The sequence below is a fragment of the Arvicanthis niloticus genome, chromosome 30, assembly GCF_011762505.2.
Source record: "Arvicanthis niloticus isolate mArvNil1 chromosome 30, mArvNil1.pat.X, whole genome shotgun sequence".
NCBI lineage: Eukaryota > Metazoa > Chordata > Mammalia > Rodentia > Muridae > Arvicanthis > Arvicanthis niloticus.
In genome coordinates this window covers 9,640,735-9,709,082 of record NC_133438.1, presented here as the reverse complement: position 1 = coordinate 9,709,082, position 68,348 = coordinate 9,640,735, and the positions used below count along the sequence as shown (strand labels likewise).

The 68,348-nt window shown below is 39.8% G+C and overlaps 1 protein-coding gene and 2 pseudogenes across 3 annotated transcripts; 2 read left to right on the top strand and 1 right to left on the bottom strand.

Annotated features, from left to right (window-relative positions):
* The first annotated feature begins 22,855 nt into the window (after positions 1-22,855).
* On the top strand, positions 22,856-32,665 carry LOC143440604 (uncharacterized; annotated as a pseudogene). The gene is made up of 3 exons (XR_013108178.1): positions 22,856-23,006; positions 29,492-29,673; positions 30,553-32,665. The product of XR_013108178.1 is annotated as an uncharacterized LOC143440604 (transcript).
* A 7,899-nt stretch (positions 32,666-40,564) lies between these two features.
* Positions 40,565-65,980, top strand: LOC143440949 (uncharacterized). 2 transcript variants are annotated; one of them, XM_076927894.1, is made up of 5 exons: positions 40,567-40,701; positions 40,795-40,877; positions 49,290-49,387; positions 52,097-52,223; positions 63,811-65,980. In XM_076927894.1, the coding sequence occupies exons 3-5, from the start codon at positions 49,358-49,360 to the stop codon at positions 65,556-65,558; spliced, it is 1,905 nt and encodes a 634-aa protein (XP_076784009.1). In that variant the 5' UTR covers positions 40,567-40,701; positions 40,795-40,877; positions 49,290-49,357; the 3' UTR covers positions 65,559-65,980. The 2 variants fall into 2 exon arrangements, with proteins under 2 accessions (XP_076784008.1, XP_076784009.1); XM_076927893.1 differs by having other exon boundaries at positions 40,565-40,877.
* Positions 53,002-54,105, bottom strand: LOC143440534 (uncharacterized; annotated as a pseudogene).
* Positions 65,981-68,348: the final 2,368 nt, after the last annotated feature.

The following is a 68,348-nucleotide window of genomic DNA, read 5'->3' as shown; positions in this document are numbered from 1 at the left end:
GCTATGCCCATTGGATCTTGGGAGCCTCATGCTTTCTTGGCATCTGGGACTTTCGGGTGGCTACTCTTACTTTGCAATTTACAACACCTACATACCTCTGTTCAATTTCCTGAACTTCTGTACATCTCCCCCATCTCCTACCTCTCATGATACTGCCCCCTTTCTCCCTCCCCCCTTCTCTCTCCCTCCCAAGTTGCAAGCAAATTCTATCAACCAATCCAAATATGCAGAAGGTATTAGGAACAACTTTTACTGTATTAAAGAGGTTACCACACTCAAGAAGACACAAGAAAAAAAGAAGAAAGAAAGAAAGAAAGAAAGAAAAGGGAGGGAGGGAGGGAGGGAGGGAGGGAGGAAGAAAGGAAGGAAGGAAGGATCATGAAACAGTATAGCAAATGGGGATAAAAGCACAAACCAAAACAAAAGAACAGAACTCATTAATTAGTGACCATTAAAACTCAATATTTTTGTATTATTTCTCCAACTAAAAGAACAGAGTTACAGATTTGATTAGGAAACAGGATACCTTAGGGTTTTGTTATTGTTGTTGTTTTTTAGTTTTTTGTTTCTGGTTTCTGGTTTTTGGTTTTTGTTTTGTTTTGTTTTGTTTTGTTTTCTGAATTTATTCTTATCACCTGATTCTCAAGAATAGACATAATCATTAGAAGATAAGATTCTAAAATATAGCTCCTTGCCTGGATCCCGGTGACTGGAGCAGACACCCAGCTGATCTGCTCCCCTGTGGAAGCTGCATCCGGAGGCATCATAGAGAGGCCACAGCTCACAGAGCTGCAGTGACTGGAGCAGACACCCAGCTGATTTGCTCCCCTGTGGAAACCATGTCCAGAGGCATCCCAGAGCAGCCACTGCCCTCAGAGCTGCAAATATCCTTGAGAGTCCACTGCCCGCAGACTTGCAGAAACCATGTCCGGAGACATTCTAGAGAGGCCACAAATTTCAGAGCAGGGGACACCATATTCTGAGGCATCCTAGAGGAACGACTACACTCAGAGCAGCAAACACTTAGCTGTTCTACTACCATGGAGACACCATATCCTGAGATATCCTAGAGGAGCCACTGTACAGCTGGAGCTCAGGATCACAGAGACATCTGGAACCCGAGGAGTTCTGACACGACCAAGATAACTGGAAAGGCAGGCTTCAATCAGAACCAGTGAGTGCAGGTAACACTAGAGCTAACCAAAAGGCAAGCATAAGAATGTAAACAACAGAAACCAAAGTTACTTGGCATCACCAGAACACAGTTCTCCCACCATAGCAAGTCCTGAACACCACATCACACCAGAAAAGCAGGACCCAGAATTAAAATCACTTCTCATGATGATGATAGAGGACTTTAAAAGGGACATAAACAACACTCAAAGAATTTGAGAACACAGGTAAACAGGTAGAAACCCTTAAAGAAATGCAAGAAAACACAACCAAACAGGTGAAGGAATTACACAAAACCATACAGGATCTAAAAATGGAAGTAGAAAAAATAAAGAAATCTCAAAGGGAGACTACCCTAAAGGTAGAAAACCTAGGAAAAAGATCAGGAGTCATAGATGCAACCAGAGCCAACAGAATACAAGAGATAGAAGAGAGAATCGCATACACAGAAGATAACCATGGAAAACATAGACACAATGGTCAAAGAAAATGTAAAATGCAAAAAGCTCCTAACACAAAACATCTAGGAAATCCAGGACACAATGAGAAGGCCAAACCTAAGGATAATAGGTATAGATGAGAGTGAAGACTCCCAACTTAAAGGGCCAGTAAATATCTTCAACAAAATTATAGAGGAAAACTTCCCTAACCTAAAGAAAGAGATGTCCTTAAATATACAAGAAGCCTACAAAACCCCAAATAGACTACACCAAAAAAGAAATACCCTCTGTCACATAATAATCAAGGCAGCAAATATACAAAACAAAGAGAAGATACTAAAAGCAGTAAGAGAAAAAGGCAAAGTAACAAATAAAGGCAGACCCATAAGAATTACACCAGACTTCTCACCAGAGACTATAAAAGCTAGAAGATCCTGGACTGATATTATACAGACCCAAAGAGATCACAGTGCCAGTCCAGACTACTATAACCAGCAAAACTCTCAGTCACTATTGATGGAGAAACCAAGATATTCCATGACAAAACCAAATTTAAACAATATCTTTCCACAAATCCAGCACTTCAAAGGATAATTGGTGGAAAACTCCAACACAAGGATGGAAACTACAACCAAGAAAAAGCAAGAAAGTAGTCTTCCAACAATCCCAAAAGAAGATAGTTACACAAACATAATTCCAACTCTAATAACAAAAATAACAGGAATGAATAATTTTCCTTAATATCTCTTAATATCAATGGACTCAATTCTCCAATAAAAAGACATAGACTATCAGACTGGATACATAAACAGGACCCAGCATTTTGCTGCATACAGAAAACACACCTCTGTGACAAAGACAGACACTACCTCAGAGTAAAAGGATGGAAAAAAATCTTCCAAGCATATGGCCTCAAGAAACAAGCTGGAGTAGCCATTCTAATATCAAATAAAATTGATTTTCAACCAGAAATAATCAAAAAAGATAAGAAAGAACACTTCATACTCATCAAAGGAAAAATATACCAAAAAGAACTCTCAATTCTGAACATCTATGCCCCAAATGCAAGGGCACCCACATACATAAAAGAAACTTTACTAAAGCTCAAAGCATACATTACATCTAACAAAATAATAGTGGGGGATTTCAACACCCCACTCTCAGCTACAGACAGATCATGGAAACAAAAACTAAACAGACACAATGAAACTAACAGAAGTTATGAACCAAATGAATTTAACTGATATCTATAGAACATTTCATCTTAAAAAAATAGAATATACCTTTTTCTCAGCACCTCATGGTACCTTCTCCAAAATAGACCATATATTTGGTCACAAAACAGGCCTCAACAGATACAAAAACATTAAAATTATCCTGTGTACCCTATCAGACCATCATGGACTGAGGCTGGTCTTTAATAACAACAAAAACAATGGAAAGCCAACATACATGTGGAAACTGAACAATGCTCTACTCTAGGATGACTTGGTCAAGGAAGAAGTAAAGAAAGAAATTAAAGACTTTTTAGAATTTAATAAAAAGGAGGACACATCATACCAAAACTTGTGGGACTCCATGAAAGCAGTACTAAGAGGAAAACTCATAGCTCTAAGTGCTTACCAAAAAAACTGGAGAGAGCATACACTAACAACTTCACAGCACACCTGAAAGCTTTAGAACAAAAACAAGCAAATACACCCAAAAAGAGTAGATGTCAGGAAATAATCAAACTCAGAGCTGAAATCAACCAAGTAGAAACAAAAAGAAGTATACAAAATATCAACAAAACCAAGAGCTGGTTCTTTCAGAAAATCAACAAGATAGATAAACCCTTGGCCAGACTAATCAAAGGGCATAGAGACAGTACTCAAATTAATAAAATCAGAACTGAAAAGGGAGACATAACAACAGAAAATGAGGAAATTTAAAAAATCATCACATCCTACTACAAAGGCCTATACTCAACAAAATTGGAAAATCTGGATGAAATGGACAATTTTCTAGACAGATACCAGGTACCAAACTTAAACGAGGAGCAGATAAACCATCTAAACAGTCCCATAACCCCTAAAGAAATAGAAGCAGTCATTCAAAGTCTCCCCACCAAAAAAAGTCCGGGACCAGACAGTTTTAGTACAGAATTCTATCAGACCTTCAAGAAAGACCTAATACCAATTCTCTTCAAACTATTCCACAGAATAGAAACAGAAGGAACACTACCCAATTTGTTCTGTGAAGCTACAACTATTCTTATACCTAAACCCCACAAAGGCCCAAAAAAGAAAGAGAACTACAGACCAATCTCACTTACAAATATTAATGCAAAAATACTCAATAAAATTCTCACAAACTGAATCCAAAAACACATCAAAACAATCATCCATCATGATCAAGTAGATCAAGCTTTATTCTAGGAAACCAGGGATGCTTCAATATATGGAAATCCATCAATGTAATCCACTACATAAATAAACTCAAAGAAAAAAGCCACATGATCATCTCACTGGATACTGAGAAAGCATTTGACAAAATTCAACATCTCTTCATGATAAAAGTCTTAGAAACATTAGGAATTCAAGGCACATACCTAAACATAGTAAAAGCAATATACAGCAAGCCAGTAGCCAACATCAAATTATTTGAAGAGAAACTTGAAGCAATCCCACTAAGATCAGGGACTAGACAAGGCTGCCCACTCTCACCCTATCTATTTAATATAGGACTGGAAGTCCTAGCCAGAGCAGTTAGACAACAAAAGGAAGTCAAAGGGATACAAGTAGGAAAAGACGAAGTCAAATTTTCACTATTTGCAGATGATATAATAGTGTACTTAACTGACCCTAAAACTTCCACCAGAGAACTCCTAAACCTGATAAACAACTTCAGTAAAGTGGCTGGATATAAAATCAACTCAAACAAATCAGTAGCCTTCCTATATTCAAAAGATAAACAGGCTGAAAAAGAACTTAGGGAAATGACTACCCTTCACAATAGTCACAAATAATATAAAATATCTTGGAGTGAATTTAACCAAGCAAGTGAAAGATCTGTATGACAAGAACTTCAAGTCTCTGAAGAAAGAAATTGAAGATGATCTCAGAAGATGGAAAGATCTCCCATGCTCATGGATTGGCAGGATTAACTTAGTAAAAATGGCCATCATGCCAAAAGCAATCTACAGGTTCAATGCAATACCCATCAAAATTACAAATCAATTCTTCATAGAGATAGAAAGAGCAATTTGCAAAATCATTTGGAATAACAAAAATAACCCAGGATAGCGAGAACCATTCTCAGCAATAAAAGAACTTCTGAGGGAATCACCATCCCTGACCTCAAACTGTACTACAGAGCAGTAGTGATAAAAGCTGCATGGTATTGGTACAGAGACAGGCAGGAAGATCAATGGAATAGAATTGAAGATCCAGAAATGAACCCACACGCCTATGGTCACTTGATCTTTGACAAAGGAGCTAAAACCATCCAGTGGAAAAAGAACAGCATTTTCAACAAATGGTGCTGAATCAACTGGAGGTCAGCATGTAGAAGAATACAAATCAATTTATTCTTATCCCCTTGTACAAAGCTCAAGTCCAAGTGGATAAAGGACCTTTACATAAAACCGGATACACTGAAACTAATAGAAGAGAAGGTGGGTAAGACCTCAGAATACTTAGGCACAGAGGAAAAGTTCCTGAACAGAACACCAATAGCTTATGCTCTAAGATCAAGAATTGACAAATGGGACCTCATAAAATTGCAAAGCTTCTGTAAGGCAAAAGGCAATGTCAATAAGACAAAATAGCAACCAACAGATTGGGAAATATCATTACCAATCCTACATCCGATAGAGGGCTAATATCCAACATATACAAAGAACTCAAGAAATTAGACTCCAGACAACCAAATAACCCTATTAAAAAATGTGGTACAGAGCTAAACAAAGAATTCTCAACTGAGGAAATTTGAATGGCCGAGAAGCACCTTAAGAAATGCTCAACATCCTTAGTCATCAGGGAAATGCAAATCAAAGCAACCCTGAGATACCACCTCACACCAGTCAGAATGGCTAAGATAAAAAATTCAAGTGATGGTAGATGCTGGCAAGGATGTGGAGAAAGGAACACTCCTCCATTGTTGGTGGGAATGCAAGCTGGTACAACCACTCTGGAAATCAGTCTGGTGGTTCCTTAGAAAATTGGACATATCACTACCTGAGGACCCAGCTATAGCACTCCTGAGCATATACCCAGAAGATACTCCAACGTATAACAAGGACATACTCCACTATGTTCATAGCAGCTTTATTTATAATAGCCAGAAACTGGAATGAACCCAGATGTCCTTCAACAGAAGAATGGATTCAAAAAATGTGGTACATTTGCACAATGGAGTATTACTCAGCCATTAAAAACAATGAATTCAAGAAATTCTTAGGTAAATGGATAGTACTAGAAAATATCATCCTGAGTGAGGTAACCCAATCACAAAAGAACACACATAGGATGCACTCACTGATAATTGGATATTAGCCCAAGAGCTTGAAATACCCAAGATTCAACTCACAGACCACATGAAGCTCAGGAACAAGGAAGACCAAAATGTGAATACTTCAGTACTTCTTAGAAGAGTAACAAAATACTCATGAGAGCAAGTATGGAGGCAAAGCATGGGAAACTGAAGGAGGGGCCTTCCAGAGACTGTTCCACCTGGATATCCATTCTTTGTGCAGTCACCAAAGACAGACGCTGATGTGGATGCCAGGAAGTACATACTGACAGAAGCCTGATATAGCTGTCTCCTTAGAGGTCTGTCAGAGCATTACATATACATAGGAGGATGCTCACAGCTAATCATTGAACTGATCATGGGGTTCCATGGAGGAGTTAGAGAGAAGACTGACAGAGATGAAACGGTTTGTGGCCCCATGAGGAGAGGAACAATACCAACCAACCAGAGTTCCCTAGGGTCTAAACCACCAGCCTGGGAGCACATAGGGATGGACCCATGGCTCCAGCTGTATATGTAGGGGAGGATGGCATTGTTGGGCATAGGTAAGAGAGGATGTCCTTGGTCCAGTGAAGGCTGGATGCCCCAGTGTAGAGGAATTTGTGGGTAGGAAGGTAGGAATGGGAGGGGGGGCACATCACATCGTAGAAGCAGGAGGAGGGGGGTGGTATGGGGGTTCCTGAGCGGGAGGTGGGGAGTGAATGGGGAAAAGAAATAACATCTGAAATATAAATAAAGTATCCAATAAAAAAAGAAAAACAAATTTTTCACAGGGACGAAAGAGAGGAAAGGCTCCAAGGATCAAGGAATCTGTCGCAAGAAAACTTAGAAGAAGGATGCAGAAAGAAAACTGAGTAAAATGGATTCAGCAGAGAGCACCTTGGGCTCCCCGTATCTGAGGGTATGGAGGTTTGGCTGAAACATGCCCCCATAGGTTCAGGTATTTGGACATTTGGTCTTTTATTTCTTCCTAAATTATAACTTATTTTTCTAATTAATGCTGGATAATTCATCCTTCTGTACATATATTACAAAGTTGCTGTTTTCAGTTTTTCTATGTGATATATTATATAAAACTCTTTTCTAGTACAGTGTCATATATAGTAAAATAAAAAAAAAAAAAACTGAGCCTCACTATAGTTTACACAACAGTGGGCCTGATTTGTTTCAAAGTGTGTCAAGAATCTGATCTCTTGAACAAAGGCCATGCTCTCTATTTATTGACTAGCAGAGCAAATAGAGTATTGAAAAACCACATATTAACTCTTGTGTTAAACAATCTTTTACAAGCATCTCACATGGGACAAAATTGTTTTGTGGCCCCATTAACTTAGAAGAATTCAAAAAGTCACAAATATGTGTTATCAGTGTGGTGCATGCACGTGTGTGTGTGTGTGTGTGTGTGTGTGGTGTTGATTTAGGTGTTTTTGAGGCATTGAGGACATTATTTCAATGACTCACTATTATTTGCTAACAAACATTGATCTAGTCACCACATCCATACATTGGTCTAAGTCACAGACATGAATAAGTTTATATATATATATATATATATATATATATATATATATATATATATATATATATTACATTAGGTATCTAAAACATAATGATATTGATTGTATTATTTTCTTTAATGGTCCATTAATTTTAAGCAGGCTGAGTCCAAAGTATGTTAGGAGAATGAGTATTTAGTTCTAAATATTATGAAAAGACATTTTAAGTTTGACTCCAAGTTAAGCAAATAATTTGTAAAGGCAAACTTCAAACAGCAGTTCTCGGAAAACTCACTCCCACGCTCTTCCATTATGGGATATAATTGATTACATAATTTAGGCACATAGGCTATGCTTTGTATGTCCCTATTTAATCCTCTTATATCTTAATGGTACAAAATCTTTTCTATTCATAATATATACCTCAAATGTGTGCACAATATGTATACATGACTTTCATTAACTATACATACATATCGTATACATACTTGTATATGAAATTATATTTCTATATGTATGCACCTATCTACATTCCCATTTGTACTTTCAAAACTATATTGACTTACCACATTTACTTTCCATGGTAAACTACCTTTACTTAAGTCTCCAGTGAAGTATTAAGTCATTAAGAGACTATGTGCTCACAATGTTTCCACAATTTAGAATAACTCTCTGGAAATTCATTTTGCAAATTATTTGTATAGATGTGCATAAACATTCTGTAACAGACTTGATTAATACTCCTGGGTACAATGTTCTTAATGATGTCCCATATTGCTAATTACAACCTTGATGATGCAATTTACAGGACTATGAAAAATCAGAGGAGAAAGTCTACATTACAAAAACTTTTTCATAAGTATACATAATCCAATGAGACTGTGTCCCTGATCAATAACAAAGTTCTATAATGTGAGCCCGTCAAGCCACATTCTGTATTGTTTACAGGTGGGACATTCTCTTCTCCAGAGACTCTGGAAACACTGATGCCTCAGTCATATATCTATAGATCTGCAGAGATGTTTGACATAAGCCAGAAACTCTTAATTACTTGTAGTATTTGAAATTATTAAAAACTTTCAGAAATCAACACAAACACTTCAGTGTCATTAATGCCACTGAGAAATAATCACTTATCTTTTATAGGAAGGTAAGGTCAAATACTAATTAATGTTTATTTTTGTGCTTTCTCTGTGGGCCACCTCCATTCCACATACATATGGCCTATGTACCTAATAGCCCAAGAGAACAAACCTCAGAGCAGTGGAGGGAAGGCAGATGAGTGTTCTTTCTGTCAATCTGACAGATAATGCCAGAAAGATGCAACAGGGTTCTGAGAAAGGATTCTTACTTAGAAATGGCATTGTTGTGATATTTCAGCAAAGCCACACAAAAGGAGTGGTGTCTCTAGATATGGCAGAGCTAGGTGTAGGAATGAGGGTCTTCTATCCTAGGCTGAATACTAACAGTGCTAATATGCCCCAGTATAACCCTCTTAGATAAAGATGATTACAGTTAGGTCTAAGAAGTAATAAAATCTCAAGTCTATAATGTGCAGGTATAAATCCAGGTCTCTATATTTTTGAGTGTGATATTATTAAATATCAAACATATTTGTACTTGTTACCATTCTTGCTAAAACCTCCATGAATATCATAGTGAATACAGTACAACCTCACTTAACCATACTATCCCTTGCATGGTATTGGATAAAATGAAGTCATTTGTTTCTACATTGAATAAGATGGCTTGAATCAGTAATCAAATTTCTAAAGAAAACAACATGTATTAAGACCTCACAGTTTGCTCACTTTGGTGTGACATTTCCTTCTTTGGTTATATATTTCTGGATTTTCTGGACCCGTCAATGTTTGACTGACACAGAGACTTATTGTGTTAGAATAAAAACCGAAAACAGCATTCCGCAAAGGGTCTGCCTTTGAGAACAATTAAGGTATTTCCCATAGAGATTACTAATATGTATCCTATATTATAAAATGCCTACAGTGTGAAGTGAGTGTTCTCTTGCAGACAGAATAATGAGGATCCACTGCCTGGGACTGTCAAAGGGAAGCTCAAGATAATGGTCTTAGCTTCCTGAGTCCCTTTCTGGTACCTAATTTTAAGCACCAATGGGGTCATCTCTGTCTACTGCAATTTACTCTTTTATTTAGAATCTTCATCTGTGAAGACATTGCTCACTAAGACCTCTGATTGGGATGTCCAGCTGGCGAATTCAGTGGAGTTTCTCTGGGTGATTACTGCTAGATGCCAGAATGTCCCTGGTATGACTGTTACCTTTGGTTTCTTCTCATGGGTGGGCAATTCTAGTCACATGAATGTTCTGTGTTGTACTGGAGGGGACAGGAAAGAGGTACACATGGTCAGGGAATCAAATCAAAACATGTGGCAGGGGGGATGAGGAACTGGAGTAGCCACTGGAGGGTCCCAGACACCAGGGAAGCTAGAAGCTCCCAGGACCCAATGGGGAAGACTTTAGCCAAAATGTGCAGAGAAGGGGAGATAGAACCTGTAGAGAGCACCTCCTATAGATAGGCACACCCCCTGGTTGAGGATTGGAGCCACCCATCCATCTCAAAGTTTTTAACCCAGAAATGTTCCTGTCCAGAAGAAAAAATGGAGCAGAGACTCAAAGTAGAGTTATCTGGGGACTGCCTCACTGGGGATCCATGTTGTCTGCAGACACATGGATCAACCAAACCTGACAATGTTGCTGTTGCCAAGAGGTGCTTGGTGACAGGAACCTGATGTAGCTGTTTCTTGGGAACGTCTGCCAGCAACTGACCAATGCAGATATGGATGCTTGGAGCCAACTATCAGGGCTCAGGGACCAGGTGCAGGAGCTGGCAGAAAGACAGGAGAAGCAGAGGGGGATTGCAACCCCATAGGAAGAACAACATTGGCTGTCCAGACCACTTAGTGCTCCCAGGGACTACAGAGAGGGATCCATGGCTCCAGATGCATATGTAGCAGAGGATGGCCTTGACTGACATCAGTGGGAGGGGAGGCCATTGGTCCTGTGGAGGTCTGATGCTCCAGCATAGGGGGATGCTGGAATAGTGGGGTGAGAGAGGGAGGGTGGGTGGTGGAGAAAATGGGTGGAAGGAGAGGGCAAATGTGGGATGGGGGGTTGTAGAGGGGTAACTGGGAAGTAGAATATCATTTGAGATGTAAAAGAATGGAATGATTAATTAAAAAAGAAAGAAAATCCATCAAATGTGGATAATGGCTTCTGTTGCTGTAATACAATTGTGTCTACAGGAAATGTAATTCAATTTATAAAAATTCCGTCAAAGACAGCTTTTCAGGAACGCATCTCTTGAGTACAACAAGATATACCTGTGCTGTATTACCCAAATAAGTTCCACCTGGAAGACAGATGACTGTACAGATTTTTTTTAAAAGAAAATAATTTAATAAAGACAAAAATTTTTGAACAGAAAAGAAAGAATGCTTGGAAAACTCATGAAAATTACAAAAGACTAGGAAAGATTGCATTGCATGGCATTGTTACGTCAGAGCAGGGGGAGAAACCAAGAACAAAGGGAGTAGAATGCAGAGAGAACTTTTGGGGGAGAGAACTTTTTTAGAGAACTTTTTGAAAGAGAACTCAAGAAAGAACTTTTTAAAAATCAGGGAAAACCTAGAAGAACTTAGAAATAAGGGGTAAAATCACTTTTCAAAGTATCCCCTTTGCTTTCTGAGACTTCAGCTAGTAGGCAGGGAGTTAGACCGAGCAGTTCCTGCAGAGATACAACAAAGGCTACTTTTACTTAAATCCTCCACTATTTTACAGTGAGGTGCTAAAAGCCAGAAACTGAAGCTTTCTGGCCTCTGAGGAACTCATACAAGCAGGTCAGCTACCACTGCAAAGTAACTTAGACTTAAGACAGGTAAACTTTTATTATAACAAAAGCTACCCCAAATATCTCCCAAGACCAAGTCTTGCCCCCCACCAACGTTCTTTCCCCTTGGCTACCTTCAAGACAGAACCAGAAAGAAGAACCACTGGAGTTGGCCCCTGTCAATCACTATTTGTAATCTCCACTGAAATCCATGTTGTAGAAAAAGCAACAGACTCATGCCTCTGAGTCACAGTAAAAGCTATAACAAAATTATTTTTATTGAAAGCATTTAACATCCGCACTTCTATCCAGAAGATTGGGTGTGTGAAGATGTTCTTAGCACAAGGAGAAGCACTTTTAAGTCTATACTTAGAAGACAACTAAAGAAAATTTAAAATTTTGAGCCTGAAACTATGATAATTTTAGCAGGGGTTTACTAGAGCTGGATTAATAGTTTATCAGAACTACACTGATTAATGTTAAAACTCTGGATTTTTGAAGTCTTCATACAACAGTAGCATAGCAAGGGAACAAAATCTGAAGCATTTTTTTTCATTGTTTTTATATGCCTTATGCCACTTCTTTTTAACCCAGTAATTTACTATGAGACACAGGTTGTTGATTAGTGACAGAAGTCATTATAAAGCAAGTTCCTTTAAGTAGAAGAATAGTGAAAAGTTATTTTAAAACTTGTTTTGTGAGCTTATCTCTTAAGAGAGTCTAGCAAGGTAAGCTGTTTGTCTTTATCAGCTGGAGGCCTCTGGAAAGCGAGGCTTGAGGCCTGGTTTTTACTAGGAGGAGAAATGAGAAGGCATCTGAAGCCTTGGGTGCTGCTGTTAAGCAGACAACAGAGTCATCAAGGCCAGAGACCTGCGAAGGATAAATTTCACCAGAGTAAGACTGAGAAGTTTTATAATTCTTGCTTTATTCCACATGGTCGTATAAGATGATGAAGTCACATGGCATGTATTCTTTACCCTTAGTAAAGACAGCTGCCAGTCATGTGACTGCTTAGATCTTCAAAGTAAGCAGCCAAGATGGAGGAGAATAACATGGTTGCTGTTTAAAATATCTGTTTTCCTGACCCAGGGCTCAATCTAAATTATATCTTCAGTATATTCTAGATAAGAATCTAATCACATGTATAGAATGTTATAGCAAATTAAAATTCTGATGTATAGGTTTTAAATTATAAGACTCTTGCTATAATTTTAAAGCAATTTCATTACGTATTTTACAGATTTTTTAACCATACACAATGAATGTACAAATCAATCCTGATAAAGACTGTTCACACAATGGTCTTAATTAAGAGCAAAGTACAGAGAAATCGGGGAGATAAATTATTTCGTTGTGGGAAGTTGTAAGGCCTTAGAAATGAGAGAATTCGAGATCATTTCCTTGTGCGTCGGCAAAAGTTGTTACAATCTGTAAGAATTTACAACGTGTCTGTCCTATCTTTGGCCATTAGTCAATATTGAAGCCATGTCTTCTTCAGTAAGACAGCCAGGCTTTAAAATAAAATCTGAGTGCGAGGAAGAAATTGTGTCCTAGGAGAAAAGGAAGAAAGGTGGTGAAACAAACTCCAAAGTAATTCTTTCTCTCTTTTTCTTTTTCTTTTTCTTTTTGTTTTTTTGCAGAGGTGACACTTGATTTTAAAAGGTGATTCTGCAATTCTCACTCCCACAGCAGTGTTTGACCCCCTTCCCACATTTATGTCAACGTTCGTGCACTGGTCCTGCTGGTGCAAGGTCATACAGTCTTCTGGGGGTGGGGGCAATGATGGTTATAGTGAAGATGGAGAAGAAGACTCAGATAAAAGTTAGAAATTGTGAGGGCTGTCCAGTGAATTGTGAGGCAGCCCAGAGTTTCATTCTCATAGACTTTATATACCTTACAGTATCTTGGGAAACAATGTCACAAGCCACCAGAGACTACAGCTGACGTACATTGGATATTTATTTCCATCAAGAAACCTCCCTGTTACTTCCTCCAAGATGAATAAAACATTAAACCCCTTGCCTTGAGTTTCAAGTGAATCCCCTCTTATTGACAGCAGGCCAGGAAATCTGCCAGTAGACCCTGGCCTGCCTTGACTCTGCGTGACAAGGTAAGCTCTCACAGAAGCAGGCAAAATGGCTCCAGACACATTAGTTATCATTTTTATTCCTGATAATGGCCATTCAAACTAGGGTGAAATGGACGCGTACTGAAGTCCTAGTTTGCTTTTCCCAGATATCTGTAGAACCTTTTGTTTGGATGGCTTTAGTTTGAACTAAACCAATTCTGCTACTTCTATGTATGTCTTCAAGTCTGAACATAGAATGATGTGTCTTAGCCCTTCCTCCTCTTTCCTTTCTTATTTTCTAATGACCCCTTCTTCCTTGGTGTTCCCAGAGCTACAGATGGGAAGTGTAACTGACCTTTCTTAGAGCTTGAACCGTATACCTTATCATTTTCTGCATCTGGGACAGCCAAAATCTCTGCATCCACCAGCAATCTGCTTCCCTAAACAAAACTTTTTCACATGAACTTCGGCATGAATCAGAGGGCACTAATGTATTTCTGAGTTAGTAAAATGACAAGACCCCCATCTAGTGGTGAATGCGTACAGAGCGGGATGAATTCTGCCCTGGGTTGGTAGCAGTGGACTGACCACTGATTTCCGCCTATTTCTTTTCAAAATCTGAGATACTGAAATGTCTCTTCAAATCACAGTTGCGGTATTTGGTTTAGGTTTTTCATTTTTGTGTTGGGCTCAGGACTCTGGCTTCTATATTTAGCTCATTATTGTTTGGTGAACGTATATAGCTCATAGTCAAGTTGAAGTGTTACAATTCCTGTCTCTTTTTTTCTGAAGGATTCAGAACCCACTATGGGGATCAGATATGGAGTGTAGCTCCCTAACTAGATCCAGTTCTGGTCTAAAGTGGAAGCAAGCATGTAGGAAGGCTGTGCACAGCGGGTCCAGGAAAGCCTGACACAGAGAGGGAGGAGCCAGTCTCCGCAGGGAGAAGCACTCACCCTATAACAGAGACTGAAAGGATGTTGGCCAATAGATGGGTGTGGAAAGTGTTCAGAGTGGGAGTGGTTACAAGAGTGACCAGTGCAAGGAAGCTGGGACACTGAGTGAGCTAAAAGAGGGAAGTCGTACTGAGGACCAAAGCCAGAAGCGGCTAAGGCCCATTCCCAGAAGAATCTCCTTGGCGAGTAGAGTGCAGAGTACACAGGCCTTGGTCTCGCGGACCCGAAAACCCCCGTTAAGCCGCAGGTGCTGCACCGGGCGTCCTTACTAAGTCACCAGTAAGCAGCGTCCTGTCGAGTGGTCCTGCAGCCTCCCAGGTCAGAGGAGCTGCGGGGATGGGAAATAGTCAGAAAGGGACAAAGGTGTGATCAGTTTCTCTACTGTTAATAAGAAGCCAGCTTTTAAAACCTGTTGTGGATGTCTTCCCTTGTCCATAAATTTTCGATCATATGATCTGGACTATTCCTGATTTTTTTTTTTTTCATAGATCCTTTGGTGGAAAAATGTTCTTATTAGACTACTCTAGTAGAATATTTTAATTTATTGATATTTGCAAACACGGTTTTCTTGGTCGGAGTGAAAACTCTTGAAATTTACATTCATCCAGCCAACTTTCCCACGAGGGACATACCTGGCGATTTAGCTTGCTTTCAGATATTACTCAAGGCTCAATATCCAAGACCTTTTAGATATTACTCAGGAAAGGAGTGGCTGCAAACGAAATTGAATTCTAAAGATTTTGGGGTTTTTTATTTTTATTATTTTTTGCGAGTTTTGCATGTGCGATTTTAAGTATTAACATTTAAAAGTAAACTTTTTACCCATCAAGGCACAGACCTTGAATTCTAGAACTCTAGAGGCAGGAGCAGGTGAAACTCAGTGAGTTTCAGACCAGCCTAGTGGACATAGTGAGTTCAGGACAGCCATGACTACATCTTGAGAACCTGCCTCAAAACAACATAAATAGGGGGAAAAAAACAAGGAAGGAAGGGAGGAAGGAAGGAAGGAAGGAAGGAAGGAAGGAAGGAAGGAAGGAAGGAAGGAAAAAAGGAAATGTGTCTTCTTTGGCTGAGTTCCTAATGAGTGTTGCACCTTGCAATCTGGAAAGCATGGTGTGTTGTTTGTGGGTATCTGATCACAGTATTTTCACAGCTTAAAAAAAAAAAAAAAAAAAAAAAAAAAAAAAAAAAGTTATTACAAGCCAGACATTGTTGGCACACACACCTTTAATCTCAGCACTGGGGAGGCAGACAGACGACACAGGGAGATTTCTGAGTTTGATGCCAGCCAGCCTCCTCTACATAGCAAATTTCAGGACAGCCAAGACTGCCTGAATTCATCCCAGGGATGGAAGCCATTTTGTTATAAGGTCAGAAGAAGTTGATTTATATTTGCTGCAGATTTCAACTTGACCATGCTTTAACTTGTCTCTGGAATTTGACATGTTCCTCAGCCTGTGGAGGTTGACTCACAGATTAAACATACCCTGGTAAGACTAAATGTTCTGCCAAGTTCCTACTTACCCAAAATTCATCTGGAAATTCCCCAACCATTGAAACCATAGCCCTCCAGTTTGGGGTGATATATAAGCCCACTTTCTCCTATGTTTCATGCTATATTTTCGAAGTCCACTATACAGATATAGCCCTTTTGGACAGAAAATAAAGCTTGCTTAATTTGGCTAAAGAATTTGGGTCTTCGTTTTCAATGGGTGAGAATATACTACATAGATAAACCCTGTCTCCAAACAACCAAGAGAAAAAGAAACGTCATTCTGGTGTAGGACAATATGATGAAGTATCATTTCAATGACTATGGTCACTCATCTCTATAGGAAAAATATTTGCAATCATTTTTTTTTCTCCTGGTTCAAGAAAAACACTCTGTTCCTAGACACATGACAAACTGTTATTTTTGGGTGTGTCTGTTTCTGTTTCCTTTGTTGGAGACCTAAACTCACTGTGTTGTTTCTGTGGAACCCAGAGCTCACATTGTACACCAGACGACACTGGAACACGCACAGTTCTGCCCACTTCCTTCTCCCAACGTCTGAGGTTAAATGTCTGCACCAACACAACTGTTTACATTGTTGCGTTTTTTTTGTGGTCTGTTGACAGCCAGTGGTGTGACTGTGGACTTCTCCCAGAAAGAAGGCTTTGCACAGAGACTGGAATGTTGCAAAGTTACAGCAGTCTGCTTTGTGTAGGTGAGAATGCTTTGCTTGCTGTCTCCATGTTTCCTTTTCAAGGTTCTTGGGAAAACAAGACTGCATATGTGTGACCCTTGTGTGACTGTGTCTCACATCTCACAGAGTAAGCTGAAATCCTCAGAGGAACAAAGAAAATTTTCATGAAATATTCTCTCTTCTTATGATTTCCTTTGAGAATATAAAGTTTTCATCATTTTTGGTCCATGATAATTTCAGAACCTCACTAATGTATAATATTCTCAACCTAATCATTCAATTCCATTTCTACCCTTCAGTTTTGACTGAGCTATGATTGGAAGTGAGGTTCTACTTATGATAACTGAAAATGCGTTCTGAATATTTTTAGCATTCTGACACTGGAAAATCACTGTATAATCCTCTTTCTCTACTGAGCATAGGACAGACTGTTTTTCTTGAACCAGGAGAAAAAAATGATTGCAAATATTTTTCCCACAGAGATGAGTGACCATAGTCATTGAAATGATACTTCATCATATTGTCCTACACCAGAATGCTGTTTCTTTTTATCTTGGTTGTTTAGAGACAGGGTTTAGAAATCGGAGTTCCTTCTGAAGGATCTCTTTCTCATGTGCAGGGCTCACTGATCATGGAGACCTGGAAGATGGAGAGAGAGGAGACCGTAAGTAAGTAGCTAAGGATCCAGGTATGCTGGAGGACTGGTGAAGGGACAGTAAGGAGCTCAAGTGACTGTGGAATAGAATCTGGAAAGTTCCACTGACAAAACTCTCTTCAGGATTATCCTCCTTTAGAGATGTTAAGGTTTTCTACAAAAGAATTGATACTAAGAGGCAAATGAATTTTTCCATTGATTTATTTACTCATTTTGCATCCTGATGGCTGCCCCCTACCCCTGGTCTTTCCCTCACAGTTCCTCCTCCTATCCTCCCCACCCCAAGCCCCACCCCACTACCACCACCCCCACTTACCCCCCACCCCCGTTTTCCTCTGAGAGCAGAAACCTCTCAATATCCCCTGACCCTGTCAAGTCAAGTCTCTGCAGGTTTAGGTATATCCCCTCCCTCTGAGGCCAGACAAGGCAGCCCAGGTGGAGGAACTGGTTCCACAGACAGGCAAGAGCTTTAGGGACAGCCCCACTTCAGTTGTTGGGGGACCCACATGGAGACTAAGCTGCTTGTCTGCTACATATGTGCAGGGGGCCTAGACCCAACCCGTGTATTCTCTTTGATTGGGGGTTCAGTCTCTTAAAGCCCCCACTGAGGGTCCAGGTTAGTTGACTCTGTTGGTTTTCCTGTAGAGTTCTTATCCCTGTAGGTGCCCTCAATCCTTCCCCCCATCTCTTCCATTGGAGTGCTAGAGCTCCAGCCAATGTTTGGCTGTGGGTCTACATCTGCTTCAGTCAGCTGCTGGGTGGAGCCGCTCAGAAGGCAGTTATGCTAAGTTCCCGTGTGCAAGCATAACAGCGTATCATTAGTAGTGTGAGGGACTGATGCTGGTCTCAAGTTGGGCCAGTTATTGGTTGGCCATGCCCTCAGTATCTGTTGTTCTTTGTCCCTGAATTTGTTGTGGACAGTACAAATTTTGGGTCCACATTTCGTAAGTGAGTTGGTGGTGTACTTATCCCTCCACTGGGTATCCTGCCTGGCTACATGAGATGGCCTCTTTGGTTTCCATATCCCCGCTGCAATGGGTCTCAGCTAATGTCACCCCCATAGACTCCTGGGAACCGCCCCCATCCTAGGTCTCTAGAATGTCTTAGAGATGCTCTCATCCGACTCCCCTACCAGCTGCAGATTTCCATTCATTCTCCTAGCCCTCTGGCCCTCTCTCCTATCTCTCCTCACACCTGATCCTGAATGACCCCCCCCCCAACCAATCCTCTCTTTATCCTGTCTTCCGCCCAGTTTACTCCCTCCATCTGCTTTCTATGACTATGTTATTCCCCCTTCTACGTGGGAGTCAAACATCCTCTCTTGGGCCTTTCTTCTTGACTCACTTCTTTGTGTTTGTAGAATATATCATAGGTATCTTGTACTTTATGGATAATGTACACTTATAATTGAGTACATGCCTATGTCTTTTGGGGTCTGACATACCTCACTCAGGATGATATTTTCTAGTTCCATCCATTGAGGCAAATAAATTTTTCCTTGACTATGTATGTAAGTGATGACGTTCTTATTCCATGCACATCACTGATCAGGTCTATGTACCAGTATTAAATGGTTTCATTTCAGTGATTTTAATATATTATAAAATGAAGACAGTTAATACCTCCAGGTATATATATTGTTTTCAGAATTTTGGAGCTTTTGGTATTTTAGTATATTCTCTACCTTTTAGTGTTAATTTTGCTATTCCTGAAAATAATACCAACAGAATTTTGATAAGGATCAGGAACTACACTTGCAGACAGTAAAACACTGTCTATTCTGTCTTCCCAGGGATATCGCCTCTTGTCTGTTGTCATGACAATTCCAAATGGTTTCCATTGCTGTCACTGTAATATACTGTGAGGTCAGTATATGTGACTAGGTGTGATCCTCTTAGTGTTTTCCAGCTCTGTGCTGTTCATTGGTACTTTCAGGGTTGCTTTCTATAAAATATGCAAATAGATTTCACTAGAAATTCTTTGGAGTCTTAGAGAAGACAAACCTCCTTGTAGATAATCTTCTCATGTTTGAGAAGCACATAAGGCAATGTGCCAGCTTTCACATTTTATGTAGTCTCCTATTTTTTGTCTGCTGGGAATGTCTGCATTCTGGGTTTGAGACATGCACATGTGTTGATCAAGGACTTTCTATCTAATGGATCATTTTATTGTTTGGTAATGCTCTTTATTTTGTATTTTGATACTTTCGTCTTGGTTGGCTTTGTCACTAATATAATTGTGATCATGAGCCTTTACTACTGTCCATGCTCATGATGTCTAAAGAAAATTTCTTCTTTCTCTTCGTCTTTTTTCTTCTCCTTTTTTTAAACTGCTACACTGTATCATTTGCTTCATAAACATTAGCCATTGACATATCAGAAAATTACTGAAATAATGCATTTGTTATTGTTTAGTACATTAATTGTGAATACTTTCTATGCAGAATTTGAATCTCTGTATACTTAAATTTACATTATCATATGACCTATAATGTAGAGTTTTTAATATGTACATATTGGCTATTTCAACTGCTATTGAGCGTGATGTGTTCAATTCATTTGCTTATTTATTAATTATATTATCACTTGCTTCCCTTGCACTGTTTCATAGATTTTGAGGTTTTATCCACTGTACTATAAATAAACAGATAATAAATGTATCTGCTATGTAGGGTGTCTCTTCATACTTTTAATTATTGCTATTTCCATGAATTTTTGAATTTTTGTCAAATTTCTGCTGCAAAATTCTGTTAAAACACTACTCTTGTATCAAGTGTTGCTCTCATGTGTTACTCTGCAGGATTCACTATTTCAGACCATACATGAAAGTCTGTGATTCCCTGTATGGGAAGAGATTTGGTCCCATGTTCATGTTTTGATATGTGGATAGATACTTTTCCCAGTACCATTGTTTGAAGAGGCTGTCTGGTCTGCAACCTGTGTTTGTGGTAGTTTGATTGCATTCACATGGTCACTGCTGTTGTGCAGGTTCTGGATCGGCTGCTCCACTGCATTGGGCTAATCTGGAATCACAGTGTGATAGCTCTAGCATGTCAATATTTTTCTGGGATTGTTCTGCACCCAGGGAATTTGTGTGTCAATGTAAATTCTAGGTTCCTTTTGTTCAGTTTTTGTGAAGTATGTTGTGGGTAGTTAAATGTCATACAGCTTCATTTGATGATAGAAATCACTTTCAGAAATATTTTGTATTTCACAATATCATGTCCCTTTCATCCGTGTAAAGCGTTTTTCCATGATCTAGTTCACATCTCCCTCAGCTCCTTCAGCAATTTTTCATTTTACAGACCTTCTTTTTCACTTCTTTTACTCAAGTTTTCATTGTATAGACTTTTCTTTTCTTTTTTTTGGGGGGGGGAGGATTTTTTTTTGTTCATTTGTTTGTTTGTTTTTGGGTTTTTTGAGACAGGGTTTCTCTGTATAGCCCTGGCTGTCCTGGAACTCACTCTGTAGACCAGGCTGGCCTCGAACTCAGAAATACGCCTGCCTCTGCCTCCCAAGTGCTGGGATTAAAGGCGTGCGCCACCACTGCCCGGCAAGACTTTTCATCTGCTTAGTAAATTCACTCAAGAAGTTTATATTTTGTTTTTTTATCTATCTATAATTTATCAATGTATCTATATCTCTGTTTTAATTTTTATTTTCTATTTAGATTTTTAATTTATATTTGCATATTTTATGTATATGAGTGGTTTGCTTGCATGAATAACTATGTATCTTTGGCATCCTAGAGTTATACTTGTGAAGAATTTATATCCACAGTGTAGGTTTTAGGAATGGAAATTTGGTCTCTTCAAAACAAAAGGTGTTCATAGCCATTGAGCCATCTCACTATCCCCCTAGCAAGTTTAATTATAAATATTACAAATCCATTCTAGTCATTTATTTTTTTAATGTAGATGGTACTAAACCTTGGCATGACAAAGGAATATTCCATTATTATTGTTGCTGCTGCTGCTGCTTGTTTGTTTATTTGTTTTACAAGATAGAATTTTTTCTGTATATCCTGAAAGTCATTCTGTAAACCACACTACAGAAATCCACCTGTCTCTGCCAAGAGAACTGGCAATAAAGGCATACACAACCACCACCTGGATCATTTAATATTGTTCTCAGCTTTTTTCTTTTACTATTGTTGTATGTTTGCATGTATACCTAATGTTAAAAAATAAAACATATTTTAAAACTATGTTTTCAGGAAATGACCATTTGGTTTTGAATAACTATATGGTAGACTATTCTCTGAAGAAAACTTTCTCCAGCTCTCAGAATTCCTTAGTGTTAGACAAAGGTTGAGGCCAGTGAGCTTTCTTCCTTCCAGGTTAGCTCCTCTGGGGGTGCTAGGGACTTTCCAGGACCAGCTCCCTCTCTAAACAACAATATCTGTGCCTAACTACAGAAAGAACAAGTGGACTGGATTGGCTGGACAAAACCACTTACATTCTATGCCAGTTGACAATGATGGAACGCTTGGGAAAGTCTCTAATTCCGAATCCTGATTGGTAAAAGCTTCACTGTAACTTGGCCCGTGTGCATGTGGTTTTTGTGCTCATAAACCCTGCATCAGCCCCTGCTTGAGACTGCCAGAGGAAACAAGGCTCCAGAGTTCTTGTCTGGAGGTATTGATTGATCCACAACTCATCATTCGTGGTGTTAGAAATAAAACATTTTGCGGTTTCAAAGGCCCACTCGTGCGTGAGTTCTCCTCCCTTCCTCTTGGCACACAAAGGACCCGATGTAACATTTGGGGCCCCACATAGCTGCCTTATTGAGGAACAGGATCCAGACCATCCCATAAGCTGAGTCAGGGAGTCCTCCAGAGGCCAGTATGGTTTTGGCACCAAGGGTTACAGTTCAATAAAGGCACCACTCCTTGAGTCTTGGGAAGAGGAGGGTCACCTCTCTTATGCTAGGAGGTTCCTAGCCAGAAACAAGGCATCCCAAATGAAGCGGGATAGTACCCTTGACTATAGGACTGTGTCTTTTCTTTGTCTGACCTCTCATCTTGTCCATCTGCATATTTGTGTGCCTTATTGTGTTCTGGTCCCTCCGTCCCCTACAGCTGCTTCTCTGCATTCTCATAATTGCCGGCCTTTCCCTGCTTGCTTCCTTTCCCCTAGAAATGGGAATCCCCAGTCCAACTTGGTGATCACACGCCTCCCTCTCAACAGCATTTCAAAGTTTCCAAAGTCCACATGTCCCTGTAAAGGTTCCACTTGAGTCCAGGGAAACCACACTTTCTGTTTCTGGAATGGCCCACCTTTGGTACTGTATGGCCACCAGAGGGCACTCTTAGCATGTCACTTAGACCAAACCTAGCCACCCAGACCAAATAAATTCCCTACAATCTGGCATGGGAAAGCCTCCTTGAGAAATCTCCCCCTTTTGATTGGTTGTCCTCACCAGGCAGTTCTGTCCTTGTCTGCCCGTTTGTATCTGTGATTTCGTTTAATTTGATTGTAATTCTATGTTTCATATTCGGGGAAATGGGCAAAGTTCACCTGTCAGCCGTTTTCCCCTTGACCCATTTTCAGGATTTTTGTGATTTCTACAGTGGCCAAATCGGGACAACAAAAACTTACAAACGGGCACTGCTCTTGGAGCTTTGCTCCTACAGCTTTGAACCTAGCTCTGCTGGTATAGCTGCTCAAGCTGATAGCAAAACCAGGACAGCCAGGTCGAATAAGCTGCTCTTAACAGTGTGACAGCAGCTCCTCAACTCTCTGGTAGGGAAGCCAATGGCCAGTCCAACTAGAAAATCATTGGGCCAGTGAGAAATGGATTCAGCAGATAGCAAGGTAGGAGTACCTTGCACTTACACCTGAGGAAATAATGTTTTGCCTGTATAAATATATACATTCATGTGGCCACTACGTGTTTGGTTTTTGACTAGACTTAAATGTATGACTTTACTGTTTGTTTGTTTGTTTGTTTGTTTTAATATGTCCTGGTTCCAGATTATTGGCTTGTAAATTACTAGGTATGGTTTAAAAATCTGTAATCAAAAGTCAACTTAAAACTTGTAACTCAGGCTTGGAGGCACTCTGGGCAACGCAGAATGAACCATCCAAGGAAAACGATCTGCAAAGATGCTTTTAAATTGGAATAAAATTTGTATATAATTCCTGTCTTAAAGGCCAGGTCTATAAAAGATAAGATTTAAACGGTGCTTGTTTAAGGAGATATTAAACTGCACCTTTATGCATTCGTACAGACACAAAATTGTTCACTGTTCGAACTTGGTTTCGCTTCCTAAAACTATAGTTGTGCTCTGTGTGGTCACGCTTTTAAAACATGCTTTATTTTTATATTACAAAAATACACAATTGAGAGATTTTAATCTTACTTAAAGTTTTGGAGTTTTACAGAAAATTAAAAACTGGATATCTTAAAAAACAGTTTTTTAAAATGTTTAAGTTTAAAATGTTTAAGGCTATGGAACATTTAAGAGTTTGTCAGATCTTTTATTATAAAGTCTTTATTTATAATGATCTGATGAATAGATAAATATAAGACCAAAAATTATAGCCACAGCTAAACACCAGAGAGTGAAAAAAAAAATTGCTGTCTTACGCTGCAATAAGACAATGACCTTAGGTAGTCTGACAAAGAACTTAGAACAGTTTCTCGAACCTTATTTACAAGGGTAGCCTAGGGTTGCTTGCAAATTGGAGTGATTAGACTCACCACAACATTAAAAATAAATATGTTGAAGTGTTACAACATTTTAAAAAATTGAGAATCACTGGCTTGAAAACATCTATTCAGTCAAACAGACTGATTTAAATATTTATGTCTAGCCTTCTTGTTTCCGGTAGCATTGTTAGGCTGAAGCTACTTTTTGGTTAACTGAGTCATACAGAAAACTGTTGTGATCTATAATGATATACCATGGAAGGATCAAAAAAAAAAAAAAAGGTCCCAATCTCTATGTTTAAAAGTCTTAACTTGATATTGAAGACCTTTAATTCAGAAATTCTCAATTTTATTGTAAACTTTTAAGGATAATTAAGAAATGCAAGTCGCCCTATAAATGATCAAATTCTTTAATATTTTCAGAACTATATTTGTAGTCATGCTAAATACTAAGGTAATTAATCACAAGAATAAACCTTATTTAGCCTTCTGTTTTATAAACAAATAACTAAAAACAGACAAGCATTGTTTAACTCAGATATGCTTGGTAGATACTAGCTCTCCTACCTGTCAGAGATCTGCTAAATATGGCATCTAAGATGTTTAAACTTACTATGATAGACAGAGACTCTCAAATCCTGATAATGAACCTCAAGGTCTCCAACAAAATGATAGACACAGAAATAAATGACTCTCCCTGGATTGTGATAACACTAACCACTGGGCAAGACCATCCCAATGCCTTGTTCACTGCTAGGGCCTAGACTGAACTGTGGACAAGCAGGGCTCTGGACAGTTGAGTGCCCCACTTTGCCCAGAGAATATGAGGTCACTCCCTCCCGTGTTTCTCCTCCATAGAAATCTAGACCCCTGCCTCATCAACGTGGAGACCTCAAGAGCCTGTGATGACTATCTAGGTAATGGACTATAAACTAGGCTCTGTCATTTTAATTGACATATATGTAATTTAGATTATAATTCATCCTTCTCAGATCTCTGGTCACATAGATGGTGGTCTTTCCATTGCTGTGAAGAGACATTTAATAAGTGGTTGTGTGGTCAAATTATACATACATTCAATAATGAACTAACAACTTAGCAAAATAAGAACTTTTGTTTCCTCTTTTATTTATTAATTTATTTATTAATCATTTTATTTGTTTAGATTTCAAATGTTATCCCCCTTCCCAATCTCCCCTCCATGAACCCCCCGCCCCATCGTCTTCCCCTTTGACTCTAAGAGGGTGCTCCCTCACCCACACACCATCCCACTCCTGCCTTACCACTCTAGCATCCCCCTTCTCTGGAGCATCAAGCCTCCAGAGGATCAAGTGCCTCCTCTCCCACTGATGTCAAATAAGGCAGTCCTCTGCTACATATGTAGAGGGAGCAGTGGATTGGCCCATTTATACTCATTGTTTGGTAGTTTAGTCCCTGGGAGCACTGAGGGGTCTGCTTAGTTGATATAAATGTTCTTCCTATGGGATAGCAATCCCCTTCAGCTCCTTCAGTCCTTCCCCTAACTCTTCCATTGGTGTCTCCAGGCTCAATCCAATGGTTGGCTGTGAGTGTTTGTATCTGTCTTAGTCAGATGCCAACAGAGCCTCTCAGAAGACAGCTATATCAGGCTCCTGTGTGCAAGCACTTCTTGGCATCAGCAGTAGTGTAAGGGTTTGGTGTCTGGTGGATCACACAGTGGTGCTGTCTCTGGATGGCCTTTCCTTCAGCCTCTAATCCATTTTTGCCCATGCATTTCCTTTAGACAGGAACAGTTATGCATTAAAAATATTTCGATAGGTAGGTGGCGCCTTCCCTCCACTCGGAACCATGTCTATCTACTGGAGACTCTCTTCCAATTCTATCTTCCTGTGGTTGAGCATTTCCCTAATGTCATCCCCATTCGGTCCTGAGAACCCTTCTCATCCATGGAGTCTGGGACTCTTAGTGGTTCCTCAAGTTCTCCAATCCTCACTTCTATTTATTTCTATTCATTCTCCTGGCCCTCTAGACTTCTCTCCTGTCTCTTCCCATACACGGTCCTGCCCCTCCCCCAATTTTCTCCTCCTCTCTTACCCAACTCAAGTCCCTCCCTCACTCTGCCACAGTGATTATTTTATTCCCCCTTCTAAGTTGTTTTGAAGCATCCACACTTTGGACTTTCTTCTTGTTAAGCTTCATCTGGTCTGTGAGTTCTATCGTGAGAATTCTGAGCTTTTTGGCTAATATCGACTTATCAATGACTGCATACCATGTATGTCCTTTTGGTTCTGGGTAGCCTCATTCAGGATGATATTTTTCTACTTCTATCCATTTGCCTACAAACTTCATGAAGTCATCATTTTTAATAGCTGAGTAGTACTTCATTGTGTAAATGTACCACATTTTCTGTATCCATTCTGTTGAGGGACATATGGGTTGTTTCCAGCTTCTGATTATTATAAATAAAGCTAGAATGAACATAGAGGAGCATGTACAATTGTTATATATTGGAGCATCTTTTGGGTATATGCCCAGGAGTGGTATAACTAGGTCTTCAGGTACCGCTATTTCCAATTTTCTGAAGAACCACCAGATTGATTTCCAGAGCAGTTGTACCAGCTTGCAATCCCACCAGCAATGGAGGAGTGTTCCTCTTTCTCTGAACTCTTGTCAACATGTGCTGTCACCTGAATTCTTGATCTTAGCTATTCTGGTTGGTGTAAGGTGAAATCTCAGGGTTGTTTTGATTTGCTTTTTCCTGATGACTAAGGATGTTGAACATTTCTTTAGGTGCTTCTCAGCCATTTGAGATTCCTCAGATAAAAAAATTTAACTCTGTACCCCATTTTTAATAGGGTAATTCGGTTCTCTTGAGTCTAAATTCTTGAGTTCTTTATGTATTGAATATTAGCCCTCTATCAGATGTAAGGTTGGTAAAGATCTTTTCCCAATCTGTAGGTTGCCATTTTGTCCTATTGACAGTGTCCTTTGCCTTACAGAAGCTTTGCAGTTCTGTGAGGTCCCATTTGTCAATTGTTGATCTTAAAGCCTGAGCCATAGTTCAGGAAAATTTTCCCTGTGTTCAAGGCTCTTTTCCACTTTTTTTTTTTATTAGATTCAGCATATCTGGTTTTGTGCAGATCCTTGATCCATTTGTACTTGAACTTGGTACAAGGAGCTAAAATGGATTGATTTGTATTCTTCTACAAGCAGACAAGTTGAATGAGCAGCATTTTTTGGTAATGCTGTCTTTTTCCCACTGGATGGTTTTGGCTTCTTTCTGAAAGATCAAGTGACCATAGTGTGTGTGTTTGTGTGTGTGTGTATTTCTGGATCTTCAATTCTCTTTCCTTGATCTGTCTGTCTCTGTAACAGTGCCATGTGGTTTTTATTACTATTTCTCTGTAGTACAGCTTGAGGTCAGACTGAAAGACAAACTCAAAGAAGAGAAACAGTGGAAAATGCCTGATTCTCCAGGAAATAAGTCCCAGGTCAGTGGTCATGTCCACTATTTATCTGGAAATGTTATTTTTAAGACAATTAAAGCATTTAATTTTCTGCCTCTGAAAATTCTTTCACTTAATTATATATTTTTTAAAAAGTGCAAACAAACAAGAAAAAATTCACATACTGAAACACCCTAGAGACTAAACAACTCAATGCACTTTCTACCGTTACAATAGTCATTGGGAACAGAAGCTCTGAAGCCTTAGATGTAATTTGATGTTTTCACTATTAAATATATCTTTATAAACTGTTCCACAACTGTCAAAGGGTTTTACTGCTGTGAACAGACAGCAAAGGTTTAGTCCATTATCATCAAGGCTGGAGCATGGCAGTATCTGGGCAGGCATGGTCCAGGCAGAAGTGAGAGTTCCACATCTTCACCTGAAGGCTGCTAGCAGATTACTGGCTCCCAGGCAGCTTCAAGGGTCTTAAAGCCCACACCCACAGTGACACACCTACTCCAACAGAGACGCACATTCTAATAGTGACACTCTCTGGGCCAAGCATATACAAACCATGACAATTAACACCCCCCAAAAAATTGTAACAAAATTAGAGCTAAAAAATTAATTAGCAATTATGAAAATATCCTTTTTATAAATGGAGTTCATTACCTGCATTCAGATCTAATTCAACCCCTGATTTTTAACCTTTCTTGTTCTCTTTTCTCCATGCTCTACTGTGCCCACATGTACTCCATTTCCATTTACATGTATTATTGGCTGGATTCTGCATATGAGCAGGAAATGTGGTTTCTTCTTTCTGACAACCTATGGTCTCACTCACTATTACACATTCTAATTCCATCCATTTTTCTGCAAATTTTTATGACATTTTTTTCCTCAGCTGAATAGTGTTGCATTTTATATGTATGCCATTTTCATTTATACACTCATGGGTTACTACACAATTAGGTTGATTCCAATACTTTGCTCTGATAAATAAAGAAGCAAAAAACATGGGGCATGAATATGTCTCGAATAAAGTGTGGTGTTCCCTGAAAATATGGCCAGAAATCAAGGAACTGGGTCATATGTTAGTCCTATCTTCAATTTTGTAATAATTTCCAAGTTGATTTCTACAATGTCTGTAATAATTTGCAGCATATACAAACATACACACATACACACTCACACACACACACACACACACAAACTGTGAATAAAGGCTTTTTTCTTTATCTCCACATCTTCCCTAGTATTTGTTGTTAGACTAGTTGATGACAGCCCTTCTCCTTGGGATGAGGCACTATCTCAAAGTAGTTTGAATTTCCATCTCTGATGGCATTTTAGGGATCGTGACCATGACCACTTTTTGCAATATGTATTGGCCATTTGTGTCTCTGTGCTTCAGTTTGTTCAGGTTTTTTATTCATTTGCTAAAGGGTAGTTTTATTTCCTTGGTATTTAATGTCTATAATTCTTGGTAAATTCTAGATATGAGCTCCTATCTAGAGTGTTGCTAGTACAGATTTTCTCCCATTCTGTGAGTGTCTGTGTGCCCTGCTGATTGTTTCCATTGATGGACAGAACGTTTATATTCATGTTGTTCCATCTGTTGATATTTGGGATTGGTTCATGTGCTGTTGGTGTTCTTTCTACTCAGTCAGTTCTCACCCATCCATATCCTGAAGGGTATTCACTACATTCTCTAAATTTTTATGTATTTGATTGTTAATAAAGTATTTGATCTATATTAACCTTATATACAGGTACAGAACTTAAAACCAGATTTGCTCATGATGAATTTTCCTTCTGAGCCATGTGCACTGTGATCCTGTGTGAAGGATACAAACAAAGCATGCATACAAGATAGATAACTGTATCCAGACATTTAATCTATGTCCTGTTTCATGGACATGCTTGTGAGACTATTGTTTCATCTTATTTTCACAGAGTTAGAACATTATTAGTGAGTGTAACTATGTTGGAAATCAACTTTTTGAATTATTGTCGCTGCTCATCTAAATCCCTAATTTTCTCACATCTCCTTGTTTCCAGAAAAACACTGTCCCTGGAATCACATGGCAAAACTGTACCTTTTTCTGTTTAAGGGTCTGTTGACATTTGGGGATGCGGCTGTGGACTTCTCCCAGGAGGAATGGGAATGCCTGGACTCTGCTCAGAAGGCTTTGTACATGGATGTGATGTTGGAGAATTATATAACAACCTAGTCTCTGTGGGTAAGAACATTTGGTTGTAGAATTGCTAACCCATTCCTGTATGTGCTGACTGCATGTGTTGTAAACTCTGTTAAGCTGTCTTAGAAACAATAGAAGATTAAAGAAAGTTTGGTTGTAGAAAAGGATTTTCATCATACTTGGCTTTTTTTCTTTCCATTTTTCATTTAGGTGTCATGCACCCCTCATTTAGGTTCAAAGATGCATTCAGAAATTCGGTAGCTTGTAATGATACCACGCATATAATTTTATTTCATTTTTTTTCTTTTATTGAAATTAGTTCTTTTATTATACAATGTATCCTGACTATACTTCTCCCTTTCTTTACCCTTCTCAGTTCCTATTTAAACAATTCTAGTCTCAAGAGATCTAGAGCCTTGTATATCTGGCAGAATACTTACTTTCAATTCATTCCTTCTGAAAGCCTAATGTGGTTTGGTTTCTTCTTTTGTTTCATTTGTTTTTTGGGAAAAAAAAAGTTATACTCTTTCCTGCTTTGAGGTAAGCTTTCATCTTCTGTTTTCTGAACAATACTCTTTATTCTCATTACTAAGTACAAATGTTGTGAACATGATATTGGATTAGAACCTTCATTGTCTTTATCTGAGAAAAATATTTAAACATAGAGACATATTTTCCATATATAATCAGTTAGTGACTTCCATCCCAAAGCTAGTTACTAATTCCTCAATTATATGCTTCATTTTCCTTGAAGGATGGCAATGGTTTTGTGAGAATACATTTAATTATAGTTAAAGGGTAGTCTAGTGTGAGTTTTATTCTAAATAATAGCTGTTTGACTTATCTTAAGAGGAATCATAGTCAGACAGTGATTTATTAAATGGGATAAACACAATTAATCTGAATTGTATTCATTTTCAGAGAACTACTGCATACTTGATTTTGTCCATAAACATGTAAAGGCTGAAAGTGAATCTTGTCGATGTAATGTTCTTGGTGAGATGCTTCATGAACCCTCCAACTGTGCATGTTATAAAACAAGTAAAACTACAGAAAACTCTAATAACTACAGATGCTGCAATGACAAAGATGCCTCTAACGCATCAAACCCAGGTAGACATATAAACATGAACACTAGAGAAGAACCTTGCAAATTTGAAGACTGTGAGAAGTCTTTAAATTTGTTGTCCAACCTTATTCAAGATCAGAGACTCTACACTGCAAAGAAAAAACACAAACAAGAATATGATGACATTTTTGGCTCGCCATACAGTCTTTTGAAACAAACAATCTACATTGTAGAGAAACCAAGACAGTGTGGGGAATGTGGGAAATGTTTCAGAGGTGCCTCAAGCCTCACTGTACACAAGAAAATCCATACTGGAAAGAAAAACTACAAGTGCAATCTTTGTGACAAATCTTTTAACCAGCACATACATCTTAAAATACATCAAAGACTTCATACTGGAGAGAAACCTTACAGATGTATGGAATGTGGCAAATCCTTTACTGTGAAGTCAACTCTCACAAAACATCAGCGAATTCATACTGGACAGAAACCCTACAAGTGCAACACTTGTGAAAAATCCTTTACCCAGTGTTCAAGTCTTAAAACACATCAAAGACTTCATACTGGGGAGAAACCTTACAAATGCAAAGAATGTGGAAAGTTATTTCCCCAGCTATGAGCCCTTAAAAGCCATCAGAAAATGCATACTGACAAAAGACATTCTGGAGAAAAGCTTTACAAATGCAACGAATGTGACAGAACCTGTAAACACTATTCATCATTTACAAGGCACCAGAAAATTCATTCTCTAGAGAAGTTACATAAATGCAACGAATGTGGTAAGTCCTTTCTTGAATTATCACATCTTAAAACACATTCCAGAATCCATACTGGTGAGAAACAAATGTAAGGTATGTAACAAATGTGAGGTATGTAGCAAATCCTTTACAAAAAACTCAACTCTTAGAACACATCAAAAAATTCATACTGGAGAGAAACCTTACAAATGTATAGAATGTGACAAAGCCTTACCCAGGATTCACATCTTAGAAGACATCACAGAGTTCATACTGGAGAGAAACCATATGAATGTAACGAATGTGATAAATCTTTTTCTAAGTGCTCAACTCTTAGAGAACATCAAAAATTCATTCTGGAGAGAAAAGTTACAAATGCAAAGACTGTGACAAATTCTTTATCCAGTATTCAAATCTGAGAAAACATCAGAGAGTTCATTATGAAGTAAGACAACACTTCTGTAAGGAGTGTGACAAATCCTTTACTAGGAGCTCATATCTTAGAATACATCAGAAAATTCATACTGGAGAGAAACCTTACAAATGCAAAGACTGTGGCAAATGCTTTATTCAGCTTTCAAATCTTAGAACACATTACAGAGTACATACTAAAGCGAGTACCTTGCATATGGAAGGAATGGAAGGAATGTGATAAATCTTTTACTAAGTAAGCAACTCAAGCACATCAGAAAATTCATAATCGAGAGAAAAATACTGTTATAAATAATGTGACATAGCATTTGTTAGTATTCTGTCTAAACTCCACCTCCCCAGTTGCCTGGCAATAGCCAGGTATGCTCCTCCCCACAGTTACCTGGCAACTGCCAGGTAGGCCGATCCACTATAAAAGGGGCTGCTTGCCCCCTCCTCTTACTCTCTTATTATCTTACTCTCTTACTCTCTCTCTTACCCTCTTGCCTCTCTGTCCCCTCCCCCACCTTCCTCTCTCTCCATGTGGTCATGGCCGGCCTCTACTTCTCTTCTCTCTTATCTCTTCCACCTTCCTCTCCCCACCTTTGCCCTATCCCCTGAATAAACCTCCTCCCCCTTGGAACCGCCTGGTCTGGAGTGGTCTGTTCTGAACTGCGTCGGACTTTTTCTTAAAAGAACTAATAGCATTTATCTGATATTCTTTGCTTACTAATCACATTATACATAATGTAAACCTAAAGATAAGAAAATTGTGAAAGCCTTAAAAGATGGTCTAAATATTTGAAGAGTATCATAGAGTCTGTATTAAAATAAATTTCTTCAAATGTAACTGTGTAAAAAGCTTTATTTATTTATTGTTTTAGTGTATATGGGTAATTTGACTGTATATATGTGTATACACTACATGTATGCCTACAGCCTGTGGAAGCCAAAAGAGGGCATCGGATTCCCTAAAGCTGTAGTTTTTAGGGAGTTGTGAGCTGCTGTGGATGTGTTGGGAGTTGAACCACAGTTCTCTGGAAGAGCAACCAGTGCTCTTAACCACTAAGCCATTCCTCTAGCCCCTGGCTAAACATCTTGTTCGATATCCTAAAATTCATAATGATGCCAGGCACTATGGCACTCACCTTTAATCCTAGCACTCAAGACATGGAGACAGAAAGATTTCTCTGAGTTCAAGGCCAGCCTGATTTACAAACTGAGTTCCTCCAACAGGCAGGACTACATAAACAAACAAACAAAAAAGATCATAATAAAGACGAGGGATTCTTTTGTGCTATGTGTGGAAACTTCATCTATCAATAAAAGACTGTTAGTCTATGAGCTTAGGCAGGAAATGGGGAAGTGGAAGTTCTGGTATAGAGAGTAGATTTCTGGGATAGAGTGTAAGGCAAAGGAAAAAATCTATTCCAAACACTGATGGAGATGGTTGAATGAACCTGAGGAGAGGTACTAACCCCAAGGCAGCACATAGAAGAAATGGGTTATTAAGTTATGAAGTTTTGGAACAAACCCACATTTATGGCCTAGGCAATTATTCATAATTATTTCAATCTCACAGTTGGTATTTTTGTAAACATTGGTGTGGGTAGAAAACTCATGGTTACGGATGGCATCCACTGTCAGGAATAAAATCCTAACTTAGAAAGAATCAGGCTTAGAGCCTGAAACATTCCGGGTGCAAGCATGGACAAGCATTCCCCAGAAACAGCACATTCCTAGGTAGGTACAAGGATCTGAAGCCAAAAGCATTTCACAGGCATATCTCCTTTAAGAGAAATGGTCACCTTGCAGTAAAGCCAGCAGAGTTTAGTTAAGCAGAGAATGCTCCTCACACTCTCAGGGACCAGAGCCTGAGGGCACAGTAGCTTCAACTTTTCCCAAGCATAGCAGGGTTTGAGAGTACTCAGAAGGCCTGCTAGAGAGACCTAGATGCTGAATTGGGGTCCAGCTGTGAAAAGCCTAAGACCACACAGAGAAAGGGACAAACTAGAGCCAAGAACCAACAGTCTTCACAACCTGCTAGCTGAGCCACAAAGAGAAGCCAGCTTCATATTCTGTTTGTAAAATGGAGAAAAATGCAATGACACAATGTGTCTGGATCCCATATGATTTTGTTTCGCTTATCAGCATACAAGTAATTGTTCTTCAGTAATGATTACAATTTTATGTATCTTTTTAAAGAAAGGTTTAAAAGAGACTCAGATAAGAAGAGGACTGAAATATGGAATGCTAGATTTGAGACCATAGGACAGATGTTAAATGATTGTTTAAATCAGATTAAAGAACCTTCAAAAAAAATCAAAACTGGATCAGAGCAACAAAAGTGATGGTTCCAGATGAGAAAGAGCCAGAAAGGCTTGAGAAATCACAATGGCAACCCATACAATATATTAAGAGTACAGATTATGTTTGGCCCTACCCTAGAGCAATCTCATACAATAGATTATATGTTTTATTTTATAGTATGGAGGATTAAGATATGTACAAGTGTTGATATATACTATTGATACAACTTCAAAATCTCAATGGGTTTCTGTCTTGAGGTCTGAAAAGGCTGATCCTAAGATTGGACATTTATTAGCGATGGTAGCTATAAGTAACCTTTCTTGAACACACAAAAAACCAATAATTTGAATGTTACGATACACATTTTTTTTATTTATGCATGTGTTAGGTAATGGGCATCTATGGTGATTCCATTTCCTCAGTGCTGTCAACAAAGCAGCAATGAACATGATGAGCAAGTGTTCAGTGACGAGATGGAAAGATTTTGAAGTTAATAGCATGTCCAGGAGCACTTATTGTATGTCAGCTTTCTCTGAGATACCTTGGATAAATCTCGTTAAAACACAGGATATTAAAGAGTGATAAAGAGATGAAATGAGGCAGTGGTTCTCAACCTTCCTCATGATAAGACACTTTAATAAATTTCCTCTAGTTCTGGCAATCCCTAAACATAAAATTGTATTGTTGTTACTCCATAACAACATGTAGTTTAGCTGGTATTATGAATCATAATATAGTATCTGATATACAGAGTATCAGATATATTACCCCCAAAGGAATCATGACACAGGTTTGAGTGCCATTTCTATAATGAAGGTGGTACATTCAATTCTGAAGAGAATTTTCCAAAATTCATAAATAAACAACTTAATAGTTTTAGGAAGTCCCTGAAACTGGCAAAGTTTACTAGTGTAGGACCGTGAAAAGACAGCATGGTTTCTTGTTGAGCACTGGCTAGAGATGGGCAGAAACCCAGCAGGTTGGACACCTCACAGGTTTCCCTGCAAGGGACGGCATGCATTTCACCACACTCCCAGACTCCAGGCTCCTGACATGAGGCCAAAGATCTCCATTGATCCATTCCTTTTAGGCATGTAGGGCAGCTGTCTACAGCCCCTCTTAAAGAGAGCTTTGTGGCCATTGGTCACAGGTAGAAGGTGTGACTACAGGCCTCAAAGCCTCAGGACATCTCCATATTCATGAGGTACCCAAAGGCCAGAGGGTGTAGCCAACTAAGCATTCCTTCCCAGACTCTTCCCACAAAAGGTATCTAACCTCAGGCCCACCCTGAGAATACAGGGTACAGCTTCATCCATTTTCCAACATGACAAGAAAGATCTTAAGACCATATCTTAAAACCTGGACTACCTTTCGTCTTTGGGGCCTGCCGTGGGGAAATGTGGAAAAGGCCTTCAACTACCAAGCCACTGCTTAATCTCCCTTCGATGACCTCTCTGTATTCCAACAACAGAAACCCAGCCAAACAAGTTACTGTGACCAAGAGCCCCCTCCCCACAGGGCGCCACTGGAGCTCATTTTCTCCCTCTCGACCCCTTAGGCTGCAGGTTATCCAGCCCATATGTCCCCCACCTCTTCTTGGTTCTCAGGAGCCTCTCAGTGGCGCCTGAGAGCCCAAGGGCTTGAGACCAGTCAGTCTTCAACTGCCTCCTGGAGTGGGGATGGCCAACCCAAGAGCTCCAGACCACGAGGGGACTCAGACTGTTCTCCCCACGCCTGGAGCGAAGTCACTCGGCTTCGGTGTGGAGTAACACGGTCTAATTCCTGTGCTTCTGCCCTCTGAACCACCGCACCATCCCCTTGGGGCGGCAGACATGTGAGACCCACAACTCAGCCCAACAAAACCCAAACCCGCTCAGGCAACAGCCTGACATACTACTTCCCTCCTCCCTCAAGCATATATAATTGATAAAGACTGCTAACACTATCAGACAAGATTAACTTCACAGAAGATATTTAGACCAACTATTAAGCAGACACAAGACAAGACAAGACAAGCTTTCTGGAGAAGGAAGCCAAATGGCTTGGAAGACACACTTCTAACATCAGGTGAGCTACCTGCAAGTTGTGGAGTGATCCCTTAGGCAGAAACATTAGCCATCACCCTCCCATTGCTATGCAGTTATTATTGAATCTTTGTGCTTCTATCAATAAGAGCTCAATCACTCTTGCAAACCAACACAATAAAACTCACTCATCCCCTGGGCTTTAGAAACAACTCAGAGGTTAAAGGTATTGTCTGTTGTTCGTAAAGACTCACTTTGAAATTCCAGCAGCCTTACAGGGGCATTCAATCTGTAATCTCAACTCCAAGGCATCTGTTTCTCTCTTTTGTTCACTGCAGGCATCCAAACACACATGGCGCAAAGACATACATGCACAGAAAACATCCCGATAAAAGAAAAACAAACAGAAACCTCATTGGATCACCAAGTTACAATTTGTTGCTTCACAACTTTGGGTTTTTTTTTGGTTCCTTATCTGTGATAAATAGGTGTTTGTCATCTTTTCCATAAATAGTATCATGCATCAGTGCTGAACATGGATCACACAGTAGTTTTCACTTTTTCATAAATTCCTGATTTTAGAATATCTATAGTGATTTCAAATTTTGATTCTCTAGTTCCCACTTCGTCAGCAGTGTATGACCTCCTTTCCCCACATTTATGTCAACATTAGTTATCATTTCTACTCATGATGGTGACCATTCTGCCTATGGTAAGATGGAAGGAAGCTTTCTAAAGTATTGGTTTTTCTTTTCCCAAAAATCTATAGAACCTTTTGTTTGTTTTTGTTTTCATTGGATTTGTTGTTGGTGCTTGTTGGTTTACTTTATTTTTGTTTTGCTTTGGTAAGTTTTCTGTTTTGTTTTGTTTTACTGTTTTAATTTTAAGATTATAACATAATTAGATTTCTCCATTTCTGTTCCTCCTGCCAAACCCTCTCATCTACCCATCTCTGCTCTCTTTCAATTCATGGCCATTTATTTCATTATATGATATTGCATATATGTTGCCCATAGTTCTGTGTGTAGGACTGAGCCATTATGGATGTCTCCCCATCCACGTGGGATGTCCATTGTCTTTCTAAGCTCTCATTTTGACATTCACATCAGTGAACTTTTATGATTGTATCTTCTGGTATTACTAGAAAAAACAATCTCACAGCAAACTCCCTAACATTTTTATCTTCTCTTCAAAAATGTTCCTGGGACCTTAGGTGCAGGAGTATTTTGAAAATTTATCTACTGGGCAAGGCCTCCAAAACTCTGTATTTTGATTAGTTGTGAGTTTTTTTTATTGTGGTCTCTCTATTGTAAACAGAAGTTTCATGATGAGGAATGAAGACTGTACTTATTTCGGGATGCATGGAACAATGTTGAGATTGTTGTCAGGTATTCCACAGGTTTAGTCAAGTGGTTTTAGGTTATCCTCCAAGATTCATGACTTCAACAGCAGTGAGTAGGTAGTGAGGTTCCCAGGACCAGCCATGGTTTTTCCTTTTCTTCAGAATGTCTTAAGACCAGTTAGAGAGCTGTTGGTTGCCACCAAGGTGAGCTTGCCACTTCTGCACCTTTAGAGTTATCCTGCCATGATGCCATGGGGATCTTTGATGTGGTTCAGAGGCATCATACCTGTGTAAAACTGTTGGTTAGCTTCTTTGGTTGGAAGTTTGAATGTGCTTCTGCTATCATAAAAAAAGGACTTTGCTTTATTTTGGGAAAGACTCTCTCTGTATATTGCCACCTGTCTAAACTCACTATGTAGACCAGGATGACCTTGACCTTGAGTTCCCCTTGCTTCTGACTCCTGAGTGCTAGGTTTGAAAGCGTACATTGAAGACCCCCAAATTAGGGAGACCCTTACTCAAGTCAATCGTGGCCACCCAAGAACTCTCACAAGACACCGTACCTGGATGCAAACAGCAGAGGTTTATTAGGGAAATAGGCCGAAGGTCAAACCGCAAGCTCTCTCGCAAGAGCAAGCAAGGTTTGGCACTGAGTGATGGGTATGGGGTCTTTTAAAGAGCAAAACCACAAACCAGGGGAGTGGGGAGGGGGTGAGGGGTTGCCAAGGATACATAACATAAGAATAGTGATACATTCCAAAGAAACCCACCCTAAAAGGTTAATGGCCATGGAAATTACCCAGTACAATCATTTTCTCAAAAATGTGGTCATTTATCAACTATTTATTCTCACTAGCTCCAGCTGTAAAGCCACAGCCCTGTCATTGTGTTTTTACCACCTGAATGACTTTCACTCCTTAAGGCCAGTTCCTGGAACTGGCCTGGCTTGTTTCAGAGAAAAATTTCCATGTCCCTAAAAGAACTTAAAAGGCATCTATATATGTATATATTCTATAAAAATGATTTTTATAATTTTTCATTCTTCAACATGACCTTACCCAGCTATCCATAACTTTTTCTTATCATGTCTTGACAATTACCCAAGGTAACTGTGCAATCTAATTGATAGACATGAATAATGAAGTGGATCTTATTTCTACTATTCAACTTATTTGCAAACAGAACTACAAGTAGCAATGAAACTGAAGCTGTAACAAAAATCCCTCCACCACCACATAAGATGACCCCAGGAGCAGATTGACAGAAATCTAGCAAAACTTCAAAGAAGATCTAACCACAAAGCTACTTAAATACTTCTTGACACAACCAAAGAAGACTTCTTGACAGTATTACCTGATATTAAACCATATAAGATACAACCAAAAAGAAAGTACTGACTGACGTGGTCATTTAAAGTTTGTAATTATTACTTATTTCACACATGTACACGCACACAAACACACAGAACACATACATGCTCTGTGTGCGTTTGTGTATGAAATATTGCCCACCTTCACCTCCTATCTCTGCTATTTTGATCCACAATTGAAACAATTCTCTGTTGTGTTCATATCTATCCATATTGCCTGGGACCCACTAAGATGAACCAGAGCCATTGTGAGATTGTGGGTTCGGAGCTATGTGCTGGAGCCTGGTGTGCTCAGCACAGGATAACAACTGAAGGCAGTCAGTGATTATCCTCCTACAGTGTATCCCGTAGCTGTAAAAGTAATTTTTATTCAAAGTGATTGGTCTCTCTGAGGCTTACTACTTCCATCTACTAACCTAGACCTAGACCTGGATGCTTCCAGCCTCCATACAATCCAATCTAGGCCTAGACTGTTTTCAGCTTCTGTGATTTGCTGCTGAGTAATCTCCCCAATTCTTAGTTTTTTTGTTTTTTTTGTTTTTTGTTTTTTTCTCTGATCTCTTGCTGGCTGGTTCTACTTAGCTGTTCTGGCTCAAGCTCTTCTCCAAGATCACTGATTCAATCTAGCTTCTCTCTGCCCGTCCCAGTCCCCGCCACCCCCACCCCCACCCCCCACCCCACCCCCGGCCGCTGCTACTGATTGCTTCTGCTTGGCTTCATATTAATTTTGGGAATATGTTCTGATCTTCTGGCTCCTCATTCTCTGGCTTGTTCAGTCTCCACCTGTGTGTAGCTTGTTCTCGCTTCAACCTGTCTCTAAAATTCTCCTAGTAAAGACTGCCTCCTTCTTCTCTCACTGTCCCTTACACATCTTCCTTTTCCTCCCTGTCCCATTGTCAGATCTTTCTCTGATTAGTCACTTTGTCTACCCATCAATTAGACGTCACTTTCAGACATGAGTGCTTCCTTGTACGAACTAACTTTACCTTCATTGTTTTGGATTAAAGGGGTGTGGTAAGGGTGTGTCTGTAGTCTAACCAGAGGGATTAGTGTGTGTTAAGGGCCGAGTCACATGATAGCACAATCCCAGATTCACAGTGTGCTCAAATATCCTGCAACACTTGGCCAACATCTGAGGGGTAAAGTGTGTCTTTACCGTTTCCTAGACTGACTGTGGTCTTGTGTGAAGCTAGTGCTTGTAAGTACAGTTGCTGTTGGTTACTTATTACAATCGTATGGAGCCGAGGGAATGATGTGTTTTAGTCTTTCCTTCTCTTTCTCTTTTTAACCACCTCTTCTTCCTCAGTATTCCCAGAGCTATAGATCAGCTGGTTTAACTGACTTTTTAAGGGCTAGATTTATATATACCATATTTATTTTCTGCATCTGGGACAATGAAAATCTCTGGATCCACCAGAAATCTGTTTCACCTCAGGGCACCTTTATCATGAGTCGCAGAAGAATAACTTGTTTCTGAATCAGTACTGACAATAGCAAAGGGTTGACCATGACTTCTCTCAGTATTTTCAAAATCTAAGATACTGAACGACTCTCCCTAAAGCAAACTTGCAGTAAGGAAAGAAAGCCTGAGCTGGGGTGGGAGGAACCGGCTTCCGCGGGGCGGGACCACTCACCCGGAAACAGAAGGTGGGTGTTCCTTAGGTGGTTGTTGCGTAATTGTGTAGAGTGGGCGTGGTTAGAGGAGTAAATTGAAAAGAAGCTGGTACACTGAGTTTGTGAGGAAAGGCAAATTGGATTGAAAAGACTAAATCCGAATGTCGAGAGCCCATTCCCGGAAGGAACTGTAGGTCTGCATCTCATGAGATCGCGTGGTGCAGACCTGGGTATCTAAGACACAGGTTGGGGTCCTGTGGGGACTCAAAACAACCCCTTTGCCGCAGGTGCCGCGTTGGACATCCTGGGAAAGTCAGCTGTCAGTGGCCCAGCCAAAGAACCGCAGCCTGGCAGCCCTGGAACCTCCCAGGTCAGAAGAGCTGCGTCTGGGAAATGAGGGTCGGGGTGGTGGTTATCCGCGGGACGAGGATACTCGCCTGACCCAGTGAGAGGCAGAAAAGAGAAAAGCTGAGTGTACTCTACAAAAGTGATTAAGAAAAAGAAAGCCCCATCCTTGAAAGGGTTTATGAGCACCATGTGACCAGAACCGGGATGTAGTGAGCCGTTTTAGAAGAGCTTTTCTAAAAATCCAAGCCCCAGTGGGGGGTGGGGAGGGATCTATTATTCTCTTCCTTAAGTGGGTGAGCCACCTGACCTCTAACAGCGGGAGGGCTGGTTACCAAGGCCGGATTCTCTCCAGAAACCTGAAAACTCTCCTCAGATGCAGTTTCTTGGCTGCAGCCGAGGAGAGTCTGCAATGGAGCACAGGGAACCACAGCCCAGCGAACCTGGATCCTCCCAAACGTTCGTATTCAAATAACCTAGAACATTTGAATTTATCTGTTGATCTTTCAAATGCAGTTCACTTTGTTTAGGTGAAAAGGACAAAGCTCTTGAAATTTGCATTCATCCACCCTAACTCTCCTGTTACACCCACGGACTTTCTTGGTGTCTTGGCATCCCCCAAAAGCTTTTATTTAGATACTAGTAGCTGGAAATGTAATGGAATCCAAAAGTTTGCACCAACACAATTGTTCAAACTGTAGGGTGGTTTTTTTTTTTTTTTTTTTTTTGGTTTTTGTTTTGTTTTGTTTTGTTTTGTTTTTGTCACTTGATAGTTGTGTGACTGTGAACTTCTCCCAGGAAGAGGTGGAATGCCTGCATCCTCCTCAGAAGGTTTTGTACAGAGGCTGGATATTGCAGAATTCAAGCAGTCTGGGTTTTGAGCGTGAGAATACTTTGCTTGCTCTCTCCCTTAATCCTCTTCGGGGTCCTGGGAAAACAAGTGTGCATCCGTGTGACCCCTGCATGACAAACCCTGCTTGGTTCATGATACATTAAGAACCTCACTAGTGTATAGTGCTATCATCACAATCGTTCAGATTCATTTCTTCCCATCAGTTTTAACTGAACTGTGACTGGATGTGGGCTTCCAGTTATGCTAAATGGAAATGAATCTAAATACTTTCAGGATTGGGGTATGTTCTCTTTATCTATTGAGGACAGCACTGTGGTAGAAATCCATGTGCTCTCTGAAGAATCTTCTCATGTACATGGCTCACTGATCACCCACATCTGCTCACCTGTGGAGCAGAACAAGCACCCTAGAATGTACAGAGACAGGAGACAGTAGCTAAAGATCCAGGTATGTTGGAGGATCATTGAAGGGATGGCAAAGGGTACAAGTGGCTGTGGAAGTGGGATATAAAATCAGTTTTGCCGCATTCTCTTTCACTAAGAATAATTCTGTAGACTTACACTAACAAAAATCTTCTCAGGATTAGCCTATTGTAGAGATGAGAAGACTTTCCACAGAAGAACTGATACAAGGAGGCAATAAGCTTTTACGTGACTATGCATGTGAGTGATGCTGTCCTTATTCCACGCACATCACTGATCATGTCTACATACCAATATTAAATGGTTTTCACTTCAGTGATTTTAATGTATTATAAAATGATGAAAATTAATACCTCTAAGTGTACTTATTGTTTTGAGATTGGGTCTTTTGTAGTCTAGCACATTCTCTACCTTTTAGTGTTAATTTCTCCATTCCTGAAAATACTACAAACACAGTTTTGATATTAATAAGGAACGATATTTGCAGACAGGTAAACTCTGTCTATCCTGTCTTCCCAAGGATACCTTCTATTGTCTGTTGTCATGACAATTCCAAGTGGTTTCCTTTGCTGTAATTATAATACACTGTGAGGTCACCTCTAGGTGTGATCCTCTTAGTGTTTTCCAGCTCTGTGCTGCTTCTTGGTACTTTCAGGATTACTTTCTGTAGAATATCCAAATAAGTTACTGCTGTCTATAGCCAGGGCATTTAAAGGAAATTCCTTCTTTCACAGTATCTTGTATCTTTGGATATGAAATCAATTTATAGAAGAAAATTTATATTTTAAAGTCATTTTCTTTTTTTAGAGCTGTATTCTGTTTACATTAGTTGCTTTGGGAGTATTATCCATTTACACTTCAAATTTACTGAAATAAATGAATTTGTTATTGTTTAAGGTCTTAAGTGTGGACACTTTCTAGGCAGAATTGGAATCTCTAGAGTATCCTATGCCCTACTATGAAGATGTTTTTAATATGTACATATTGGCTATTTCAACTGCTGTTGAGCATGATGTGTTCATTTCAGTTGCTTATTTATTTATTGATTATTTTATAATTTGCTTCCTTTGTAGTTTTTGATAAATTCTATGTTATTATCTATTGCACGATAAATATATAGCTAAGAAAGATACCTGCTGTTTAGTGTGTCTCTTCATACTTTTAATTATTGCTATTCCCTTGGATTTTACACAGTTTCAACTGATGATATAAAACACTTTCAGAAATACCACATATTTCACAACATTATATCCCCCTTTAATTTTTGTAAAACATTTCTGTGTTCTAGTTTACATCATACCCAGTTCCTTCAGCAATTTTTCATTTTACAGACCTTCTTCAATTCCTTCAGTCATATTGTCATTGTAGAGACCTTTCATCTGACTAGTAAATTTATTCAAGGGGATTATGTTTTGTTTCTTTCTTTCTATCTATCTATCTATCTATCTATCTATCTGTCTATCTGTCTGTCTTTTCTATTAACCTATTTCGTTCTCTTTCCTAATTTTTATTTAATATTCAGGGTTTTTATTTATATTTACATATTATAGATAGATAGATAGATAGATAGATAGATAGATAGATAGATGAGTGTTTTCTTGCATGATTAACTATATATCCTTTGCATCCTAGAATTGTAGTTGTGAAGTATTGGGATCCACAGTATGGGTTCTAAGAATGTGTCTCTGCAGGAACAACAGGCACTCTTAATCATTGACCTATCTCTCTTTCACTGTTATTTATATGAGTAGCAATAGTACAAAATAGTATAAAACCATTCTGGTCATTTTTTATGTAGATGATGGAAATATTATTATTATCTTATTCTTAGTAACTTTTTCTTTCATTATTGTTGTATGTTAGTGTGAATTCTGAAACAAAAGTACAACCTACTTAGTCTGAATGTGTTCAGCGATGAACACTTGGTATAATCATACGGTGTACTATTCTATGGGGAAGATTATTTCTTCACCTCTCAGAATTCTTTAGTATTCGAACTCAAGCCTTAGTATTAGGCTTGAAGACTAGTGAGCTTTCTCCCTTCCAGGAGCATATCTCTTGGTGTTGTCCCTGGACAGGTCCTGTTTAGGCAGCCATGTTTGTTAGATTTCATGCATGTAGCTTTTGGGGCATTTCCAGGAGACACAGTGTCACAGCAAATGTCCTGTTCATCTGGCTCTTACAATATCCCTGCCCCTCTTTCTCGGTGATCCCTGAGCCTTAGTGTAGGAGTTGTGTAGTTTATGTATCACTTGGGACTGAACATACTCACATCTCTACACTTACATTTTGCGTAATATGTGTTTTCTGTAATAATCTTCATGATTGCAAAATGAACTTCACTTGATGAGGAGTGACAATTACATTTTTCTGTTGGAATGAAGAAAAATATTTAGAATATAGTAAGGGATTATGTTGATCGAGTAAACTAGTGTTTGTAGGTTTTTTCCAAGATTCTTGACTTTGTTAACCCAAGGAAACTGGCTGGTTTTCCAGTACCATGATTTCCCTCTTAGTGAGAGGGTCGTAAGCCCAAGTAGAAAGTTCTTGGTTGCCACCAAGGTATGTATACCATATTTGCACCCTTAAGATTATTCTTCAGAACCACCAGCCTGGGAGCTCATAGGGAGGGACCCATGGCTCCAGCTATATACGTAGGGGAGGATGGCCTTGTCAGGCATAGGTGGGAGAAGAGATCCTTGGTCCCATGAAGGCTGGATGCCCAGCATGAAGGAATTTGAGGGTGGGGGGTTGGGAGTTGGGGGTGAGTGGTGGCATATCCTCATGAAGCAGGAGGAGAGGGCTAGGATAGGGGGTTCCTAGGCAGGGGGAAATGGGGTAAGGGGATAACATCTGAAATGTAAATAAAATATCCAATAAAAAAACTAAAATTAAAAAAAAAAGATTATTCTTCAGTAATCCTAGTTGTGCTTCATAGGTGTCAGAGCTGGGTAGGACTATTGGTTGGCTCCCTCCTTTGAGAGCTTGCATATTGTCTTGTGAAAGCTAATCCCCCGGAGACTTTAAGGTCAGATTCATCTCCTGCCTCTGAAATCTCTGTCCGAATTGCACAGCTTCTTCAATAATAGGGACTCACCTACCTCACAACCATGGGTAACAGCCATAGTCTATAATGTTTTGGGGGTCTCTTGGACAGCTGTGACCAACAACTTCAAAGCAGGACTCTTACCTCTGGTATTGGTCATTTTGTTAGAAAACTATAGCTCTTGTGAGTAACATCATCAACCCAGATGAAAATTTTCATTTACACTTTGAATGTGTATGCATACACAGAAGTACATGTATCATTGCTGTAGGTATAAAGACTATTTATGACTATTTGAAACATCTTTCCTGGCCCTTCTTCCTAATTATATCTCTTCCATGTTTTCCATTTCTTTATTCAAATTACATCTTTCACTGTTATTCTTCTCTCTATTACTCCTCCACATGCCTCAGTGTTCTTTATTTTTTTTCCTTTCCTGGGTTGCTGTATTTACTTTAGGTGTACTCACTTCTGAAAATTTAGAAGTAGGAACTTCATATGAGAGTAACATGGCAATGTCTGTCTGTCTGTGACTAGATTATATCATCCACTTACTTGTAAAGCTCATGATTTCAGTTTTCTTTGCACTGGAATAATATTGCTTGGTGTATCACGTTTTCACTGTACATTTGTCAGTTGGAGTGTGCTTAGGTTGTTTGCCTTTTGAAGCTATTTGAAAATGTCTGCCATGAACTTGGGTGAACACATATCTGTGTAGTAGAATGCTGAACCCCTTGAGCATATGCCAAGATGTGGTTTGTGCTAGATTTATTTAACTTGAGGATTTGTTTATTGAATTGAGGATTCTCCATTTTGATTTCCAGACTGGCTACCTGTTTTGTTCCTAGGGTTTTTATTCCATATGATTATGCTTTTATGCTATTTCTGGTTGGATTAATGGTAGTATTCTTTCTTTACTATGAGAATTAGTGGTTTGCTGTCTTGAGCATGGATGAGTACTTCCCACCTCTCGTGTATTCTCTAATCTTCACACGAAATACATTATTTGTCATATTCTCATGCATTATTTCTGATTCCCTTATGTCTCGGCCCGAGCAAAATGTTGAGGCCTGGGCTGCCCCATGTTTGGCAGCCACTGTATCCCGGTTCAAGCTGCCCCTCCGGTCCGTGTCGGGGTTCAGCAAGAGAGAGAGTGAGAATGGACTCGAAGAATGGAGACCAGACAGAGTGTGATTCAATCCCATTTATTCTTCAGTCTCTCTTCCTAGTCCAAGTCCTAAGTCTTGAGTTCCTAGTTCCTAGTTGTACTCCCTGAAGTGTCTGCTTCTCTGTCTCCTCTGTCTGATGGGTCTGATTTTCTGATCTCTGTCTGATTCTCTACCGTCTGCCTCTGCCTTTTATATGTCTCACTTTCTAAGCCATGCCTTTTGGTCACACCTTTAATCATGCCCTTAGGTCTTGTCTCTAAATCTGATCTCTACACTTCTAAGTCATACTCTTAAATTACACACCTTTAATCTCACACACCTTTAATCTCACACACCTTTAATCTCACATACACAAGGTATCTAAACCAAGATTATCAGAGTTTGCTCAGCTGTTGTAGGCTATTGTAATCCAAGTCTCATGTCAGGGTATATGGCTCAAGATGGCTGCAAAGCTGATAGCCGCTTTCTGCTAAAAGTCGGCCCCCAACACCCTTATGTACATTTTGCCTCTAATTTACTATGTACTTTACCTCTTTAGTGAGTTGAGTTGTGCTAGTTCATGACTATCTTCAAATGTAGTTATATTTCCATCAATCTTTTTATTTACTCACTGTACATTCAGATTGCCCCTTATCCTTCCTTTCCTCCCAGTCGCTTACAAGTCATTTTCCCCCTTACCCCTCCCCTTCTCAGAGAAGAGTGGGGACCCCTTGGGTACCAGGCCACCCTGGAACATACAGTGGCAGTAGGCCTAAAGCAGCCTTTCTCACTGAGGCTCAACTATGCTGTTCAGTTAGGAGAAGAGGATTCAGTGGCAATCAACAGGGTCGGACACAGCCTCCACTCCAATTGTTAGGGGGCCCACATGAAGACCAACATGGACATGTACAACAAATGTATAGAGGGCCTATGTCCAACCCTCCATGTTCTTTAGTTGGTACTTTAGACTCTCAGACGCCATGGGCCCAGGTTAGCTGGTTGCCTCTGTAGGTCTTCTTGTGGTGTTCTTGACCCTTCTGGCTCTCTGTTTTATCCCACACTCTTCCACAAGACTCCCTGTGCATAGCCTGATATTTGACTGTTGGTCTCTGCAGTTGTTTCCATCCCCTGCTGGGTAAGACCTCTCAAGAGACTTATGCTAAGCTCCTGTCTGCAAGCATATCAGAGTATCATTAGTAGTGTCAGACACTGGCAATCTCACATAGGATGGGAACCAGTTGTGCCAGTCATTGGTTGGCCATTTTCTCAATCTCAGCTTTCTCTGCATATCTTGTTGGCAGGATAACTTTTGGGTTGAAGGTTTTGTGGGTGGTTTGATGTTTTCCTTCCTCCGCCAGAAGTCTCACCTGTCTATAGGAGGTGGCCACTTCAGTCTGCATATTCCCCACTAGTAGGGATCTGAGCTAGGGCCAATCCTATAGACTTCCCAGAACTTCCTTCGCCCCAAGTCTCAAGCTACTCCCAGAGATACCCCCCGTGGTTTGCTGTTCTCACTCACAGCTCTCTCCCATACTCCATCTCCAAATTACTGATCCCATTCCCGTTCCCCTCTTTGCCCCTTCTTCCATGCTGGTGTCTCCCTCCATCCACTTCTGATGACTGTTTTGTTTCCCCTTCTGAATTAAATTCATACATACTCCCTTGGGCCCTGCTTCTTATTTAGTTTCTTTGGGTCTGTGGTTTGTAGTATTGTTATCATGTATTTTATGGCTGCTGTTCACTTGTAAGTGAGTATATACCATGCGTGTCTTTCAGGGTTTGGGTTACCTTACTCGGGATATTTTCTAGATCCATACATTTGCCTGCAAATTTCATGGTGTTTTTGTTTGTAAGAACTGAATCGTATTCCATCATGTTGATGTATTACATTTTCCTTATACATTCTTCAGTGGAGGTACATCTAGGTGGTTGCAGTTTCTGGCTATTAAAAATAAAGCTTCTATGAACATAGATGAGCAAGTGCCCTTGTGGTATAGTAGGGCACCTTTTGGGGATATGCTCAGAAGTTATATAACTGGATCTTGGGGTGAAACTATTTCCAATTTTCTGAGAAAACACCAAATTGATTTTTCAAATTGGTTGTACCAGTTTGCACCCCCACCAGCAATGGAGAAGTGTTTTCCTTGTTCCATATCCTCAGGAGCATGTGATGTCACTTGAGTTTTTGATCTTAGCCATTCTGGTTTGTGTAAGGTGGACTCTCAGGGTCATTTTGATTTGCATTTTCCTGACGACTAAAGACGTTGAATATTTCTTTAAGTGCATCTCAACCATTAGAGATTCTTCTGTGGAGAATTCTGTTTAGCTCTGTACCCCATGTTTTTTTGTTTGTTTGTTTGTTTAACTCGAGGGCTTATTTATTGAGGATTCTCCATTTTGATTTTCAAAGTGGCTAGATTTTTCTGTTCATAGTGTTTTTATTCCATGTGATTGTGGGTTTTTTTTTTTTTTTTTTTTTTGGTTGTTGTTTCTGGTTGATTAATGGTAGCCTTCTTCTTTACTATGAGAATTAATGGTTTACTGTCTTGAACAAGGATGATTATGTCCTACTTCTCACAAATCTATCTATTCTTCACATGAAATGTATTATTTGCCATGTCATCTTGCATAATTTCTGATTCGCCTGTGTACAGTTTGCCTCGAGTTTATTATGTACTATGATTCTTTAGTGAAGTTAATTGTTTTAATTCATGACTATCTTCAAATGCACTTATGTTTCCATCTATTTTAAGAGAGTATTTTTCTTGGTGTGGCCATATTGTTGATGGTGCTTTTCTGGCCAAGACTTGAATGTCATTCCATACTCTCCTGGCTTTGGTATCATTAAGCAGACAGGACACCTGGTGGGATTCTGTTACTTTAAGGGCCCTTTTCATGTATTTCACATTGTTCTTTAACAACATTCATTATGTTTTGCTTTTTTTTTTTTTTTTTTTGACTCCTTTAGATGAAAGGGCAGCAAACCAGCTATTCATCCTTACTGAAGACAAATGTAAATAAAAGAAATAGCAAGAAATGACTGATTCTCCTGGAAATATGTCTCAGGTCAGTGGTCCATTATTTCTCTGGAAAATGTTATATTTGAAACCATTGAAATCCTTTTATTTTCGGCTTCTGAATTTTTCCCTGCATTATATAAAAAAAGTTGCAAACAAATATTGTAACAAAATATTAACATACTGAAATCAACCAACCCAGAGACTATACAGCTGAGTGTATTTTTTATGCAGCTTGAGTAGTCATTGGGAACAGAAGCTCTGGCGCCTCAGATGTGCTTTTATGTTTTCACTCTCAAGTATACCATTAGGAGCTGATCTACCACCAAAAACAACAACAACAAAGAAAGTGTGGCAGAATTAGAACTAGGAAAATGATTAGCTTTATATACTTTTTCATAACTGATAGTCATTAACTGTATTCAGTCCTACTTCATCCCCTTATATTTAACCTTTCATTTTCTCTTTTCTCCATGTTCTATTGGATCTACATGTACATTGTTTCCTTAAATAAATATTATTGCCTATATTCTTTAGATGAGGAAAAACTTGGCTCCTTTATTTCTAACGATCTATGATATCAACATTGTACATTCTAAGTCTAACCATTTTCCTAGAAATTTTCAAATCTCCACCTCAATAATATTTTAGTTTATATATATAATGTTTATCTGTTGATAGATAATTAAGATGATTCCAAAACTCTGCTGTGGTGAATAAAGTAGCAATAAACATGGGGTATAAATATCTCTAGATAGAGTTAGGTGTGGAGTTCTCTGTTATATTCCCTGGAGTGAAAGAGCTGGGTCTAATGTTCATTGTATATTTAATTTTCAATCATCTCCAAACTAATTTTCACAGTGGCTGCATTAATTTGCAACAAAGACAGACGGACAGACAGACAGACAGACACACACACACACACACATACACACACACACCACACGGTGAATAGGTTTCGTTCTGTCCACATCCTCTCTAATATTTGTTGTCAGAGTGGATGATGACAGCCCTTCTCCCTGGGATGAGGTACTATTTCAAAGTAGTTTGAATTTCCATCTCTAATGGCATTTTAGGGATCATGACCACTTTTTGCAATATGTATTGTCCATTTGTGTTTCTGTCTTCTCAAAGTATCTGTTCAGTACATTTGCTCATTTGTTGATTAGCCGTTTTATTTTCTTAAAATTTAATTTCTCTGATTCTTGGTAAAGTCAAGATATGAGCCACTATCCAGAGTGTCACTGGTACAGATTCTCACCCATTACGTGGGTGTCTTTGTACCCTGCTAAGTGTTTCTTTTATGGACAGAAACTTTATATTTATGTCATACTTGGGCATAGTTTTATTGGTGTTCTTTATAGTCAGTAAATTCTCACCCATCCCAGTATCCTGAGAACTGTTCCCTACATTCTCTAGATTTCTCTGTTTCTGATCTTCATGAAGATTTTTGATACATTTTAGCATTATCTAAAGGTACAGCTTTTAAAACAACATTTCTTCATCACATATTTTTCTGAGACATATACACTGTGATCCTATGGGACATAAACACAGTATCCATAACTGATAGATAACCATGTCTGTGGTGATGTGAAAATGCTTGGTTCATGTAGCCGCCAGAGGCTATGATTCACCTGAGAGGAAGCCTGGGAATGAATGGGAATGGAGGGCAAGAGAAATGTGGGGCCAAGACAAAGTTCTCTGATCAAGGCCCAAAGTTTAATATTTTGCTTTCACATATAAAGGGGAATCCCTGCTCCCCAGAGTCTCTTCTCGGTTCAGCCCAGGGGCTGGGTCAGAAAATAGCAGTCCAGAAGGTGTCAAGGCTAGTTCTTAGCTCAGTAGCAGACTGTAGGGTGCCAAGGCTGACAAGGCAATGCCTCTCCTAGGTCCTACTGTTGTTTGGTCTATTGTGGTATAATACTCGCAGGCCTGCTCAGGTTTGGGAGAAGGACACAGGCTCAGGGAGTGGCACTATTTGGAGGTGTGACCTTGTTGGAGTAGGTATGGCCTTGTTGGAAGAAGTGTGTCACTGTGGGCATGAACTCTAAGACCCTCCTTTTACCTGCCTGGGAGCCAGTCTTTTAGTAGCCTTCAAATGAAGATATAGAACTCTCAGCACCAACCTCAACACTGCCATGTTCCCTCCTTGATGATAATGTATTGAACCTCTGAACCTGTAAGCCAGCCCCAATTAAATGTTGTCCTTATAAGCGTTGCCTTGAACTCACAGGAGGAAATATGGAGACAAAGTGTGGAACAGAGACTGAAGGAAAGGCCATCCAAAGACTGCCCCACCTAGGGATCCATCCCATATACAGTCACCAAACCCAGACGCTATTGTGGATGTCAGGAAGTGCTTGCTGGTTTGCATGGTTTTAAGGCATTTATTATCATGATAGAAAGTAGATGAGTAAGACCATATCACTGGTAAGCCTGAGGTTAAATATCTTTTGCAGGGAGAAATGTCTGGGGAGGAAGGCTTATTGCCTAAGTTGCCAAGCCCTTAGATACCTCATTAAAATGAAGATCTGTCTATCCACCCTACCAACCCTTCAGGTTCACCAGGGTTTCCAGCCTTTGTTCAACCTGGAACAAGGCTACCTTTCACGGTCCCACATGTGACTACATTAGAAATCATCTTTTTGAGTAACTATCCTTGCCCCTCTACATTCCTAATTTCCTTAAGTCTCTTTATATGCAGGAAAGCACTCTGCCTGGTATCACATGGTTGAACTGTACTTTTCTATTTAAGGGTCTCTTGGCATTCAGAGATGTAGCCGTGGAATTTTCCCAAGAGGAGTGGGGAAGCCTGGACTCTGCTCAGAGGGCTTTGTACATTGATGTAATGTTGGAGAATTACAACAACCTGGTTTCTGTGGGTAAGAACATTTTGCTTGTAGAATTCCTATCTCATCTTTTATATGTGCAGATTTAATGGGTTGTAAGCTCTGTTAAGCTGTCTTGAAAACAATCGGAGACTAAAGACAGTGTGGTAGTAGAAAAGAACTTTTTTCTTTATAGTATTTGGGTTTTTTTCTTTCCATCTTTCATTTACAGGTGTCACACAACCTTTGTTTTGGTTCCAAGATGCATTCAGCAGCACAGTAGCATGTAATATTTCCACTCATATCTTTGTTTTATCTTTTCTCTTTTTCATTGATTTATTTAATTACCTCATATTCCAATCACAGCACCCACTCTCTTTACAGGATCACCCTCACAAGGCCTCTCCCTGCACCAACCTTCCTCTTCACCTGTGGGATAGGGGAGGTCCCACATACACACTGAGTAGCAACCCACCCAGGCACTTTAAGTCACTACAGGAGTAGGCGTATCCTCTCCCACTAAGGCCAGACATGGCAGCCCAGTTAGAGAAACAGGATCCATTGGCAGACAATAGAGTTAGGGTAAGTCCCTGGTCCAGTTGTTGGGGGAACTGTATAAAGACCAGACTGAACATCTGCTACATGTGTGCAGGGGAAGGGGTAGGTCCAGCCCTTGTGTACTTTTTGGTTGGTGGTCCAGTCTCTGGGAACCCCTAAGGATACAAGTTAGTTGGCTCTATTAGTCTTACTGTGGAATCCCTACATCTTCCAGATTCCTCAATCCTTTCCCAAACCCTTTGACAAGATTTCCTGAGCTTGGTCTAATGTTTGACTATATGTCTTTGCATCTCTTATGGTCAGCCGCTGAGAAGAGCCTCTCAAAGGACAGTAATGCTAGGCTCCTGCTTGTGAATCCAGGATGACAGATTCAAACATATCCTGAGGCTCCAAGGTAGTTGAAGGAGGAAGGCAGGCCTGTAGTGTCTCCCTACAGATCCTTTGAGGACAGTTCATCACATTCCCCACCCCCACTAAACTGGCAGGAGTTACTACTGTATTCATTTATGTCTGTCTCACATGGGGCACCTTTGTATCCAGGTCATCAGTGACAAATATAGCTGTCAACAATGTCTTTATACACTGTATCGTTGTGACAAGGCTTTGACCAACAAAGAGGCATCAAAGTCTCACAATGTGGCCCTATGAAACCACTACCCGTGCAATCATAGTAATAGTTGTTTCCCCCATTCATACACAAATCTCCATGGACACATGGCTGACTGGCACATTCATCAAAGTTGAATTCACAGAGGTCTCCAAGGAATCCAAGGAGTTACAGAAGTGAGCTCCAAAGAACATCCTGATACATGGGACCATGTAGACGTGGTGGGGATCCACAGTCATCAATTTCCAACTCACAGTTCACATTAGAATACTCTTGAGGACAGACACTCACATATCTTTCTGTCTCATCGAGGCATTTTCCTCATTTATGCAGGGATAAGCAACACATTTATCCACTTCCAAGTCACAATGCTTGTCCTTCGTATCCAGGCACACTGAACCAGGAGTAGCAATTGATTTGATCTAGGAACACAGCTCCATTATCGTAGGATCTAGAAACACACTTTCTCACAGAACCTTCTAGCATATCCAGCAGCACAGATACAGACACAGTGCTCAGGGTCTTTATGGCAGGTGCCTCCATGTTGGGAAGTGTTCCCTCCACAGGAATTAGTGGCAGTTTCATAGATCAGACCTCGGTACCCAGGAGGGCATTTGCACAAAAAGCCTCTTTCTCCTGGGGTGTTCACACAGGTGGTAATTCCTCAGCAGGGACTGGAGAAGCAAGGGTCTTTAGATCTTCACAGTCTTTGTCCAAATTATTGGCTATGTCTAAGCAACAATTGCTGTCTTGTAGAAAACCCTTGTGCATATAAATTGTTTTGTCAAGAACCTAAGAAATAGATGCTATTGTTCTTTTTGGAAAATGAACCCTGGCACCTCAAGTTACTGCAGAACTGAGTAAATCCTCTCCTACTGAGGCCTGTCAAGACAGCCCAGTTAGGGGAACAGGATCAACAGGCCAGCAACAGAGTCAGGGGAGGGTAAGCCCCTGCTCCAGTTCTCGGGGGACACACATAAAGACCAAGATGCATATTACATGTGTACTAGGGACCTAGGTCCAGTCCTTGTATACACTTTGACTGGTAGTTCAGTCTCTGGGATCCCCCAAGGGTCCAGGTGACTTGACTCTGTTGGTCTTCCTGGGGAGTCCCTATCTCCTCCAGGTTCCTCAGTCCTTCCCCCCAAGTCTTCCACAAGACTTCCCAAGCTCCATCTGACGACTGCTAATGGGTCTCTGTGTCTGCTTTGGTCAGCTGCTGAGTGGAACCTCTCAGAGGACAGTTATGCTAGTCTGCTATCTGCAAGCGTAACAAAGTGTCATTAACTGTCAGAGATTGGTTCATGCCCATCCATCCTTGGGATGGATCTCAAGCTGGGACAGTCATTGGTCGGCCATTACCTCAGTTTCTGCAACATCTTATCCTTGCACTTTTTGTAAGTAGGACAAATTTTGGATGGAAGATTTTGTCAATGGATTGGTATACCCTTCACTCCCCTGGGAGACCTGCCTGGTTACAGGAGGTGGTCACTTCAGGCTCCATATTCCCCACTACTTGAAGTCTCAGGTAGAGTCACCCTCATAGACCCCCTGAGCTCTCCCCCATTCCGGGTATCATCCTAGAGATTTTCCCCGCAGCTCCCTTCCCAACCTGGGTCTGGGTTACTTCAATTGGGATGATATTTTCCAGTTCCATCCATTTGCCTGAAAATTTCATGTTGTCCTTGTTTTAATAGCTGAATAGTATTCGGTTGTGTAAATGAAGCACATTTCTGTATCCATTCTTCAGGTTGTTTCCAGTTTCTGGCTACTGCAAATAAAGCTGCTATGAATACAGTGAAGCAAGTGTCCTTGTGAAATGGTGGAGCATCTTTTGTTATATGCCCAGGAACAGTATAGCTGATTCTTGGGAAGAACTATACACAGTTTTCAGAGAAACCCTCAAATTAATTTCCAGAATGGTTGTTCAAGTTTGCACTCCCACCAGCTATGGAGGAGTGTTCCCTTGCTCCACATCCTCTCCAGCATGTGTTGTCACTTGAGTTTTTAATCATAGCCATTCTGATGGATGGAAGATGGAACCTTACAGTTTCTTTTTTTTTTAATCTAGGCAGTTTTATATTTATTTTTTTATATCTCTCAATATTTTTTAATTAAATTTATTTATTTATTTAAAATACATTTCAGATTTTATCCCCTCACCCAATTCCCCCCACCACCCAGGAACCCCCTATCCTGTCCCCCCTCCTGCCTCGACAAGGGTGTGCCCCCACCTACCCCCTCATCCCCCCTCCCCACCCTTGAATTCCTCCCTGATCAGTGTTCAGCCTTCATGGGACCAGGGATCTCCTCTCCCACCCATGCCTGACAAGGCCATCCTCCCCTAAGTATACAGCTGAAGTCATGTGTGCCTTCCTTTGCCCTCCCAGGCTGGTGGTTTAGACCCTGGGGAGCTCTGGTTGGCTGGCACTGTTGCTCTCCTCTTGGGGCCACAAACCCTTTCAGCTCCTTCAGTCCTCTAACTTCTTCATTGGGAACCCTTGATCAGATCAATGGGTAGCTGCGAGCATCTGCCTCTGGATATGTCAGACTCTGGCAGACCTTCTAGGAGACAGCTGCATCAGGCTCCTGTCAGCATGCTCTTCCTGACATCCATATCTGTGTCTATCTTTGGTGACTGAACATGGGACAGATATCAAGGTAGAGTGGTCTCCCGATGGCCCCTCCTTGACTTTCTGTCCCGCACTTTGTCACCTTATTTGTTCTCTTGAGCATTCAGTCACTCCTTCCAAGAAGGACTGAGGCATGCACACTTGGTCTTCCTTCTTCATGAGGTTCATGTGGTCAGTTAGTTGAATCTTGTCTATTTCAAGCTTTTGGGCCAACATCTGCTTATCAGTGAGTAAATACCATGTGTGTTCTTCTGTGATTGGGTTACCTCACTCAGGATGATATTTTCTAGTTCCATCCATTTATCTAAGAATTTCTCGAATTCATTATTTTTAATAGCTGAGTAATACACCATTGAGTAAGTGTACCACATTTTTTGTATCCATTCCTCTGTTGAAGGACATCTGGGTTCTTTCCAGCTTCTGGCTATTATAAATAAGGCTGCTATGAACATAGTGGAGCATATGTCCTTGTTATATGTTGTAGCATCTTCTGGGTATATGCCCAGGAGTTGGTATAGCTGGGTCCTCAGGTAGTGCTATGTCCAATTTTCTGAGGAACCCCCAGACTGATTTCTAGAGTGGTTGTACCAGCTTGCAATCCCACCAACAATGGAGGAGTGTTCCTCTTTCTCCACATCCTTGCCAGCATCTACCATCACTTGAATTTTTGATCTTAGCCATTCTGACTGGTGTGAGGTGGTATCTCAGGGTTGTATTGATTTGCATTTCCCTGATGAATAAGGATGTTGAGCATTTCTTAAGGTGCTTCTCAGCCATTCTATTTTCCTCAGTTGAGAATTCTTTGTTTAGCTCTGTACCCCATTTTTAAAAGGGATATTTGGTTGTCTGGAGTCTAATTTCTTGAATTCTTTGTATATATTAGATATTAGACCTCTATCGGATCTAGGATTGGTAATGATCTTTTCCCAATCTGTTGGTTGCTGTTTTGTCTTATTGACAGTGTCTTTTGCCTTACAAAAGCTTTGCAATTTTAAGAGGTCCCATTTGTCAATTCTTGATCTTAGCGCATAAGCCATTGGTGTTCTGTTCAGGAACTTGTCCCCTGTGCCTAAGTATTCGAGGGTCTTCCCCCACCTTCTCTTCTATTAGTTTCAGTGTATCTGGTTTTATGTGAAGGTCCTTTATCTACTTGGACTTGAGCTTTGTATAAGGGGATAAGAATGGATTGATTTGCATTCTTCTACATGTTGACCTCCAGTTGATCCAGCACCATTTGTTGAAAATGCTGTCCTTTTTCCACTGGATGGTTTTAGCTCCTTTGTTGAAGATCAAGTGACCATAGGTGTGTGGGTTCATTTCTGGATCTTCAATTCTATTCCATTGATCTTCCTGCCTGTCTCTGTACCAATACCATGCAGTTTTGTTTTGTTTTTTTTTATCACTATTGCTCTGTACTACAGTTTGAGGTCAGGGATAGTGATTCCCCCAGAAGTTCTTTTATTGCTGAGAATGGTTTCGGTATTCTAGGTTTTTTGTTATTCCAAATGAATTTGCAAATTGCTCTTTCTATCTCTATGAAGAATTCACTTGGAATTCTGATGGGGATTGCATTGAACCTGTAGATTGCTTTTGAAAAGATGCCCATTTTTACTAAGTTAATCCTGCCAATCCATGAGCATGAGATCTTTCCATCTCCTGAGATCTTCTTCAATTTCTTTCTTCAGAGACTTGAAGTTCTTGTCATACAGATCTTTCACTTGCTTGGTTAGATTCACTCCAAGTTATTTTATATTATTTGTGGCTATTGTGAAGGGTGTCATTTCCCTAATTTCTTTTTCAGCCTGTTTATCGTTTGAGTAGACGGAGGCTACTGATTTGTTTGAGTTGATTTTATATCCAGCCACTTTACTGAAGTTGTTTATCAGGTTTAGGAGTTCTCTGGTGGAAGTTTTAGGGTCACTTAAGTATACTATCATATCATCTGCAAATAGTGAAATTTTGACTTCTTCTTTTCCTATTTGTATCCCTTTGACTTTCTTTTGTTGTCTAATGGTTGTGGCTAGGACTTCCAGTACTGAATTGAATAGATAGGGTAAGAGTGGGCAGCCTTGTCTAGTCCCTGATCTTAGTGGGATTGCTTCAACTTTCTCTCCATTTAGTTTGATGTTGGCTACTGGCTTGCTGTATATTGCTTTTACTATGTTTAGGTATGGGCCTTGAATTCCTGGTCTTTCCAAGACTTTTAACATGAAGAGATGTTGAATTTTGTCAAATGGTTTCTCAGCATCTAGTGAGAAGGTACCATGAGGTGCTGAGAAAAAGGTATATTCTTTCGTTTTAGGATGAAATGTTCTATAGATATCAGTTAAATCCATTTGGTTCATAATTTCTGTTAGTTTCATTGTGTCTCGTTTTAGTTTTTGTTTCCATGATTTGTCCATTGCTGAGAGTGAGGTGTTGAAATCCCTCACTATTATTGTGTGAGATGCAATGTGTGCTTCAAGCTTTAGTAAAGTTTCTTTTATGTATGTGGGTGCCCTTGCATTTGGGGCATAGATGTTCAAAATTTAGAGTTCTTCTTGGTACATTTTTACTTCAATGAGTATGTAGTGTCCTTTTTATCTTTTTTGATTACTTCTGGTTGAAAATCAATTTTATTTGATATTAGAATGGCTACTCCAGCTTGTTTCTTGGGACCATTTGCTTGGAAGTTTGTTTTCCATCCTTTTACTCTGAGGTAGTGTCTGTCTTTGTCACAGAGGTGCGTTTCCTGTATGCAGCAAAATGTTGGGTCCTGTTTATGTATCCAGTCTGATAGTCTATGTCTTTTTATTGGAGAATTGAGTCCATTGATATTAAGAGATATTAAGGAAAAATGATTGTTGCTTCCTGTTATTTTTGTTATTAGAGGTGGAATTATGTTTGTGTAACTAGCTTCTTTTGGGGTTGTTGGAAGATTACTTTCTTGCTTTTTCTTGGTTGTAGTTTCCCTCCTTGTGTTGGAGTTTTCCATCCATTATCCTTTGAAGTGCTAGATTTGTGGGAAGATATTGTGTAAATTTGGTTTTGTCATGGAATATCTTGGTTTCTCCATCAATAGTGACTGAGTTTTGCTGGGTATAGTAGTCTGGGCTGGCACTTGTGATCTCTTTGGGTCTGTATAATATCAGTCCAGGATCTTCTAGCTTTTATAGTCTCTGGTGAGAAGTCTGGTGTAATTCTTATGGGTCTGCCTTTATATGTTACTTTGCCTTTTTCTCTTACTGCTTTTAGTATCTTCTCTTTGTTTTGTATATTTGATGTTTTGATTATTATGTGAGGGGAGATATTTCTTTTTTGGTCTAGTCTATTTGAGGTTCTGTAGGCTTCTTGTATATTTAAGGACATCTCTTTCTTTAGGTTAGGGAAGTTTTCCTCTATAATTTTGTTGAAGATATTTATTGGCCCTTTAAGTTGGCAGTCTTCACCTTCGTCTATACCTATTATCTGTAGGTTTGGTCTTCTCATTGTGTCCTGGATGTTTTCTGTTAGGAGCTTTTTGCATTTCACATTTTCTTTGACTGTTGTGTCTATGTTTTCCATGCCATCTTCTGCGCATGAGATTCGTTCTTCTATCTCTTGTATTCTGTTGGTAATGCTTGCGTCTATGACTCCTGATCTTTTTCCTAGGTTTTCTACCTCCAGGGTAGTCTCCCTTTGAGATTTCTTTATTGTTTCTACTTCAATTTTTAGATCCTGTATGGTTTTGTGTAATTCCTTCACCTGTTTGGTTGTGTTTTCTTGCATTTCTTTAAGGGCTTCCACCTGTGTTACCTGTGTTCTCCTCAAATTTTTTAGAGTGTTGTTTATGTCCTTTTTAAAGTCCTCTATCATCATCATGAGAAGTGATTTTAATTCTGAATCCTGCTTTTCTGGTGTGATGTTGTGTTCAGGACTTGATATGATGGGAGAACTGGGTTCTGGTGATGCCAAGTAACTTTGGTTTCTGTTGTTTACATTCCTGTGCTTGCCTTTTGCCATTTGGTTAGCTCTAGTGCTACCTTCACTCACTGGTTCTGACTGGAGCCTGCCTTTCCAGTTATCTTGGTTGTGTCAGATCTCCTCGGGGTCCGGATGTCTCTGTGATCTTGAGCTCCAGCTGTTCTGGGTACAGTGGCTACTCTAGGATATCTCAGGATATGGTGTCTCCCTGGTAGTAGACCAGCTACTTGTTTGCTGCTCTGTGTGGAGTCGCTCCTCTAGGATGCCTCAGGATATGGTGTCCCCTGCTCTGAGGTCAGTGGCCTTTCTAGGATGTCTCCAGAAGTGGTTTCTGCATCTTTGAGGCCATTGGCCTCTCTAGGATGTCTGCAGCAATGAGGGCCATGGTCTCTCTATGATGCCTCCGGATGCAGTTTCCACAGGGGAGCAGATCAGCTGGGTATCTGCTCCATTCACCAGGATCCGGGCGAGGGCAACCTCAGAGTTTTGATTTGCATTTCCCTGATCACTAAGGTCTTTGAACATTTCATTAAGTGCTTCTTGAACATTCAAGATTCTTCTGATGAGAATTCTCTGATTATTTCTGTACCCCATTTTTTAATTGGGTTGTTTGGGTTGTTGGTGTCTTAACTTCTTGAATTCTTCCTAAATTTTGCATATTATCCCTTGATCACATATAGGGTTGGTGAAGATCTGTAGGCTGCCAATTTGTGGAATTAACAGTGTCCTTTGGCTTACAGAAGCTTTGCAGTTTTATAAAGTCCCATTTATCAATTGTTGGTCTTAGGGCCTGAGCCATTGTTTTCTGTTCAGGAAATTGTCTCATGTAAAAATTCTTTCAAGACTATTCCCCATTTTCTCTTCTATTAGCTTTAGTGTATCCAGTTTTATATTGAGGTCTTTGATCCACTTGGACTTGTTTTATACGGGGTAGTATATATAGTTCTATTTTCATTCTTCTACATGCAGATGTCCAGTTAGCCCAGCACCATTTGTTGAGATGCTTTTCTTTTTCCACTGTATTGTTTTGGCTTCTTTGGCCATTCTCAAAACTTTAGTGCTATTGATCTGTGAGCATGGGTGATTATTTCATCTTCGGATATCTTCCTCAATTTCTTTTTTCCAAGACTTAAAGTCTTTGTCATATAGTTCTTCACTTGCTTGGTTATTAAAGTTGCATCAAGATATTTTATATTATTTATGGCTTTTGTGAAGAGTGTTGTTTCCCTAATTTTTTTCTCAGCTGGTGTATAGCTTATGTAAGGACAGGCTACTAATTTCTTTGAGTTTATTTTGTATACAGCCACATTGCTGAAAGTGCTTATGGGCTGTAAGAGTTCTCTGGTAGAATTTTGGGGGGTCACTTATTTGTGTAAAGAAGGGCTACTGATTTCTTTAAGTTAATTTTCTATCCAGCAACTTTGCTGAAGGTGTATATCAGCTGTAGGAGTTCTCTTGTAGAATTTTTGGAATTGCTTATGTATGCAATCATATCATTTATGAATAGTGGTACTTTGACGTCTTCCTTTCCAATTTGTATTCTGTTGATATTCTGTCATCTAATTGCTCTCACTAGAAGTTCATTTACTATATTGAATACCTAGGAAGAAAGTGGGCAGCCTTGTTTTATCCCTGTTTTTAGTGGGATTGCTTCAAGTTTCCATTTAATTTGATGTTGGCTATTGGTTTGCTGTATATTGCTTTTATTCTGTTTGGGTATTTTCCTTGAATCCCTGTTCTCTCCAAGACTTTACATGAAGGGGTATTGGATTTTGTTGAAGGTTTTTTCAGCACCTAATGAGGTAATCATGTAGTTTTTTCTTTTGGTTTGTTTATATAGTGGATTGTGTTGATAGATTTTCATATATTGAAGCATCTCTGCATCCCTGGGATGAAGCCTACCTGATCATGGTGAATGATGTTTTTGATGTGTTCTTCAATTTCATATATGAACATTTATTTTATTGAGTATTTTTGTGTCTATGTTTATAAGTAAAATTGGTCTGAAGTTCTCTTTCTTTGTTGGGTCTTTGTGTGATCTAAGTTTCAGAATAACTATGGCTTCATAGAATGGATTAAGTAGCATTCTTTCTGTTTATATTTTGTGGAATAGTTGGAGGAGTTCTGGTAGAATTCTACTCTAAAATCATCTGATCTTTGATGTTTGTTTGTTTGTTTGTTTGTTTGTTGAGTGGGCAGACTTTTAATGCCTGCTTCTGTTTCCTTAGGAGTTATAGGACTGTTTGGATGGTTTACCTGATATTTATTTAACTTTGATAAGTGGTATCAGTCTAGAAAATAATCAATTTTATTTAAATTTTCCAGTTTTCTGGAGTACAGGCTTTTGAAGTATGACCTGATGATTTTTTTAATTTCTTCAATTTCTGTTATTTCTTCTTTTTCTTTTCTGATTTTTCTTAATTTGAATACTGTCTCTCTGCCTTTTAGTTACGTTAGCTAATGGTTTGTCTATCTTGTTGATTTTCTCAAAGAACCATCTCTTACCTTCGTTGATTCTGTATATAGTTCTCTTTGTTTCTAATTGGTTGATTTCAGCCCTGAGTTTGACTGTTTTTGTTTTGTTTTGTTTTGTTTTGTTTTAGAGCATTCAGGTGTGCTTTTAAGTTGCTAGTAGGAGAGATCTCCAATTTCTTTGTAAAGGCACTTAGTGCTGTGAATTTTCCTCTTAGCACTGCTTTCACTGTGTCCCATAAGTTTGGATATGTTGTACCTTTTATTATTTATTTATTTTTATTATTATTTTATTGGTTTTTATTATTTTATTTATTCTATCATCTTAGTAAGATTGGACTTAAGGTCATCTTCTTGTGCTTTGGCTGTGTTAGGATTTCCAGGGCTACAGGAGAGCTGGGATCCCATGGTGCCATATTGTTCTGGCTCTTGTTGATTGTGATCTTATGCTGTCCTTTCACCATCTGATTTTTCCTGGTGTTGATTAGATAATCTCGATGCCAGCAGAACTTCTTGGGAAGGTAGGGAGAACCTTGGGCCAGACAATGGAGGTCAAAGGGCAGTGCACAGTTTGCCTATGCAAGCTGTTCCCTATGTCAACTCAGCTGGTAAGGAACTGGTGGAAGAGGGTTCAAAGCTGGTTGTTCTTGAGTTCCCAGCACACCTCCACAGGGAAGCTGGAGGCTCTTGGGGTCCCACAAGGCTCTATTGTACAGTAGGGTGAGCCTACAGCCAGACAATGGAAGTCAGGGGAGCATGTGCCTATGGGCAACTCATTTGTACTGGCTGTGCCTCAGGCAGACCCAACCCATTTTTTTTTTCTCTTATTGAAATGGAGTCTTTTTTCATACAGTCTATCTTCACTATAGCTACCCGACCCTCTACAGTTTCTTTTAAAACAATTCCTGTCTCAATTCTCTAGAGCCTTGGATATCTGGGAGAATGCTTGTTTTCTGTCCATTATTTTAAGGATCTCATACTTATTTTAGGAGAAAAAACCCTTCATGCTTTTAAGTAACATAATATTAGAAGGAATTGTGTCTTTCAAACAGTACTCACTCCCTTCTTTTTTCATTATTAAGTGCAAATGCTGTGAACCTGGAATTGACTTAAACTCTACATCATTCTCATCTGAGAAAAAAAATATTTAAACATAGAGACATGAATTCTAAATATAATCAATTAATGATCCCTATCCCAGAGCTAATTACTAATTCCTCAATTATAGATTTAATCTTCGTTGAATGCTGTCACTGGTTTTATGAGAATGTATATAATTATGATGAAAGAAAAGGATAGAAAACTAGGAGCTTTATTCCAAACTATTGCTGTTTGACTTATCTTAATAGAAAACATAGGCACAGAGTCATTTACCAAATGTTTAATTTTGGAACAGGCCCTATTAATTTGAACTATTCTTATTTTCCAGAGAACTATTGCATACGTGATACTGTTCATGAACATGTGAATACAGAAAAAGAGTCTTGTCAGTATAATGAGCTTGGCAAAATTCTTCATGAACACTTCAAGTGTGCACTTTATAAAACTAGTATAAGTACAGAAACCTCTAAAAACTCCAGATGCTGTAATGACAGGGATGTGTCTGATGACTCATCAAACCCAGATCAACATAAAAGCACACACACTGTAGAAGAACCTTGCAAATCTAAAGACTGTGAAAAATCTTTCAGTTTGTGTGCCAACATTAGTCAAGATCAGAGACTCTACACTGCAAAGAAAGAGCACAGACAAGAAGAATATGATGACTATTTCAGCTCTGCATACAGTCTCAAGCAACAAACAAGCTACATTGGAGAGAAACCACACCAGTGTGGGAAATGTGGGAAATGCTTCAGGACCTCCTCAAATCTCATTGTACACCAGAGAATTCATACTGGTGAGAAACCCTACAAGTGCAACCTTTGTGACAAATCTTTTTCCCAGAGCACAACTCTTAAAACACATCAAAGACTTCATACTGGGGAAAAACCTTATAAATGCAGAGAATGTGGAATGTCATTTCCTTACTTGTCATCTCTTAAAGTCCATCAGAATTTGCATCCTGGAGTGAAGCCATACAAATGTAAAGAATGTAACAAATCTTTTACTATAAAGTCAACTCTTATAAAACATCAAAGAAACCATACTGGAGAGAAACCCTACAGGTGCAATGTTTGTGACAGATCCTTTAGACAATGTGCAAATCTTAAAACACACCAAAGACTTCATACGGGAGAGAAACCTTACAAGTGCAAAGACTGTGGAAAGTCATTTACTCAGTCCTCATCCCTTAAAAAACATCAAAATTTGCATACTGGAAAGAAACCTTACAAATGTGAGGAATGTGACAAATCTTTTACTGAGAAGTCAACTCTTACAAAACATCAGAGAATTCATACTGGAAAAAAACCCTACAAGTGCAACATGTGTGACAAATGTTTTAACAGTTGTACAAATCTTAAAACGCATCAAACACTTCATACTGGGGAGAAACCTTACAAGTGCAAGGAATGTGGAAAGTCATTTCCTTACATGTCATCCCTTAAAAGCCATCAGAATTTGCATCCCGGATCGAAGCCTTATAAATGTAAGGAGTGTGACAAATCCTTTACTCTGAAGTCAAGTCTTAGAACACATCAGATAATTCATACTGGAGAGAAACCCTACAAGTGCAACGTTTGTGGAAAATCTTTTAATCAATGTACAAATCTTAAAACACACCAAAGACTTCATACGGGAGAGAAACCTTACAAATGCAGAGAATGTGGAAAGTCATTTCATTACTGGTCATCTCTTAAAAGCCATCAGAATTTGCATACTGGAGAGAAGCCTTATAAATGTAAGGAGTGTGACAAATCCTTTACTGAGAAGTCAACTCTTACAAAACATCAGAGAATTCACACAGGAAAGAAGCTCTACAAGTGCAACGTTTGTGACAAATCCTTCACCTGGTGTGCATCTCTTAAAACACATAAAAAGTTTCATACTGGGGAGAAACCTTACCAATGCAGAAAATGTGGAAAGTCATTTCCTCAGTTATCAACCCTTAAAAGACATCAGAAAATTCATGAAGACAAGGGACATATTGGGAAGAAACTTTACAAGTGCAATGACTGTAACAGATCCTATACCTACCATTCCTCATTTAGAAGGCATCAAAAAATTCATTCTCCATAGAAATTATACAAATGCATAGAATGCAGTAAGTCCTATATTGAACTGTCACATCTTAAAATACATTACAGGAACCAGACTGGAAGGAAACCATACAAATGCATGGACTGTAACAAATCACTGTCCAATCACTCATATTTTAAAAGATATCAGTGTTCATACTGACTAGAGAGAGATCTTGTAATAAATCTTTTTATAAGCGCTCTACTCTTAGAGAACATCATAAAATTCATACTGGAAGGAAAAACACCAATTTAAATACTGTGACATAGCATTTATCTTGCATTCTCTGCTTACAAATCACAACATTATACATGATGTAAACATAATGATAAAAAATTTATGAAATCCCTAAAATAGTTTAAATCATAGAAGGGTATCATGGAGTTTATATTTAAATAAACTTCTGCAAATGTGTCTGTGAAGAGCTGTGGTTGGTTTTTTTAATGTGTATAGTTATTTTGACTGTATGTATGTCTGTACACATGGAAGCCAGAAGCTGCAGTTATAGGCAATTGTGAGCTGCTATTTATATGTTGGATATTGAAGCCCTATTTCCTGGAAGAGGAACCATTCACTGCTCTTGACTGCTAAGCCATTTCTCCAGCCCCTGGGAAAAGCTATAATAACATTTGCCTTCAATATCCAAAAATTCAAAAGAATGCCAAGTATGGTGGTGCTCACCTTTAATCCTAGCACTCATGTTGCGTGTAATTTTAAAAACACTTCCTCCTTCCCAGGATCATCCCCCCACCCCAACCCAGGAAAGCCAGGAGCTGCTGTCTGAGTTCCACCAGCTCCCTCTTGGCTTCACTTTGTTCCTCCCAGCCAGCTTTGCCAGGCCACAGCTACCCGTCTGCTTTTGCCCAAGGATGAAAAACACTTCAGACAGCTTTATTATTTTAGAACTTGTCAGAGAACACAATTACTGGGCAAAGAATTTCCTGCCCTAATCTTATCAGCTAACAGCTAGCTCCTCCCCCCCCCACCCCCAACTCCCACCTCCTCAGCCCTGCCTCCATCACTGGGTGTTGGGCCATAGGGAAGCACTTCAGGGGTTGGGAAAAGCAGTCTAAAGTGCCAAACAGCCTGCTAGCTTGGAGGTGCCTGGAGCCTATGAAGAGGCCAGGGCCATCTGGTTCTCAGGCTCTTGGACATCCAGGCACTACTAGAAGCTGCAAAAGAGCTGAGAATGAAGTGGGGACCATCCGGCTGGATCTAGCCCGGGTCCAGGGGGAAGACGGTGGTGCTCTCACTGGTACTGCAGGGAGAGTCCTTGGCTTGACTGCAGTGGCAGTCTTGGTTGTGGCTGGGAGTGCAGAGAGGCCGTCTACAGGAGATTAGACAGAAGCTCTGAAGGCAACGGTCATCTCCATGGCGCCCCAGAGCGGATACTGGATCCTGGATCCTGAAGAAAAGAGGCAGTTCATGGTTTTAAGGCATTTATTGTCATGGCGGAAAGTGGATATTTAAAACCATACCCCACTTCTCAAGGTGTGCCTGAGATTAAATACCTTTTGCAGGGAGGAGTGTCTGGGAAGGAAAGCTTATTGGCTAAGCCATCCAGGCCTCATTAGCATGGAGGTCTATCTTGAGCCTATGTGACCATCCTTTTTCTTATCTACGTGTAGGGGGCTTGGGGCATTGCCCTTACATGACTGATGACTACAAATCTATGGGGGGCTACAGCTAATGACAGGCTGGTGCCTGGGAGCAGACAGAGCTCCTACCATCCCTTCTGGGTCTACAGGGATTCTAGCCTTAGCTCAACAGAGGACCAGGCCCACTTACAGTCCACTGCCCCACAGTTATTGTCTCATGGATAAAGGCCTTTCTACTGTATGGCTAAACAGACACAATGTGCTTATCAAATTGTTTTCTTAATATCCACCATTGATGCCCACAGTTTAGCAATGCCAGTTTTGGCCAGAGAAGCTTTTAAAAGTGAGTAGTTGTTACCAAAACAACTTGTAAGTGGTCCAAGTACCAAGAGTAAAAATATATTTAAAAAAATTGGCACTTTTATCACCACCTTCAAGGCACAGGAAACACTGAAAAAGAGGAGGCTGAAAAGATGGGAATCAAAGGAAAGGTGGTGTCTTCTAAGGTGTGGCATAGCTATTATATTCTTGAGCTCTAGCCACTGAGATTACCTGCAGAGAACCTGGACAAGACTGGTCCTGTGAACATTTATGATGGAGCAGGAATGAATCACAGAGCATCTCCCCTGAGGATTTATAGTCATGGAAGTGGCTCACAAGCTGAAAACCTTTGTTGAGGATCTATAAGCAGTAGTAGTTGCAGGGAATGATACTGATGGTTTTACTTTTTTCAGCATTGTAGCCACTGGTAAAATATCTATGTTTGTATAAGTAGCCATAATGTAATTCACACATGCACACACACTCACACACATATACACACAAATAAAAAGGGAACTGCTAGTTGGGAAGAGAACTATCTCGGATCCCCAATAAATAAACACGCACGCCAGTTATCCTCAAAATGCCTTGGCTAACAATGACTGGGCATACCTAATTCTCCCCCTGCTACTCCAAGCCCAGTCAAGGAAATGGCCAAAGGCCACTTACCCAAGTTCTTGCATCTCTGGTGCCTCCACCTTCCTCCAAGGAGGATCCATGCAATGGGGGTCACCAAACCCTGACACTATTGCCGATGCTATGTTGTACTTACAAACAGGAGCCTGGCATGGCTGTCCTCTACCAGCAGTTGACAAAGACAGATGCAGATACTCAGCCAACCATTGGACTGGGGTTGGGGACCCCTATGAAA

What these genes read in the sequence shown, in the direction of transcription:
- LOC143440949 (XM_076927893.1), top strand. Translation starts at nt 49,358, where the DNA reads ATGACTGATTCTCCTGGAAATATGTCTCAG. An exon ending in CTCCTGGAAATATGTCTCAG is followed by an intron (nt 49,388 to 52,096) that starts GTCAGTGGTCCA and finishes TTTCTATTTAAG; the next exon opens with GGTCTCTTGGCATTCAGAGA. An exon ending in CAACAACCTGGTTTCTGTGG is followed by an intron (nt 52,224 to 63,810) that starts GTAAGAACATTT and finishes CTTATTTTCCAG; the next exon opens with AGAACTATTGCATACGTGAT.